Here is a 69,942-nt window from a genome sequence, read left to right as displayed (position 1 = left end):
AAAGCCTCGGGATCCTGCATCCATGTGGGAGACCTGGAAGAAGCTCCTGGCTCCTGGTTTTAGATTGGTTCAGCTGCAACTGTTGTGGCCATTGGAATGTGAAACTGGATGAAAGATCTTTCTGTATCTCCTTCTCTTTGTAAATCTGCCATTCTAATAAAAATCAATCTTTGAAAAAATTTCAATCCTAAAATCTATTTCTTTTTTTTCCAGAATGATCATTTTTCTATGTAGTAATCATTAAATCTGTTTCATAAGTTATTTACCCCTTAGAGAAAATGCTTCTGAAGTTCAAAATTATAGTGTAATTCCACTTGGAAAACACAATCTCTGCACACATTGGAGTGTACCTATTGTGAAATAGAACAATGCTGGCCTCACAGTTACTTGGTTCATGTATAGTTGGTGCAGTGTTTTCCATTGTAATTGCTGACTTGCTTCATGAGAAGGAATAACTGTCTTTCAGGAAGCACATACTGGATTGGCTGCATTTAAAAAAAAAAAAAAACACTTACTTTCTTCTTACCCTTGAGTAATAGTCGTTACGAACATCACAGCTGGAGTAGACAATCATTTCCTTCTGTGTTTGCTGACTTGGCTTCACTGTGTCCTGGTACAAGTGTGGTTCTGAAGTTCAGAGTCATTATGATGTCCACTTCCCCATGTGTAGACATTTGACAATGATGTACTTTAACAAGGAGATACTTTGTTTCTGCTGAGGAGATGTGTTTCGTTCTGGGACATTTTCTGGAACTATTTCATTGATTTAATTTTTGTGTCAGTTTTCTCCTCTGGAACCCTCTTATACTGATGCTACATTGTTTTGACTAGGCCTTCAGGTTTTGTAATTTTTATCCTTGTTACCATCTATTTGAGTCTTCATTCTTTCTGATATATTTCTTTTTTTTTATTAAAGATTTATTCACTTTATTATTACAGTCAGATATACAAAGAGGAGGAGAGACAGAGAGGAAGATCTTCCATCCGATGATTCACTCCCCAAGTGAGCCGCAACGGGCCGATGCGCGCTGATCTGATGCCGGGAACCAGGAACCTCTTCCGGGTCTCCCACGCGGGTGCAGTGTCCCAATGCATTGGGCCGTCCTCGACTGCTTTCCCAGGCCACAAGCAGGGAGCTGGATGGGAAGTGGAGCTTCCGGGATTAGAACCGGCGCCCATATGGGATCCCGGGGCGTTCAAGGCGAGGACTTTAGCCGCTAGGCCACGCCGCCGGGCCCATCTTTCTGATATATTTCTGTAAGTTTACCTTCCATGAATTGTTTTTAAGGATATTATAGAATGATGGAATTTCTGTCCTTTCCAAGGATATGGATAGGATAGATCTAAAAAAAAAATCTGAGAGTTCAACTTTTCTTCTTTACCTTGTATGTGTTTCCTCCCTGTCTGTTCCCTGTTTGTCTCCTTTGTTTTCTGTGTCTTCTGATGGAGGCTTTCTTCAGCTGAGAGGTGGCCCTTGGCTGTCTGAAAGTGTCTGGCAGCGGACTGAAAACCCAGGAACCACTGACTACCGACTATGAGTTCATGGTAGGGTAACATGGCCAGCTGTGTCATTTATTAGGAAGCTATTCATGTCAGCCTCTGGTTTCTTTCTCATTTTCTCTGAAGAGGAGGAGGGGGATCTTTTCATTTCCTCTCTGGTGGGAGGAGAATTGTGAGCCAGTTGTCTTGGAGCTGGAGCGGGGGAAGCAGAAAGCTCAGAGTTCAGCCTTTCCATGTGTCTGTGTACTTGATCCTTGTTTTACTTAAACCTCCTCCCACCAGTGTACTTTGCCTCACTCTATTTGAAATGCTCATCAGAGACTAATTCCCATAGAATTGTGCCTTTGTTGGGATAGAGGCAGTAACTTAATCAAGTGGAATTTAGGAACACACTTGAGAGACTTAGCTTTTGTTAAAGAGCTTTAATCAGCCTTGCTCAGTTGGTGCCTGTCTTTCCCCTCTCTGTACTTGCCTTACAGAGATCCTCTATCTTCTAGTTCATCCACCCGACGGTTGAAATGGCCAGGACTGGACCAGGTTGAGGCCAGGAGCCTAATTTGGCCTCCTATGTGGGTGCCAGGACCCACGCACGAGAGCCATCATCTGCTGCTTCCGTAGGTGTATCAGGAAGTGGGCTCAGAAGTGGAGCAGCCAGTGCTGAACCAGTGCCCATGTGGGATACAGCATCTCAGGCAGCAGCTTTACTCTGTACATTATAATGCTGGCCCCCATTTCTACAATTTTTAAGGAATTATTATTGTTTAAGAATACATTTTAAATTTTTATTATGGTGATATACATATTGACATTTTAAGTTTTTAAAAATAAGAGAGGACCCCAGCACGCTGTCCTAGTGGTTAGAGTCTTCGCCTTGAATACGCTGAGATCCTATATGGGTGCTGGTTCTAATCCCGGCAGCTCTACTTCCCATCCAGTCGAGGACAGCCCAAAGCCTTGGGATCCCATCCGCGTGGGAGACCTGGAAGAAGTTCTGGCTGCTGGCTTTAGATTGACTCAGCTCCGGCTGTTGCGGTCAATTGGGAAGTGAAACATCAGATGGAAGATCCTCCTCTCTGTCTCTCCTCCTCTGTATCTCTGACTTTGCAATAAAAATAAATAAATCTTTAAAAAGAATATATTCGGGGGCCCAGCACAATAGCCTAGTGCTGAATCCTCGCCTTGCATCCACCAGAATCCCATATGGGCACTGGTTCTAATCCCAGCTGCTCTATTTCCCATCCAGCAACCTACTTGTGGCCTAGGAAAGCAGTGAAGGATGACCCAAGCCCTTGGGACTCTCTATCCACATGGGCAACCTGAAAGAAGCTCCTGGCCCCTGGCTTCTAATTAATTAGCCCTAGCCATTGCAACCATTTAGGGAGTAAATTCAGTGGTTGGAAGAGCTATCTCTCCTCCTTCTCACCCGCTGCAACTTTTTCAAATAAACCTAAAAGAGAGAGAGAGAGAATATTTAAAAACTTGTGTATGGTCTGGGCCTCCTCAGTGGCTGATGCCTGTGCAATGAACTGCATGCCCAGATGTACATGGGGGACATGATGGCCAGCTCATCTAGGCCAGCAAAGGATGCTGACTGCCTCATTAGAGGATGGACAGTAGAACAGTTTGGACAGTTCTCCTGGCCAAGCTTTGTAGCATGTTCCTGGGCTTGGAGAAGCACTAGGATGGATTCTGTCAACCAACAGAACTTGGAAAGATTTTCTTGACTATGGAGCAATGAAACCAACAACTTCTCAGAACTATCGAGACCACTCAAGCAACACCCTTGGGATGCTCTTGCCCATATCAGGGTCTCTAAGGCATCATCAAATGAATGAGTCCCACCCATAGTAGAAGATGTAGTTTGACAGCAAGGAGGCACTTCCACTCCTGTCCCAGGAACACAGGAGGAAAAAAAAACCTAAAAACATGTATCCCCCACACATTCTTCCATCCCTGACCCTCCCCACCTTAATCAGAGGTCCATACAGGTGTGCATCCCTCTCAACTATGTAAACAATCCTAAAAAGAGAATTAAAATAAAATATAAAAAATATGGGGCCGACATCATAACATAGTGGATATGTCGGCATCCCATATGAGCGCCGATTCACGGCTCAACTGACTACTGCTAATCTAGCTCCCTGCTAATAGCTTGGAAAAAGCAACTGAAGATGGTCCAAGTGTTTAGGTTTTTACAACCATGTGGAAGACCTGGGACAAGCTGCTGGCTTCTGGCTTCAGACTGACCCCACTCAAACCATTGTGGCAATCTGGGGAATGAACAAGAAGATGAAAAATCTTTCTTTCAAATGGATCTTCAAAAGAAAAGTGGGGGGGATGGCCCAGCGCCATGGCTTAGCAGCTAATGAAACAGGGTTGGGCATTTGGCCTAGTGGCTGTAAAATGCTGATTAACCTGCCTGTGTCCACATGGTTCCTGAGCCCTATTCCTGATTCCATCTGTCAGTTGCTGGATCCTGCTAGTATAGACCCTGGAAGGCAGTGGTGATGGCTCAAGTGGTTGAGTTTCTACTATGCATTCTGGAGACTTGCATTTTCAACCAGGGACCGATGTAGGCATTTGGAGAATGAACTATCACGTGGGAACCCCCCTCTCCCTAATAAACATGTTACAAAGAGGAGTCTTTTTCATCTTTTGTAGAGTGTGAGTGGATGTGAGAGCAAACCCAGGAATGGCAGGCAGACCCTGGCACATGTCCTATGAGCTCGGGATGATCCACTTATGAGGAACTCTGTTTTGTGGTTTTCGTGGTGGTGGTGGTAAAGAGTGAGATGTGCTGTTTTTGACCTTGTGCCTTTGACATTCCTTCGGAAGGGTGACCTTGGCCAGTTATCTGGCTGTCTGAGACGTTCTGTAGTAATGAAGAATCCAACACCATCTATCCCATTGCAGTTTTACTGCTAACAGATCTGGCAGTCTGACATTTTTTTTTTTTTTTTTTTTTTTTAGAGTCCAGCATCTTATTGTAGTCTGACATTTTTTACTCTCTTAATTGCCATACACAGATTTATCAGATTAATTCTCTTCCCTATCTCATTTAATTCTTATTTCTGTCTCGAGAGTCTCTAATATATATTGTCATTTTATGCATAATTCAACTGTATTTCTATCAGTATCCCATCACTGTTTACACATTTCAGCAAGAACACTGAACACAATGTTTCCCTTTACCATTCTTACCATGTTTCCAGTAAAATGTCGTAGCAGGCAACAGATCAGTTATTAATGTTAGCAGAGTGTCTGTACACATATGCAAGGATTCTCAAACAGGGAGACTACACACTTTTATCTCCAACCCGAGAGGGACAGGAGGAGCCGGACACCAGGATAACTACTTGAGCAAATCAGGATGCATGGTCATTCCACTGGTAGAACACAAAACCGGCTAGGTTAACGTTCATTTTCTGTTGAAATGCTTCATGTTTATTGGGAGAAGACAGATCTCTTGGAACCTCAGTTAGAAGGAGAAATTCCCATTCGTTGCCAACAGCAGGGAGGTTCACGTGCCCTGCCCCACTCCTATGGCACAGATGGAGATGAGCCTGTGATGACAGACGTCTCACCTGGATGCAGAGGGAATCAGCGCTTAGGAAAGGAGATGCAGGAGCCAGTAGGACAGTATGCATTCTTCCATTGCACACAGAAAATGTGCAAGTTTTCCATCACTGTAAACAGAAAGTTAGTTACTACCGTTTAGTAATTGTTGGGAAGTCTTAAAAATGAAGAGATCGGGGCCTGGTGCAGTAGCCTAGCGGCTAAAGTCCTTGCCTTGAATGCACTGGGATCCCATATGGGTACCTGTTCTGATCCCAGCAGCACTGCTTCCCATCCAGCTCCTTGATTGTGGTCTTGGAAGGCAGTCGAGGACAGCCCAAAGCCTTGGGATCCTGCACCCATGTGGGAGACCTAGAAGAAGCTCTCGGCTCCTGGCTTTGGATGGGCTCAGCTCTGGCCATTGCAGCCACTTGGGAAGTGAATTAGTGGATGGAAGATCTTCCTCTCTGTGTATCTGACTTTTCAATAAAAGTAAATGAATCTTTTTTTTAAAAGATTTATTCATTTTTATTACAGCCAGATATACAGAGAGGAGGAGAGACAGAGAGGAAGATCTTCCGTCCGATGATTCACTCCCCAAGTGAGCTGCAACGGGCCAATGCGCGCCGATTTAATGCCGGGAACCTGGAACCTCTTCTGGGTCTCCCACGCAGGTGCAGGGTCCCAATGCATTGGGCCGTCCTCGACTGCTTTCCCAGGCCACAAGCAGAGAGCTGGATGGGAAGTGGAGCTGCCGGGATTAGAACCAGCGTCCATATGGGATCCAGGCGTGTTCAAGGCGAGGACTTTAGCTGCTAGGCCACGCCGCCGGGCCCAAAAGTAAATGAATCTTTAAAAACAAAAAAAGAATAAAGAGATCTGCATCACTGTACATAGTCTGAGTTATTGCTCAGTGTTACTTGTTAGCACAAATCAATTAAGGTAAATGAGGTTGGTGAAATTAAAGAATAAAAAGAACTATTATTTTTCTTAGTACGCTTGACTCAGTTACCAAGGAACACATATAATTTCTAACCTTTGAGTTAATAGTGATTAAACATTGCTTTTTTTTTAGTACATAAAATGTATTACGATTTTTCCTGTGGAAATATGTATTCTTCATAATTTTTAAATTGTTCTAGCATAGTGCTTGCTTTTGCATATTGTGCCATGATTTATCTGTCCTGCCTCCCTCCACAGGAATTAAAAAATATATATATTTTAAAGATTTATTTAATTTTTATTAGCAAGTCAGATATATACTCTGGTTTCTCTTCAGAGCGAATAAATCTTTCGCCTTAGAAAGTCAGATATGCAGAAAGGAGGAGATACAGAGAGAAATATCTTGCATTCACTGATTCACTCGCCAAGTGGCCACAATGGCTGGAGCTGCACTGATCTGAAGCCAGGAACCCAGAGCCTCTTCTAGGTCTCCCACGTGGGTGCAGGTTCCCTTGGCTTTTGGGCATTCTCAACTGCCTTCCCAGGCCACAAGAAGGAGCTGGATGGGAAGCGGGGCTGCTGGGATACAAACTGGTATCCATATGGGATCCTGGTGGATGCAAGACAAGGACTTTAGCTGCTAGGCTACCATGCTGGGCCCAGGAAGTGATATTGATTTTTTTTTTAATGATTTATTTATTTTTGTCAGAAAGGCAGATTTACAGAAAGAAGGAGACACAAAGAGAAAGACCTTCCGTCTGCTGGTTCACTTCTCCAGTGACCACAACTGCCAGAGCCGAGTCATTCCAAAGCCAGGAGCTTCTTCTGGGTCTCCCAAACAGGTGCAGGGTCTCAAGGTTTTGGACCATCCTCTACTGCTTTCCCAGGCCACAAGCAGGGAACTGGAAGGTAAATGGAGCAGCTAGGACTCATGCTGGGGCCAATATTGATATATTTTTAACTGACAGGGAAACTTAATCATCTTTTGATAAATAGAGAAATTTAATTTTGAGGCAGTTGTTTGGTACAGTGGTTAACTGCATCCCATACGGGAATACCTGTGTTTGAATCCTGGTTCAGCTTCCTGCTAATGTGCATTCTGACAGGCAGCAAACGAGGGCTCAAGTGCTTGTTCCTGCCACCCTCATGAGAGACCTCGGTTCAGTTTTGGGTTCCTGACTTCAGCTTGGCCAACCGCTGTTGTAGGCGTTTGGGAGAGTGAATCAGCCAGTTGAAAATCTCTGTTTCAAAAAAAAAAAAAAAAAGAAGAAGAAAATCTCTGTTTCCCTGACTTTTAAATGAAATCAAAATAAATAAAAATTTTTAAAAGAAATGAAAATTTTTGTTATGGGTATGTTAGAATTATATGGAGACAGCAGTGTGATGAATGGCAGTGACTGTCAGCTGGCTTCAGGACTTTCAGGTTTGCATTTTAAAAAATTACAAGTAGGGATTTGAACTCACATCTTACTCCAGAAATCATGCTTTCGTGTGTTATTTGAGGTTGGTGAGTAATTTTATGATTCCTTAGTGTTTTGGTAAGATAGACATAAAAAGGGTTCATCATGGCTGTAACCTATTGTAAAGGTGAAAGTTCTTGGTAATCCGATGGAGAAAGCAGTCTGTGCATCTCTTGGCTTTGGTAATAAGCATTTTCCAGTTGCCACGTTCTGCAAAGACAGAACGTGCTGATGCAGTCCATCCTGCCTCATAAATCTTTGACCTGTTGGTCAGACTCTGACCACTCGAAAGATAAAGTGTTGGGACTGTATTGGTCTTTGTGACGGAGTGGCCTTCTGCAGATGAAGAAACTAGGTAATCATTAACTGTGCTAATGGATATGGACTGGCAGGTTTGGTCTTGTATCTTAATGAGCTTTCACCCTCTGAGTACACCGAAAACCCATCTGGAAACACTGACGTCATCAGTTGTCACACTTCAACTCTCCTCTCTGTGCAATTTTGTTGTGATCACTTGTTTCCCTGCTGCCCTTACCACTCTCTGTCCTCCCACCCGCATACTCACAGCTTCCATATTGGAGTAGGTCGTAGCAGCAACCTTTGATATAAATGAATTATTATTATTGATTTTAAAAAGAGTTATTTATTTGAAGGGCAGAGTTAGAGAGAGATTGATCTTCTACCTGCTGGTTTACTCCCTAAATGATGTAAATGACCAGGGCTGGACCAGGTTGCACTCAGCAGACTGAAACTCCATCTGGATCTCCCATGTAGGTGGCAGGGATCTAAGCATTTGTGCCTCCTCTGCCACTTCACCAGCTTCACAGAAAACTGGATCAGAAATGGTGCAGCCAAGACTCAAACCAGTGCTAATCTGGGATATCAGCATCACAGGCTGCAGCTTAACTGGCTGTGCCACAACACTGACCCACAATTCCTTCCTTCCTCCCTCGCTCCATCCCTTCCTTCCCCTCTCTTTCCTTCCTTCTTGAATAGCTCTTTTAATTGCCAGGGCCACTTTTTAGTCAGTTTTGTTTGAGTTCCACTTCAGGGTATTTATTAGACACCTGAGGGAAGGCCTGCTGCATGTTATGTTATGTTTCTCTCTCTGAAGCTGTTATGTAAGGGTAAGCTAGTTCTCCATAGACTTTGGCTTACCCAGGGCACCTGCTGCCGTGGGAGGGCTTCCTCGTGCTCTCAGACCATTCAGTGCCACCCCGGTGCTCCATCATCTGTGACACATGCCCTTGTCCCTAATTCTGTTGTGGTCCTGTCACATAGGCTGGAAATGCAGGTTAGGACAGAGTTTGACTTTTAAGCCAAATGTGTGAAATGGAAAGAGATGACCCAAGGGAGGGAAAATAGCAAAAGAAAAATCAAGAGAATAAAAAAGTAGTTTGGCAACAGTCGTGTTCTAAAAACCAAGGAAAGAGTTTCACACTCGGAATGGTGAAGTGCTGAGAGTACCTGTCTGGACTTCGTTATTGTCGCTGCAGAGTTAAAAAGTGAAGATCAGATTGCAGGACGTTTGGGAAGAAGCAGTAAGTGTTAAGTGAGGCACACTTACACTCTCAGCATTTTTGAGACTGATAGCAAGCCTGTCCTTTGGCTGAGGACAACTTCCCTGGGCCCTATGTCGGGACCAACATCACTTCTAGACTGTATTAGACTCCCTTTTCCTGAAAATTATGAAAATTCAGTTTCAAAATTTCACGGTTAACCATATCCTCATGAGCCTATGAAAAAATACAGGCAACGGGCAGCATTGACTAAGTTGTCTTTTAGGGACAGTCCTGCCTTTAATCCTGTGGTAGCCCTTGTCCCTGCTGCTGACTATTGGCTTGTTTGTCCTGATAGACTGTGAGCGCCTTAAAGCCCCTTGTCACTGTGGCTGAGATCCCAGTGCCACATATCATGCCTGGCACAGTAGAGATTCTGGTATGTGATGATAGACCAATGGCATTGGTCTTTGAAGCACAGAAGAAATCCAATTTGGCTGTGTCATAGAATTTAGAAAACAGAACATGTAAGGAAGGGGAAGTGATACAGCTTCAGCTGGCAGCAAGGTGAAGCTTGTAGACTGACCTTTGGATCCGCCATTGGAAAGCTGTTCATTTCCATAGTGAAAGTGTTAGCACTGAGCTGCAGCCTGACAAGCTGTATTTACTGACATGGTTGGGAAGGGAGAGCAAAGCAAACAGCCTAAGTTTGTTTTGCTTTGAAAGTTTTGGGGCTAACAGGAAGAAACTACTGAAGAGTAAACTCAAAGATTCCAGAGATGTTTATTATTGGTATCTGTATGCACGTGATCTGTGTGTATCTAAGTATTCCCACCAGCACATGGTGTTTTCACTGTCCTGCTGGGTTTGAACTTGCATTCTGAACTTAAAGGGTTCGCTGTGTTATTTAGGCCCCCCTAGTGGTGACATACTGATGACACATGAATAGTCAACTGTCACATATATTGTACCATCTATAATATATCTAATGCGTCAGTAATTCTTCACATTGTTCTTCTGTGAAGAGTAAAACAGGCTGGTTTATGTAGTAAGACTGGGATGCTTAGTCTTTTTCTGGTTTGTAGTGAGCTGTAACTTGATACCTAAGATTACCATAATTTTGCTTCGTATTAATGACTTCCTAACATAGACTGTTTGAACATTGCAGTGTATTTAGTGCTAATATTTATCAGTTGCTGCCATTATTCTCTTATACAAAAGTATTAGATATAGCGTCATTGTCGTATAACATTGACACATTGTTTCTGATTTGAAGATTATGAAAGCCTGAATTACCAACCAAACAAAAAAATTGTTATGAAAATTCTGTATATTGTTCATAACAATAAAAATTATATTTTATTTAATGAAAAGGCAGAGAAACAGATATTTATTCTTTTGAAAATATATTTTTATTTTTGGACCTGGCACAATGACTCAGTTGGCTAATGCTCATCTTGCAAGTGTCAAGTGCCCATATGGGCCCCATTTTGTGTTTCAACTGCTTCACTTTCCATCCAGTTTCCTACTTGTCACCTGGGAAAGCAGTCGAAGATGCCCAAAGCCCTGAGACCCTGCATCTGTGTAGGAGACTCAGAAGAGACTCTTGGCTCCTGGCTTCATAGCGGCTCAGCTCTGGTCATCGTGACCACTTGGAGAGTGAACCAGCAATTTGTCTCCGACTCTCCTTCTCGCTTCTATTCACTGGTTCACGCCTCAAATATCTGCAACATCTAGAGCTGAGCTGATCTAAAGCCAGGAACTAGGAGCTTCTTCCACATCTCCCACACGGGTGCAGGTCTCAAAGCTTTGGGCCGTCCTCTACTACTTTCCCAATCCACAAGCAGGTTGCTGGAAGGGAAGTGGATCAGCCGGGACACAAACCAGCACCCATATGGGATCCTGGCACTTGCAAGTTGAAGATTTAGCCATTGAGCCATCACGCTGGGCCCACCTCAGGCATATTTTAAAAAGGTATTATTTATTTGAAAGGTAGAGTGAGAGAATGTGAGAGAAAAGGGTTGGGGGAGAGAGAGAGGAGAGAGATCTTCCATCACTGATTCACTCCCCAAATGCCGGCATTATTCAGCGCTTGGGCCAGGTTGAAGCCAGTACCCTGGGACTCCATCCACATCTCCTGTGGGGGTGGCAGGGGCCAAGTATTTTTGTCATCCTCTGCTGCCTCCCAGAAGAAAAGCAGCTGGGATTCTAACCTGCAGTCCTACATGGGTTTGTGGGTAGCAGCTTTATATGCTACACAACAATACCTGCCCATTCCAGGCATGTTGTAAAGCTCAGTATATTAATATCATAAGCTACACATTCTTCAAATTATCTTTTTTTTTTAAGATTTATTTATTTTATTACAAAGTCAGATATACAGAGAGGAGGAGAGACAGAGAGGAAGATCTTCCGTCCGATGATTCACTCCTCAAGTGAGCTGCAACGGGCCGATGCGCGCCGATCCAATGCCGGGAACCTGGAACCTCTTCCGGGTCTCCCACGCAGGTGCAGGGTCCCAATGCATTGGGCCGTCCTCGACTGCTTTCCCAGGCCACAAGCAGGGAGCTGGATGGGAAGTGGAGCTGCTGGGATTAGAACTGGCGCCCATATGGGATCCCGGGGCGTTCAAGGCAAGGACTTTAGCCGCTAGGCCACGCCGCTGGGCCACAAATTATCTTTTAAATTTAAACTTATGTTTGTAAGACATAGCCACAAGGATACTTCAAAGTTCTTGAAAAAAACCCAAAGCTATATTGTAAAAAGTTCAATAGAAACAAAGTTCTAAAATTGCAGTTTTCCACATTGTATACTTTCATGAGATTTTTGAAAACCCCCTCATATACATGGGCTTCATTTTTTTTTCAAATAAGCTTATACTTTAGTTCCATCTTCTATGGAGTGCACTGTGTGTTGGTGTGTTCTGTTCATTTATTTATACTACCCTATGGCAGTCCTTCTCTAAATATTCCACAATGTACCAGTTCTTTTCCTTTCTTCCTGGGCTTTCAGCTTTTTTAAAGAACTTTCGTTGTATCTTCTTTTTTAAAAAAAAGATCTATTCATTTTTATTGGAAAGGAAAATATACAGAGAGGACGAGAGGCATAGAGGAAAATTTTCCATCCATTGATTCACTCCCCAGGCGGCCACAACAGCCAGAGCTGAGCCCATCCAAAGCCAGGAGCCAGGAGCTTCTTCCTGGTCTCCCACGTGGGTGCAGGGTCCCTAGGCTTTGGGCTGTCCTCAGCTGCTTTCCTAGGCCACAAGCAGGGAGCTGGATGGGAAGCAGGGCCACCAGGATTAGACCCGGTGCCTATATACGATCCTGGAGCATGCAAGGCGAGGACATTAGCTCCTTAGACTACCATGACTTCAGGTTGTTTGGATCTTGGGGAGTTTTGAAGTTTCCCATGCTCACTTTTGTACATGTTTTCTTACAGAAATGTGAATTGCGTGTAAGAAATTTCTGAGTTGTTTTGTTATATGGCTTATACATACTCAATTTTACAATGTTTCGCCAAATTGTTGCTCATAGTGGGTGCCAATTCATCCTTCCACCAGTAATTGTAACAGTTTCTCAATCTTGATTAATGTCAGACTATTTAAAACCTTTTCCAGTCTTGTGAATGTGAAGCCATGTTTCATAAGGCAAAAACAAGAGGGTTAAACCAGTAATTTAGGATAATTAAAGCCCATACAATAGTTTATTAGTTTGTACAGTGAGTTACTACATGTGAACTATCACCCTGTCCCAACATTTATCAACACAATCACTCCTTCCCCGCTCTCCAGTATTCTGAAGAAGTCTGGGATGATTTACACCAGCCTGTGTGCACTCACCTATGTCTTCCATATGCAGCCAGAATCCCATTATCTCACTAAGTCAATCATCCCTTAATGTTATCACGTCAGTCAAGGCCTCAGTTTCTCTGGTTGTCTCGTCAGGTTTGCATTTTGCTTGTTCAAGTCCTGATCTCAGTAACTGGTCTGTAATTGGCCTCAGTCTGCAGGGCCCTTCCCCTCTCCTTGATCTTTGTGCTGTTAAAAGCATTTAATGAGCATTGCCTGAAAGATCCACTAGTTCATTCCAAATTATAGAATGAGATTCTATCCTTCCTTTATTGTTTATTAGCAAAGTGGGTTTATAAGGGTTTTCTCTCACCATTTGATCACAGAAATACTGTTAGTATAAATGACAGGATAAAATTTCTTACCAGTTTTCAAAACCAGTTGTTACGAGTTAGGCATTATGTTTCAATAGATGAAGCTTGGATTACTCACATCCAGTATCTGAGTGCCTGGGACCAAGTGTTGCTTCTACTTCCAGTTCAGTTTCCTGCTGATCCAGCAGATAATGACCCAAGTACCTGGATCCTGTCATCCATGTGGGAGACCCACATGGAGTTCCTGGCTCCTGGCTTTGTCCTGACCCAGCCCAAGCTGTGTGGGCATCTGAGAAATGAACTAGCAAATGGACAGTCCACCCTCCCTCCCCATCACATTGCTCCCCCTCTCAGCAACAAATGAATAAACTATAAATAAAAATATTTAGTAAAATTTTTCTTGACTTTTATTTACTTATTTGAAAAATTACAGGGAGAGACAAGCATAGAAAATTTGCATCTGCTGGTTCACTCCCCAGGCCGCCACAGGAGCCAGCACTGGGCTAGCCAGAAGCCTGGAGCTTAATCCAATCTGTGCATGAGTGCAGGGGCCCAAACACTTGGGCCTCTTTCACTGCTTATCCCAGATCATTATCAGAGAGCTGGATTGGAAGTGGAGTAGCTGGGACACCAACTGGTGCTCGTATGGAAATGCTGACAACGCAGATGGCATTATTATGTGCTACGCCACATTACTAATGCCACAAACTTTTTTTTTAAGGTGTATTGGTGAAAAGGTATAAAAGAGTTATCTAAGGTTAGTGGTAATACATTTAAAACAAGACTAACTTTTGGATTATTGTGTGTTTTTTTCTCACTTAGATCTTAACAGATGATGACACAACCAGTGTTTGAATTTATCTGGACAGGCACTTTGGAAAGCAGAGGACTAGAGTTACAGATGTTGGATTTGGAATAATTACAATAATGGACCAAAGTGTTTCAGCTGGTTAAGGAGGGAAGAGAAGTGTGTGGCTGTGGAAACATGTATGATTGGTGCAGTCACTGTAGATTCCATGTGGCCAAAGAGCTGTTGGGGTTGTGCATCTAAAGGGAATAGCTTGAAATCTAGGAGAGAATGGTCAGAGGGTTGAAAACTTAATACTGAAATCAGGAAAGGATATATGGTTATTGATAATAGTACTGTATGTTATTATGGGGAATTATGTTATTATGTTATGTTATTAAAGTAGGAAATACAGTAAGTAGGGGGAGTAGTTGTTTAGCCACATTGGAGTAACTAAGTTACATTTCCTGCTCTGGCTCCTGACTCCAACTCTGCAGACCCCGGGAGGCAGCAGTGATGACTCAGGTAATTGCATCCCTGCTGCCTTGCTGGGAGACCTGAGTTAACATCCCAGCTCCTAGCACATATGGGGAGTGAACTAGCAGAAAGAAATTCTCTGGTGTGTGTCTGTCTTCCTCTGTCTTTATCCCTATCTGTCTCTCTGCCTTAAAAAAAAAAATCCACATTCGATGTTCAAATCCCAAGGTATAATCTAGAATAATCTGGACCGTTGGATTTGGCAGACGTGGCAATGATCCAGTGTGTTTCCATTTGGGCTTTTTATGGTTTAATCCTTTGCTTTTTCTACACAGGGTCCTGTCCTCTGACCAATGATCCTCATTCATACATGTCTACTACAGTGTCCATCTCCTGTGGTATATACTTCCCCAGATTACAATTGTTTCCTTAGATCTATTTAATAAATGCTATTGAACATCAGTTATTATAATGCTTTATCTTAGTAAGTAAGTTACTGGCTTAGATATATTTGTATCAAATGCCACAGTTAATCAAAAAATTTTATAGTGAGTTTCTCTTCTATGCATATTACAAAATGTCTATTATTAGTCTATTTGTATTTTAGAGAAGATTAAAAACCATAGAAGCAATTTTTGATTGTGTGTTAAAATGAAGATAGATAATACAATCACTAGTATGTTTTTAAAAAAAAATTATTGATTTTTATTGGAAAGACATTTACAGAGAATGAGAGACAGAGAGATCTTCTATCTGCTGGTTCACTTTCCAATTAGCACAGCAACCAGAAATGAGCCGATCCAAAGCCAGACGTCAGGAGCCTCTTCTGGTCTCCCACATGGATGCAGGGTGCCAGGGTCTTGGGCCATCCTCCTCTGCCTTCCTAAGCCACAAGCAGGGAGCTGGATAGAAAGTGGAACAGCTGGGACATGAACCAGTGCCCCTATGGGATGCCAGTGCTTGGAGATGGAAGATTAGCCAGTTGAGCCAATTGGCGCCACTAATATGTTTTTTAAAAAGTCAATTTGGGATGTTGGAGATATTGTTGTATAGCAGATAAAGCTAATGCCTATGAAACCAGCATCCCAAATAGGCCTTGGTTTGATTCACATCCATTCCATTTCTGATCCAGCTCCATGCTATTGAACATGAGAAAGCAGCAGAAGATGGTTCAAGTCTTTGGACTGCACAACGTACAAGGGAGACCTGGAAGAAACTCCTGTCTTCAGGCTTTGTTCCCACTTTGTTCCATTATGGCCATTTTGGGAGTGTACCAGCAGATGGAAGAGCCTTCTCTTTTTCTCTTCATTTCTCTTTGTAGCTTAAAAAAAAAAAAAAGCCTCACTTGCTTTAGTGGAGCTCCTTGCCGTTGGAGTGGCTCCTGCTCTGTCTCAGGTTTAACTCATGAGAAAGCAGCAGGTGATGACTCCAGTGTTCGGGTCCCTGCTGCACATGTGGGAGACCTGGCAGGAGCTCCTGGCTTCTCACTTCATTCTGGCCCAGCTCCAGCTATTGTAGCCATTTGGGAAGTGAATCAGCAGGTGGAACATCTCTCTCTCTCTCTTTCTTTTTTTTTTTTTTAATTTATTCATTTTATTACAGCCAGATATACACAGAGGAGGAGAGACAGAGAGGAAGATCTTCCGTCCAATGATTCACTCCCCAAGTGAGCCGCAACGGGCCCATGCGCGCCGATCCGATGCCGGGAACCTGGAACCTCTTCCGGGTCTCCCACGCGGGTGCAGTGTCCCAATGCATTGGGCCGTCCTCGACTGCTTTCCCAGGCCACAAGCAGGGAGCTGGATGGAAAGTGGAGCTGCCAGGATTAGAACCAGCGCCCATATGGGATCCCGGGGCCTTCAAGGCGAGGACTTTAGCCGCTAGGCCACGCCGCCGGGCCCTCTCTCTCTCTTTCTACTTTTAGAATAAATAAATATTTTTAATTGGCAGACTCACTTGTAAATTTTCTCTGCCTTCTGCTTTGCATATGGGAATTAAATTCATTCTTGAAGGAAGAAGGTGTTACACTTACTGAGATAATCTGTGTAATAAAACACAGATAATAAAGATGACTACAATTCAGTAAATGCCTTCCCCCCCTTTTTATTACCACTTGCTATTTAAATGGGGCAAATTTTTAATAATATCAGATATGAATGTACGAAAAATTTAGTCACTTGTTTGATGCAGGTTTGACCACAGTGGCTCAACATGATAATCCTCCTCCTGCAGTGCCAGCATGCCAGCTGGTTCGAGTCCCAGCTGCCCTACTTCCATTTCCCTGCTTCTGATCCAACTCCTTGCTTGTGAACTGGGAAAGCAGCAGAGGTGGCTCAAGTCCTTGGGCCTCTGAACGCATGTGGGAACTCCTGGCTCCTGATTTAGGATTGGCTCAGCTCCGGCTGTTGTAGCCATTTGGGGAATGAATCAGCTGATGGAAAATATTTCTGTATCTCTTTCTTTCTCTCTGTAAGTCTGCCTTTCAAATAAAAAAAAACTAACAAAGAAAAACACAATACAAAGATAAGCTTATTAAAAAAAAGTCTTCAGGGGAAGTTTTATGGTGACTTTTGTATTTCTCATGATTTTTTATTTATGAATTATATTAAATGACTTATCAAAATAATAATTTTTATTGTGCTTTGGTCATGTTTTCTTCTGGTACATTATAAAATTAATATCAGCAAATAAAAGTCCACTGACTAAACTTTGTAATTTTTCATTTTTTTCAGAAACCATGAGCAGAGGAGCTCAAGTGCATGTTTTTTGGGGTGCTCCGGTTGGTCCCCTGAAAATGACAGTATCACAAGAAGCAACGTCTCTAATGCCCACCCCTGAGCCCTGGCGGGAAATGCAGCTTCCACAGCGTGGCGGGAAGGATAAGAACCTAGCCCACGAGAGTGGTGGGTGTGCTCACATCCCAGCAGAGCTTCCTGATGGCCCTGTGTTAGTGAACCTCGTAAATAGATCCATTCCTGAGAAAGATGAATTTACGCATTCTCATTCTGAAGCAGGGAGTGCAAAATCTGTGAAGATCCACCTGTCAAAGCTGAATGATGTGACTAACCCTAAGGTACAAACACACGGATTTCAGCAGTTAACAGAAGGGGGAAAGTACCCTGAGCCGCAACAGGAAAACAAGAAAATTACAAGTGAGCTGCCTACTAACCAGGCCTGCATGAGTGGTTGGGGCTTTCAAACAGACGACGTGAGGTTAAATCCCAAGAGTGCTGCCATGTCCAGTGTGCCCTTCAGTGCCCAGCCAGTCGCGATGGGGCCAGGCACTGTGGAAACCCAGCAGGAGCCAACAGCACATTATGATGATGTGCAAACCCCATGTCAGGTGGTTGAGCCAGGACCTGGGGGAGCCGGGCAGACGCTCTCTGAGCAGCACGTGTCTGCCGCCACTGAGTTTCTCAGTGTGATGACCTCCAGCCAGCTGGCTTTTTTAGCTCTGAGGAAGGATGAAGGGCAGACATCTGTAACTTCAGTGACTGTGAACATGGAGATTGAGCCAGAGACCAGACCGGGGGAAGTGAGACAAACTGCAGACCAGGAGAGTCAATCCAGTGCCAACTCAGCAGAAGGAAGTGGGAATGGCCAAAGCCAAGCCCACTCGCTTGAACTTTTCAGTCCCATGTGTGCTGACACAAGGAGCAGCCACACTGACCTCAACTCTAAGAAAGCTCTTGTTGAAAACATAGGATCCCAAGAGCTTTTCAGCTCCGAGGAGGAACCGCTGCCCAGTGAGGTGGGGATCGAGCTGTGTGGCTCCGGAATACTCTGCTCCCAGCGAATCACCTCCTGCAGGAGTGCGGCCCAAGGGACCCAGGCTCCAAAAGACAGGGCTGCCCCATCTGATGCCCCCCGGGCACCTAAGAAAAGGAAGCTGGCTTCTCCCACAGCCAGCTGTGCCGTGGCAGTGGGCCAGCGGACTGCTTTGGTGTCTAAGGGTGTGAAAAAGACATCCTTAATCAAAAGCTGTGACTCCAAAAGTCACAAGTATAATTGTTTAGTCATGGTGCTAGCTCCATGTCACCTGAAAGAGGTCAGCATCAAGTCGGGCCCCAACGCTGGCTCTAAAGTGCCCTTAGCGACAATTGTGGTAACAGATCAATCAGAAGTCACCAGAAAGGTTTCCCTGTGGAGGACTGCCGCGTTTTGGGCACTGACAGTGTTTCTTGGAGATGTGATTTTACTGACAGGTGAGGCTGTGGTGGTAGAGGGGTGGGTCTTTCTAAAGCCCTGGGGGGTTTTGGTTTATTTTCGTTCCTTCCTCTTGAAGTCTTCTGGGGCTCTTCCTTTTGCCCTCTTCTGGGCTAGCATGACTGACTGATCAGCTAGAGTGTACCCAGCGTCCTGTGCGTGACCATCTGTGGGCCTCTGTTCTGTCCCTCTCTGCTACTCAGATCTACAAGAAGCCTTTCCTGGGTCTGCTCTTGTTCATTCCCCATGTAAGTGTTCAGATAGATAACCAGGTTCCTTGCTGTCTGACGGCTTTGTCTGTGTCAAATGTGTCTATTTTTAGCCCTTTTTGTTAACTATAATAGTCTTAGAATCAAAGGATATGGCTTTTCTGCTGCTGCTTACTCCCTAATACTGTGCACATAACATTCTTAGCAAGGGAACAGATACAGTTTTCTGTGGTATTTTTCCATTTAAAAATTATATTCATCATATTTGGAAACATGCAAGGGAAAAAACTCCTAGTAATATGTAACTTCACATAACCAGTTTCAGGGTTGTAGAGTGTTCCCTGCCAGTTACTTTTATTCATTTGTTATCTGTGAGGCAGGTGTGTGACACAGAGGTTTAAGACACTGCTTGAGGTGCCTGCATCCTTTGTCGAATTTCCTGAGTTTGAGTCCTGGCTCCACAGCTAATTCCAACTTCCTGTTAAATCACATTCCAGGAGGGAAGAGGCAGTGAAGGCTGGATTTGCACATGGATTTGAGCTTTGGGCTTCTGGCTTCAGTCCGGCTCAGCCTGAATTTTGTAGGTGTTTGACAAGTGAAACAACAGATGGAACGGAAAATCTCTGTCTCTCATTCTCTCTATAAATCTGCCTTGCCAATAAAAATAAATAAATCTTAAAAAAAAAAACAGAAATAAAGGCAGAAGTTGACTCCCTCATCTTAAAAAAAATCAGTAAGGACAATAAAGGGCGAGTTTTTGGTGTAGCTGTTAAGTTGCCATTTGGGACACCTACGCACCATAGTACCATTCCTGTTCTGAGCCCTAGCTATTGTGCTTCTGATCCAGCTACCTGCCAATGAGCCTCCTAGAAGCAACAGAGGATAGAGCCCAAGTAATTGGGTCCTTGCCACCCATGTGGGAGACCAGACACAGTTCCAGGCTCCTAGTTTCATCCTGGCTCAGCCCTGGCTGTTACAGCCATTTGGGGAGTAACTCAGCTAATGGTTTTATCTGGCCACCACTCTTTCTCTTTCTCTCTCTCTGCCTTTCAAAAAAAAGTGGTTTTATTTGAAAAGAGTGTCTAGCACAATAGCCCAGTGGCTAAAGTCCTCACCTTGCATGCTCTGGGGTCCCATATAGGCGCCGGTTCTAATCCCAGCAGCCCTACTTCCCATCCAGCTTCCTGCTTGTGGCCTAGGAAAGCAGTCAAGGATGGGCCAAAGCCTTGGGACCCTGCACCCATGTGGGAGACCTGGAAGGAGCTCCTGGCTCCTGGCTTTGAATTGGCTCAGCTCTGGCCATTGTGGCTGTTTGGAGAGTGAATCAGTAGATGGGAGATTTTTTTCTCTGCCTCTCCTCCTCTCTGTATATCTGCCTTTCCAATAAAAATAAAATAAATCTTAAAAAAAAAGAAAGAAAAAATGGAGAATGGGTGGGGGGCAGTGTCATGGTATAATAGGCTAACCCTCTACTTGTGGTACCAAAATTCCATCCACATGCCAGTTTGAGTCCAGGCTCCTCCACCTCCAGTGCAACTCGCTGCTGATGCCCTGGGAAAGCAGAAGATGCCCCATATCCTTAGGTCCACACATCTGCATGGGATAACCGAAAGTAGCTCCTGGCTCCCAGTTTCAAATCAGCTCAGCTTTAGCCATTGAAGCCATTGGAGGAGCAAATCAGTGGATGAAAGATTGGTCTCTGCTCTCTGTAAATCTGCCTTTCAAATAAAAATAAATAGATCATTAAAACCATAATTTTAAAACTTTTTTTATAGTGGTTAAGCCAACAGTTGGGATGCCTACTTGTAGTTGAACCCCAGCTCCACTTGGGGTTCCTGGTTCCTGCTACTGTGCACGCTGAGAGGCAGCAAGGAGTGGCTCAGGTGGTTGGATCATTCTCACCCTGGCTGGAGTTTCTGGCTCCTAGCTTCCGCCTGGCTCAGCTCTAACATCATGGCAGTGAACCAGAAGATGACAACAGTAACTCTCTGCTTCTCAAATTAAAATTCTGTTAAAGTTACAACAAAATTGTTTTTCATTTACAATGAGGCATTAATTGCCTAAAGAAACAATACTTAAGGCCTGTTCCCAACTTGTAGTCTGTTCTACAACTTGGGAGCCAGGTCATAAGCAAAGAGATAATCAGAGAGCACTGAATCATTATAGATGATTCTGTAATCAGCATATGTAACATAAATAATAGAGATAGTATTAGCAGGAGGAAGAGACAATGTGAAGCCTGTTCACCACAATACTGGGTGAATCCACTGATTCACTACTCAAATGGCTGCAATGGCCTCTGCTGGATCAGATTAAAGGCAGGAACCTGAAACTCTGTCCTGGACTCCCTGGTGGCAGGGACCCAAGTACTTGGGCCATCCTCCGTGGCTTTCCTAGGTACGTTAGCAGAAAAGTGTATTGGAAATGGACTAGACAGAACTCAAACCAACACTCATGTGATACCAGTGTTGTATACTGTGGCTTAACTTGATGCGTCATGATGCTGGTGCCTCACTGTGCTTCTTATTGTAATAAATTATGTAGAAATTCATGGGTAAAGTTACATTCTAGCTTAAAGCATCCAGTTGTATGTTGTTATATTCCTATCTTGGACAGCTCATGATATCTAAGGACTGCCTAAGGGAGATCCCTGACCAATGTTGAGAGAGAGGAGGACCTGGGACACAGCCTTGGGAAGCAGATGAAAGAGCAGCAAGGGTGGACAAAAGGGAGCACCGTGGTTGCCAGTCATCAACACACCACTGATCCAGCATGGGGCTTATCATCCTGGTTTCCAGAAAGCTTCCCCTAAAATATCTCATCTGTTTTCCTTCTGAAGAGCAGGATAATGGAAAGCCATGGATGCTGCTGCTCTAGCTCTTAACTGGCCGGCAGTGGGGAGCGCCTGGGTGTTTTCTAAGCAAGTCATCTGATGCCGTAAATGTTCTCAGTGAACCATTGGCTGCGTTGTGAGATGTGTATTCAGAGGTAGAAGGCCTGTTAGGTGTGCAAGGAATATGTGGTGTAATGCAAATAAAATAACACTTGGCTTCATATGGTAGTTTACCTGATTAGCAACTTGGTGCCAACAAATGAGACTGGTGATATGAAAGGGAAGGCACATTTGGGCAGTGTGAGTGTGAGGAGCCCGTGGAGTATCCAACTAGGAGCGTCCATTGGGCCGTAACAGATATGTGGGCTTTAAGCGGAGAGTCCGTGGGGTGAATGTGGGAGTCATCACTTGGAGTTCATGTGTTCTTGTTTTCCTTTCCCATCGTCTCCACATGATTTTGTTACTGTCAACACAATCTTCATACTTATAACACCTTGTATACTGGTTATATCCTAACTGGGCGATAGCCCTCATTCTGTCTTTACAATACACAATTCTTGCTCTGCTTAGATTCTTTCTACCTGCTGGTATGTTTAGACCCACACTAGGTGATTCTTTGCCAGCCATCTTAGCTCCTGCAGCTCCTGCTTTCCCACTGGACAGTGTTCTTGCTACCAAGGCCCTTCACTTTTAGCATCTGTCTGACGTGGATGATGACCATACACTTTAGGGAAAGGTGATGGAGTCCTTTAAGGACACGTTGTTATATTGATGTTAGTTTATCATAGATATGTACTGTAACATTTGCTTCAGGCAAACAGATACCATTAAGCTTTTCCCCACGGAGGAATGAGCATTCATACTAATGATGTATAAGACTGTGGCAGCAGTTTGTTATTTTATTTATAAAAAGAGGTCTTCATTCCTTGATCACAGGGGCTTTGTTCCAAGAACCCTGTGGACACCTGGAGCCAGCTGGGACTGAGCTTCCTGTGTATCTTATTGTTTCAGTGCATATATATCTGTTAGAAACTTTAATTTCTAAATTAAGCACCAGGGAGAGATTACTAATAACTAAATTAGCATGACTATAACAATATACTCTGATAAGGTTTTGTAGCTGTGGTCTTTCTCTTACTCAATATCTTACTCAGTAACTGAACTCTCCCTTCTTTTTATGACGATGTACAGTAATACATTGCATTCAGGATAAGGTGAGGTAAGGTGAATGGCATTTGACCTCAGCATGCAATTTTTAAGTTTCCCTTTGAAATGGAGAACTTTATCTTTTCACTCCAAGGAGGAGACACTTTATGGCACGTCTTTAAGTTCAGCAGCATTGCTGCTGTTGCACGTGGAGGCCATTATTAAGACAAGGGTTACTCACACGTGAGCACTACCATCCCTGGACAGCTGATCTGATAACTAAGGCAGTGACTCATGGGCAGGTAGTGTGTTCACTGTGATTACCCAGAACGGAGGATGATTCATGTGGGGAGTGGAGACAGAGCAGGTCTTGCGAGATTCCATCACGCTGTTCAGATTAGGGTGTGATTTGAAGCTTCTCAGTTGCTTATTCTTGACTTACTTCTTTTTAGTTTCTTTTTTTAAATATATATATATATTTATACATTATATATATATTATATATATATTAATTGGAAAAGCAGAGTTACAGAGAGGAGAGACAAAGAAAAAAATATCTTGTCAGCTGGTTCACTCCCCAAGAGGTTGCCTTGGCTAGAGCTGAGCCGATCTGAAGCCAAGAATCAGGAGCTTCCTACGGCTCTCCCACACAGGACTTTGGGACATCCTTCATTGCTTTCCCAGGCCATAAGCAGGGAGCTGGATGGGAAGTGGAGTAACGGGAATGGGAAGTGGAGCCCGTATGGGATCCTGGTGCATGTAAGGAGAGGATTTAGCCACTGAGCCATCACACTGGGCCCAAGTTTCTATCTTTTATTCCCACAAGACAGCCAATGTGGGATGCCGAGCTGGCGTCCAGTAGCATGTGACCCTCCTCTGGCAGGTGTATGCAGGTTCTCCGGCCGGCTTCACAAGTGTGCTGGTTTAGAGGTGGGCCATCATGGTGCTGGGTGGAAGGAATGGGGACACAGGCAGAAGGCTTGGGTAGGTCAGGGCACTTATGGGACTAGAGATAGCAAGGTAAGTCCTTCTGTGTCACCAGGGACTCCTCCATGGGGCTGTACCACTCTACCACACAGCATTCTTGTTGCTGAGGAACTTGGTGAAGATCCACTTGATGGTGTTGCCCAGGATTCCCCTAACCTTCTGCTGGACTTTCATCCACTTCCATAAAGAGTGCGTGTCATCAATGTTCATGCAGATCTTGCTGTACATATTGAATGTGACGTTATAGCTAGCAGCCAACTCTTTGATTTTGGTGTTACTCCCTGGCTACTGCTTCCCAAACTGATTGTAGGGTAAGGCCAGGATGTGCAAACCACACTCAGCCTATCGTGTGTGAAAGTTGATGAGTGAGTACTATTCGTATTTGCTTTGCCTCATTGAGAGGTCACATTGTTGATGATTCATACCCAGATCCATACTTGTCCAGGCAAACCATGCACCCGTCATGTGCTTGGCTGAGAACTTGTGCAGGAGCATGCTCAGTGCCAGCTGTCTGTCACAGGATGCACACAACATGCCCGCCAGGCCGGGATTGGCCTAGGGCCCTGCACAGCAGTGCTGGCTTCCCAGCTGTTTATTTCCGAGACCTCTGTTTAATGTTTTCATACTGAGGTTGACCTTGGGTAGCAGAAACACTGAACATGTATCTGGATAAGGAGAATGTGCTCTTCCTGGGCTCAGACTCTGGCTGGCTCTGTGTCACTCTGTGTCCTTAGCAGGTCATTTAACAATCTGAACTTTGTCGTTGCAACTGGCCAGTTTGCACAATGTGAAGGAGTTTATGGCATGCCCAGGACTCTCTCCCCTCTAGATGTTACCATTCACGAAGATCGGTGGGCGGCTGAGACGGTGCTCCAGTCAACATTTACCAGCCAGCTGCTGAATCTCGGCACTTACTCATCAGTGCAACCTGAAGAATGTAAGATACTTATGAAAGTAACATTTTCTTAGAATCTCTAAAAATTTTAAATATGTAAACATTTAGAAGAGATTGTGGTTGAAATAGTTCTTTTATTAAATGTTTTCTAAACAGCTGGGGAGTACTTATGATAGCTTATTTTTAAAGTTTTTAAATTTTTAAAAATAGGTGTTTTTCTTTTTTTTTTTTTTAAGATTAATTTATTTTTATTGGAAAGTCAGATACACAGAGAAGAGAAGAGACAGAGAGGAAGATCTTCGGCCCGATGAATTAACTCCTCAAACGGCCACAACGGCCAGAGCTGAGCCAATCCGAAACCAGGAGCCAGGAGCCTCCTCTGGGTCTCCCACATGGGTGCAGGATCCCAAGACTTTGGGCCATCCTCGACTACTTTTCCAGGTCACCAGCAGGAAGCTGACTGGGAAGCAGGGCTGCTGGGATTAGAACACATGCAAGACAAGGACTTTAGCTACTTGGCTGTCATACCAGGCACCAGTGTGACTTTAAAAGAAAAATTTATAGAGAAAAGGGGCAGCTAAGGCTGTTCCAAGTTGAAGCCAGAGGTCTGGAAGTCCATCCACATCCCCCATGGTGGTGGGAGCCAGAGCTTGCGCCAGCTTCTGTTGCTTTTCTGAGGTGCAATAGTAGAGACCTGGATTGGAAGCAGAGCAGCTGGACCTGGCGCAGTGGCCTATTGGCTAAAGTCCTCACCTTGAATGTGCTGGGATCCCATATGGGTGCCGGTTCTAATCCCACCAACTCCACTTCCCATCCAGCTCCCTGCTTGTGGTCTAGGAAAGCAGTCGAGGACGGCCCAAAGCTTTGGGACCCTGCACCCACGTGGGAGACCCGGAGGAGGTTCCTGGCTCCTGACTTCGGATTGGCCCCGGCTGTTGAGATCACTTGGGGTGTAAATCACAGGACAGAAAATCTTCCTCACTGTCTCTCCTCCTCTCTCTTTGACTTTCCAATAAAAATAAATAAATTTAAAAAAAAAAAAAAAGGAGGAGAGCACAGCTCCTGGCTTCTGCAGTCAGTGTGTGTTTTTTTTTTCCCAAAATCTTGTTTTTGACCAAGATCAATCACATATGCAAACATACATCTCTTCAGACAAATTAACAGCGCATATGCAAAACTCATCAGTCTGTTTCTTTACAATGACTGCATTTTATTGCATGTATTATCAATATCTATGTATTGCATATAATATATATTTGTAAATATATATGTGTGTATGTTGTAAGTATACCTGATTTTTTAAAAATGAGAAGAAATGGTTTGGGGAGGGGTGGGGAGAACCCAAGTACCTATGTAACTGTGTCATATAATACAATGTAATTAATGAAGTAAAAATAATAAATAAAATAAATAAATAAAAATGAGAAGAAATGGAGAAGGGAAGGAGAAAAAGGCCTTTAAATGACATAATGACTGAGGAATTAATTCACAAGTCTTATAACCAAGAGAAATAAACTGGTGTAGCACCGGCTTAAATGCCAGATGAGAGTTGGAGATAAAAATCTCTGTGAGATCCGGGGAGGAGGTTCGTGGTGGGCTACTGTGGTGGTGGTTCTGTGTGGCATCTGAGCAGGGAGCAAGGAGGCTGGCAGCCCTCCACCCAGCTGAAAGTGGTGGGCATGAGGCCCTAAGAAGGGAAGGAGGATGGGGTATTCAGGAAGAGACGCAGTTAGGCAGTTTGTGGAGTCTTCCAGGTGTGAAGTGCTGGGGCCTTGGGCAGGCCTGCTGGTGTCCAACGAGTGCAGGAAGACAGGATCCCATCAGACTGCAGGGATGTTAGGAAGGTACTGGGGGAGTCAAGACAATAGTGGGAGTTTTCAGCTGGGTTAATCAGAGGAGAAATAATATTATTAACCCAAGAGAGAAGAGGTAAGGGGACACAGCAAGTTTATTTAGAGAGATTAGTGATTGCTTCCTGTGATTAGGAATATCAAGCTTTGTTTTCACATCTAAATTGATTCAAGAGCAAGCTACCTGTTTTATTGAGATGAAATCAGGTTTTGTATATAATCAACATATATAACTTAAAATACAGCTCTAAGAAAATACTGTATGTTGTCAGGAAAATATAACGGTGCTATCCTTTGTCCGTGTGTGTGTGTTTTCCTTCCTTAGATTCCAATATTGTTAGTGATGTTGTACTTAGAGACTTACTGGCATATGTGTCTACAAAACATCCCTATCTCAGAGACCTACCTCACAGACGGCCTCAGAAGGTGAACAGCATAGAGTTCGTAGAATTGGAGCAACTCCAGTCTGATACATTGGTCCATGCAATGGTAAAAGTTGTGGATATCACAGTACTTACAGGTAAGCATTTGAGGACCTCCTTTCTTTTAGGTTACAGGAATACTGAATAAGGACGCACTCCTTTTGTTGTTATTCCCTGAACAATATAGTGTAACAACCATGTATGTAGCATGTACTCTCCATTGAGTTTTCTGGGCAATTTAGAGAAGACTGAAGTGTGTGGAAGGAAGTGCATAAGTTTATGCAAATCCTCCACTGTTATCATCCATGGGTTTTGGCATCCGTGGGGATGCAGATGCTAAAGGGTGATTGTCACATCAGGTCAGAATCTCCTTTCCCTTCCCAGAGGCTTCCTACAGTTACAGAGGACAGACGCAAAGGAAGGTTGTGTTAACAGTGGAACAGACCCGGGGTCAACAGTACGTGCTGGTGTTGTGGGGTGCTGGAGCAGTGTGGTACCCTCAGCTTCAAAGGAAAAAAGGTAAACACACCAAAACCGGTTAGCCTATTTATGTTTGGTAAATGATTAATGCTTATGTTCCTAGGGTGAAGAGATAGTACGAGATGAGACAATAGTTGGAATCAGAGTGATCATGATTGAGTCTTCTGCCACTCTCTGTCATTTTAAGCCTTTTGTCTAAAAACTAAAAACTGTTTTATAATTAATGGTGTCAGAGTAAAGGCTTCTGTTTATTCACATGTCTACCACTTTACCTTTTCAGTTAAAATTTGGTCTCCTTCAGATAGTATTTTTTTAAAAATCTAGTTCTGGGAAAATTCCTGATTTTTTTTTTTTCAGGCATAGTACTCTCAAAAAATGAGTTGCTCTCTGATCAAGTATTAGCAGAGTACATTAACTTTCAAATCACAATTACTCACAGTTACTGCTCAAAAGTTAGTGTTTCAGAGTTTTGTTCCAATTTTTTAAAACTTCATTTTGTCTCACCTCTAGGGTATTTTTTTTAAAGATTTAATTTTATTTTTTTGAAGGGCATAGTTACAGAGAGGTCTTCCATGTTCTGGTTCACTCCCCATGTGGTCACAATGGCTAGGGATGGGCCTTACCGAAGCCAGGAGACTAGAGCTTCTTCTGGGTTTCCCAAATGGACACAGGAACCCTAAAGACTTGACCCGTCCTTTCCCAGGCCATAATCACGGGGACTCGAACCTGCACCTGTACAGGATGCTGGTACCATAGGCAGAGGCTTAGCCTACTAGGCCCTTGGCACTGGCCCCTCAAATTGTTTTAAAAGTACTCACTGTTAGCCACCCATCGAAAATTAGCATTTAAAGTGTGACCCATGGTTATATTTTAAAACGTAATGATTTATGGTGTAATGAATTAAATTTAGTTGATATTCTAGTAAAATATTATGATTTCTCATTTTTTATATTGTGATATCCTCTTTTAACAGTGAAGGATAGTTTGGTTAGTGGATTTAAGTGATTTTACCTGCAAAATTAAACATTGATTCAGGGCATGGCCCATCACATTTTACCTGAAGACATTAATGTCTCTTCCCAAACTTCTACAGTCCTGGTAGTCATCCAGGGTAGGATGTGTCACATTGTTTCCCTTAATCATTAATAGCTTGTAACTAGGATTCATGATAAGTCTGACTTCTGACTTTTAAGTTGGGATTAAACAGCGGCAGGTATTTGTTCAGTTAGGAAATCTGGCAAACATGTATTGATGGTAAGTAGCCATGATCATTGACCTCCGTGTCACGGCCAGGGGCATGAGTGTGGAGCATGCTGGACAGGATGGTCAGAGGGTGCTGGGGCTGCGCTCAGGCGGGCCACGACCTGCTCACTGCGGATGTTCTAAGGTTCACAGTTATTTGGTTAGTAAAAGAGACATCACAATCTTTGCATGATTCTGTTGTGCTTACTATTGGGAACTTACTGATGCACGTTTTAAGGTGCATCTAGCATTTATTTATTTTTAGCCAGCATTTAAAAATTATGGTTTCCAATTCAATTCCCAAAGATAATTCCTTTTTAGGGGGGAATTTAAATTTCTGAAGATCATTTACATAAGTGTTTATACTTTCAAATAGTATGGTTTATAGTAATAATAATAAAATTAAAAAACAGAATCCCAAAGCAGAGAATTAATATAATTTAAGATTTTGATTTGTTTCTGTAGTTTTAATACATTACACACATATATGTATGTGTGTGTGTGTGTGTGTGTTATATGTTGTAATTTTTAAAGATACTTAGAATGACACTTAGTGGCCTAAAAACATATATTTGACACATTAAGTAAAGCTCAGATAAATCCAAAATAAGGGGCCCAGTATGGTAGACTAGTGGCTAAAATCCTTACCTTGCATGGGCCAGGATCCCAAATGGGTGTCTGTTCATGTCCCAGCTGCCCCACTTCCCATCCAGCTCCCTGCTTGTGGCTTGGAAAAGCATTTGAGGATGGCCCAAGGCCTTGGGACCCTGCACCCATGTGGGAGACCCAGAAGAAACTCCTGGCTTTTGGGTTCAGATCAGCTCAACTCGCCATTGTGGCCACTTGGTCAATAAACTAGCAGATGAAAGATCTTTTTCTCAGTGAAATTTGCCTCTCCAATAAATAAATCTTTATAAAAAAATAGGTTGTCTACAAGAGCATCAACGCTTATTTCATTTTAGAATGTTAAGATTATAGCTGCTTTTTATTTATTTACTTAATGTCTGTGATTTCTTACATACATTCTGCAATAAAATAAGAAAGCTACTTTAAAAATAATAATTGGCTATTATGTAGCAACTTGGAATATCTCTGCTGTAGTTCTGTGTAATGATGCTCTGATGAATACCTGATTTGTTTGACAATTCTGCACTGGGAAAAAACCCAGAAGAATACACTGAAGAGGTGAATGAGTAAAGTGAGTTAGATTTATGGTCTGAAATAAGTAAGAAACTACAACCAGAGTTGTTGCTATCAGAAAAATTAGTGTTAGAAAACCTCTCCTTGGGTCCAGCACAATGGCTCAGTGGATGAAATCCTCACCTTGAACTCACCGGGATCCCATATCGGCACTGGTTTGTGTCCTGGCTGCTCTACTTCCCATCCAGCTCCCTGCGTGTGGCCTGGGAGCACTGGGCCAGGCAGGAGCCAGAAGCTCATCCGAGTCTCCTGTGTAGGTGGCAGGGCCCAGACACTTGGACCATCTTCCACTGCTTTTCGCAGTCCATTAACAGGATCTGGATTAGAAGTGGAGTAGCTAGGACTTGAACCAGTGCCCTCAGTGGATGCTGGCATCACAGACAGAGGCTTTAAAAACAACGCCACGATGTGGGCCCCATGTTTTATCTCTTGATACTCAAATTCTTCAGTAACAAAATTTGTGTTTAACCAACAGAAGCAGACCAGTGTATTTAATCTGGTTTTGAACCTAGACTTTTTCCTTTTTGGTGACTCTTTGTTTTTATTTGTTTTTGTTTAAGATTGTATTTGGGAATTTAAATATCTTTTTGTTCAGCGTAATTGTGTACTAGAAAACCTGGAACTGCATACCACACCCTGGTCATCCTGCGAGTGCTTATTTGATGATGATGTAAGGGCGATTACATTCAAAGAAAATTTTCAAAAACGCACACCCTCCTTTTTGAAGCTGTCAGACTTAGCAACTCAGCTACAAGATAAGCGTTCAGGTAAGATTTTTATATACTTAAAATGTTGCTAGTTTTAGTATATGCAAAGAAGCTTTCATTTGTATAGTTGAATATTAAAATGAAGTATACATTCTTGCAAACAGCTGGCCCAGATATTAGCAACTTCTTAGCTTCCTGCCTCTGGTCCTCTGAGGTTAATTTCTAAGTATTAGGGATCAGTTAAAATGCTTTTTGGTGTAGAGTTGCCAGCAGTTCATCCTCTGGTAAGTCTGAAATAGAAAAAGGCTGACCTTCACTGGAGCCTAAACATCTTAGGAAATCAGTTGGCTATCATCTAGGCACAGTTGTGAAGATAAGCCATGTGACATTGATTTACTGCTTTGTAAATATAATGGCATACTTCCCAAACTCTGTGTGGTGAGTGTAGATAGAATTCATCCCTTAGCAGCATACCAGCTGGCTGATCCTCCACCTCCAGGTACCGGGATCCCGTGTTGGCACCGGTTAGTGTTCCAGCTGCTCCACTTCCCATTCAGTTCCCTGCTTGTGACCTGGAAAAGCAGCGGAGGCTGGCCCAGGGCCTTGGGCCCCTGCACCCACATGGAAGACCTGGAAAAGGCTCCTGGCTTCAGGTCAGCTCAGCTCCAGCTGTTGCGGCCATTTGGGGAGTGAACCAGTGGACAAAAGATGTATGTTTCTGCTTCTCTCTGCAAATCTGCCTTTCCAAAAATAAATAAATAAATAAATAAATAAATAAATAAATAAACCTTAAAAAGTATACAAAGAGAAAAATGCCTTTTGTGATAACTTTTTAAAAAGATGTGTTTGTTTATTTGAAAGGCAGAGTTAAGGAGCGAGAAGGTGTGGAGAGTGACAGAGTGAGAGAAGGAGATCTTCCTTCTGTTGGTTCACCTGCCCAGTGACAGGCTGGGCCGTGCTTAAACCGGGAGCTAGGAACTTCCTTCAGATTTTCCACATTGATAGTAGGGGTCCAGGGACTTGGGCCATCCTCTGCTGCTTTCCCAGGCACATTATCAGGGAACTGAATTTTTTTTTTTTTATTGGAAAGTCAGATTTACAGAGAGACAGATCTGTCCATTGGTTCACTGCCCAAGCGGCCACAGTGGCCAGAGCTGAGCTTATCTGAAGCCAGGAACCTGGAGCTTCTTCTGGACCATCTTTTACTGCTTTCCCAGACCACAAGCAGGGAGTTGGAAGGGAAGTGGAGCAGCAGGGATACCAACTGGTACCCATATGGAATCCTGATGTGTGCAAGGCAAGGACTTTAGCCACTAGGCTACGCACTGGGCCCTTAAGTAATTTATCTTGAGTGAAGTTATAAAAAATACACTTGGGTCCAGCTTGATAACAGAGCGGCTAAAGTCCTCGCCTTGAATGCTCCAGGATCCCATATGGGCGCCAGTTCTAATCCCGGCAGCCCCACTTCCCATCCAACTCCCTGCTTGTGACCTGGGAAAGCAGTTGAAGACAGCCCAAAGCCTTGGGACCCTGCACCCATGTGGGAGACCCAGAAGAAGTTCCTGGCTCCTGGCTTCGGATCAGCTCAGCTCTAACCCTTGCATTCACTTGGGCAGTGAACCATTAGACAGAAGATTTTCCTCTCTGTCTTTCCTCCTCTCTGTATATCTGACTTTAAAATAAAAATAAATAAATCTTTTTAATAAATATACTTAGTGTTCAAAATGCCACAGACTTTTGAATGAAGAGAGAAAGCAGTAAGCAAAATCACTTGATGAATATATAATTTTAGTAGGAAGTAGGTTTCACTGGGGCTTTATAATTAGAGACAGAAAAAAATGCTGATTCCGAATTGAAACAACAGATGTCATTTGCAGCTGTGGAATGCTGCTCAGCTGTCTATACTCCGTGCTTCAGTGAGCTTGGTTGTTAGTAGCCTTCAAGAAATGGAATCATTTCTTCAAAACTGCTGACTTAGCCACAAAACTGTGGTGCCATTTAAGTTATAATATTATGTGATTATCCTTTTTAATACCTGCGCAGTCTGTAGTGATACTACTATCACCTGATACTGACACTATGTGTCTTCTTTCTTTGTTTTTTTTTTTTCTGATTAATGTGGTTAGTTTTATCGGTTCCATTGATCTTATCAAATAACCGCCATTTGGTTTTGCTGGTTTTTCTCTATTTTTATCTTTCCTATTGTATTGATTTTTGCTGTGATCTTTATCATTTCCTCCTGCTTACTTGGAATTCACTTTAAAAAAAATGGAAAAGTATTTGTTACTTGTTTAAATTTGAAAGACAAGAGAGGCACACAGAGATGCTCCATCGGCTGGTTCACTCCCCAAATAGCTGCAGCAATCAAAACTGAGCCAATACAAAGGCGGGAGCTGGGGACTTCCTCCAGGTCTCCCATGTAGGTGCCTGAGGACCTGAGGCTGCATGCTGTGCAGCTTTCCTAGGCCACAAGCAGGGGGTGCTGAACCTGAAGTGGAGCAGCTGGCACACACACCAGAGGCTGTATGGCATGCTGGTGCCGCAGGCAGATGATACGCCACAGGGCCAGCCCCAACCTTTTCTCATTACTTATGGTAGAAATTGAGGTCATCGATATGGGTGCTTTCCCATTGTTCTGCTTCCAGTGGGCAGTTCCCCCCTTGGCTGCTAGATGGTACTCAGCTGCGCTCTGTAGCGTCCTGGCTGGCTGCATCTCCCAGCTGCCCTGTGCCCTGTGCTGAGAACTCCCAGCCACGTCAGCCTTCCGAACCCCACACTTCACTCTATCTGAGTCTGGCTGGAGTCGGCTTCCCAGTCAGTAGTGTAGCCAGAAACTGGTCTGTGAGCTGGGGCCATCACCGGGCTTACGGCTCTCGTCTCCTGTCGCCTGGGCTCACTCTCCTCTGCTGTCTGTTGTTCAGTGTCTTCTGAACTGTTGATTCATGCATTTGATAGGCTTCTTATGTTGTTCCACCAGTATGAACTGTGTTAACTGCAACACTGCTGACGCCAGATTTCTTTCCCACACCAACAACCAGTTACCCGATTTCCCAGACTCCAACTGGGTGTCCCACAGTTCAGTGTACTTCTGAGAACACACACCCAAAGGTGGTGTCTGACTTGTCAAGTTGAAGAGTTTGAGTGGCCAGATGCCCACATTTTTGTCTGACTTCACAGAATTGGGAGTGCCCACAGTCTCCTTTGGGCGGTGACCGTTTGCTGGAACGGTGCACAGGACTGAGCAGCGTTGGTATACTGTGCCCTTTCCCAGGGCTTGACCCCTCAGCCCACGGCTGTGCTCACCACCCCAGCCGCTCTGCAGACCCTGTCACCTAGGGTTTTATCAGGGTTCCAGGAAACAGGCTTGATTAAGACACTGGCCAGTGGTACTTAACTCAGTCTCCAGCCCCTTTCCCCCGGAGGAAGGGAGGAGGCGATGCAAGTTCAAACCCTCTAGTCCTCCTGTGGTTTTCCTGACCCCCCCACCTGTTGGCTCCCAGTTACCAGTCATCTCACGTCTATCAAAGGGGTCTGAAGAATTTTGTGCCAGAAATCAGGAATAGAGATCAATTTTTTTTATTATATCTGAGGATGTGAGCAAGAGGCCAGTCTCTTGTTCCTCAGCCAAGTGCCAGGTGATAATGTTGCTGTTTTCCAGACGCCTGCTTGAATAGTCAGATCATATAGTTCAGCTAATGAGCCCAGCTTAGATGTAAACATAAAATAAACAACCGCATGGCTGGCACCCGAGTAGGAGACTACAGTACTGATGAACAATGGTGCCAAGGGCATGACCGCTCTGGCTTGGGGATGAAGCTGGGGGCACTTTAGGAAATCACGAGCTGCTTGCTTACCAGCAGCCAGAGGGATGCTAAGACAGGCTCTGCCTCCTTGTAGGGAACTAAGGCTTTGGACCGTCCTCTCCTGCTTTCCCAGGCCACAAACAGGGAGCTGGATGGGAAGTGGGGCCACCGGAATTAGAACCGGCGCCCATATGGGATCCCAGCGCATGCAAAGTGAGGACTTGAGCCACTATGCTACTGCACCGAGCCCCTTCTCAAAGAGGCATGTATATTTACACAGTACTGGGATAATGATAACCATCTTCCAAACTGGTGGAATTCCTTCCTTAATGGTGTTTCTGTAATCCAGCGTTTCTGTGGTGGGTCATTACACACACAGCTGCTGCCCGCTCCTGCTAATTTGGGGTGCAGGGCATGGCTGGAAGAGGTGATGAGCCATCTTGGGCACTGGAAGGCTAAAACAAGTGGGAGAGGTGAGAGCAGCAGAGCCTCCACTGTACTCTGAGACCAGCAGGATGAAGTGTTGCCCTGGAATGCTCTAGTGCCCACAGGACAAGAAGCACATCTGAAGGCTGAGAGAGATTTGAAGATAAAAATGGAGAGGAAGGGAGAGTGATGCTCAGATAAGCTCCTGTAGACCAGTCTTCCATAGACAGAGACCAATCAGGGAAGCTTGTCTGGCACATCCCAGATGGTGTCTGTTTAATGGGTGGGAGGCCGGTGACAGAGGTTCTGCTGAGTCATCAACTAAGCTTTTAGGAAACCAGGAGTCTCAGAGCTCACGTGGGTGCTTAACGTACATGAGAGCATCAGTGGTAGCAGGCAGGAAAATAGGAATAAAAAGTGACGTTGTTTCAAACAGTGTAAGCTATTGGTTTGGGACCAGAATTTAGGGTGTTCCTTTGTGTCTGCCTTGTCTAGGAGTGAGCCTGATAAAAGCCCGGGTTTTAGAGCTGGTGTTTCCTGGCGCAGCAGCTGAGACAATCACCCTGAATGCGCTCACGTCCCTGCACAGGGTCTTCTCTTGTCTTCCCCGGGTCACATACACCGGCTGTGCCAAGTGCGCATTGGCACTAGAGAGAGATGAGAACAAGATCTACAAGCAGTGTTTTAACTGCTTGCCATGTACGATGAAGAAGGTATACTACAGGTAAGGCAATGAAGCATGCTGGTGTCATGGAAAATGTTGTCGGTATAGGACAAGAAATGACTAGAAAGTTTAGTAGGTCAGCCCTTTTCTTACAACAGCAAAGTGGAGCTATTCCAAGAGAAAAAATTATACTTCCTGAGTAACAAATAGTGATTTAGGAAAGCAAAAAATATTTTAAAGCAGGTACTGAGGAAGATTTTACTGTTTTCCTTTTTTTTTTTTTTAAGATATGTTCATTTTTATTGGAAAGGTAGATTTACAGAGAGGAGAGTCAGAGAGGTCTTCCGTCTGCTGGTTCCCTCCCCAGATGGCTACAGTGGTTGGAGCCGAGCTGATCATAAACCAGGAGCCAGGAGTTTCTTCTGGGTCTCCCACATAGGTACAAGTTCTCAAGGCTTTTGGACCATGCTCTACTGCTTTCCCAGCCATAATAAGCAAGGAGCTAGATGGGAAGTTGAACAGCTGGGACATGAATCAGCACCCATATAGGATCTCGGTGCTTGCAAGGGGAGGATTAGCCAATTGAGCCATCATGCTGGGCTGACTTTACTGTTTTCAAACTGTTATATACACTAAAAAAAAAAAAAAAAATTCTTACTTGGCTTAAATCTTGAAGTGAGATTTAAATGGTTCATAAATAACTCATTTACCCACTTACCATATGATCAGAATTCAAATGTTAAAGATGTGGGGGTTGGCTCTGTATAGTCAGTCAAGCCTCTGCCTGTGGTTTTGGCATCCCTGTGTACGCTGATTCAAGTCCTGGCTATTCCACTTCCAGTCGAGCTGCCCACCAATGGCCTGGAAAAGCAGCAAGGGATGGCTCAAGTCCTTGCGCCCTTGCACCCACTTGAGACCTGAGAGAAGCTCCAGGTTCCTGGCTTTAGAGAGGCCCATCTCCTGTTATTGTGGACATCTGGGGAGTGAACCTGCCAGTTCTCTCTATATAAATATGCCTCTCCAATAAAAATAATCTTTACAAAAAGGTTAAAGGTGTTACATGATCCTTTCCTGAGTTGTAGAAGAAAATTAGATGTCTGAACATAATGTACTTCAGTTTTCTTACCCTTATCATAGATTATAGAAAATCAGTATTCAATAAAATTACTAACAAATTCAGTGAAAAACTCATTATTTTTCAGATAACAAATATTCACAGTTGTGGATAACACATTTATTTTTACCTCATAAATTACATGCTTTATTTATTAAGTAGCACAATGTTTTCTAAATACTGTGGTATAAAAGCCAAATACACATATATTCATTACATCATTGTGGTGTATTTCAAGAATAAGAATAGAGTCTTAACTCATGGGCCTTATTTCTCTTTCTATGTATTTATATTATAGGTACATGAATTAATTTTCCTATTGCTTTGAAAGTTTTCTTTTATGGAAAAGAAGTTTGAATTAAGATGCATGATATATAGCATAGTAATAAAATGGAATTCTTATCAACTGCTAACACCCCTCAGAAGTGTGATAAGTGATTTCCATGTTGTACATGTTCCTGTTAAGAGTCATTTAGTTCATTCTACTTCCCTGCCACTCACACTGCTTCCGGTAAGGCAGCAGTTTTAATGTTTCCTCATCCATCGCTACTTCTTTTCCTCCTCTAATTTACCCAAGTTACAGTCAACACCTATTTGACTAGTTCTTCCTTTGTTGTTTTAAGTTTATTTTTATTTATTTGAAAGACGGAGAGAGTGGATCTGCTGATCTGCTACCCAAATGTCTGCAACACCTGGGGCTGAGACAGGCTGAAGTCTAGAGCCAGGAACTCCATTGGTCTCCCGTGTTTAGGGAGACCTAAGTGCTTGAGCCATCACCTGCTGCCTTCTAGTGTTTGTATTAATAGGAAATTGGGTTGACAGTAGAGGAAGGAGGACCAGCATGTGGTGTAGGGGGTAAAGCTACCGCCTGAGACTCTGGCTTTCCATATGGGCACTGATTCAAGTCCCAGCTGCTCTGCTTCTGATCCAGCTCTCTGCTAATCTGCCTGGGAAAGCAGCAGAGGATGGTCAAGAGCATGAGTGTCTACACCTTGTGGGAGATCCAGAGGAAGTTTCAGCCTCCTGGCTTTGGTCTGGCCCAAGCCCCAGCAACTGCGGCCATATGGAAAGTGACCCAGTAAGGAAGATCTCTTTCTGTCTGTGTGTTTCTCCTTCTCTAACTCTGCTTTTCAAATGAGTAAAATAAATCTTTTTTTTTTTTAATGCAAGTTCAACCAGTTGTCCCAAAATGACTTTTTGAAAAGTCTACCCTTTCTCCATTGCACCACCTTGGCACCCCCATTAAAAGTGTATTTTCTGGGCTTGGCATGATAGCCTAGTGGCTAAAGTCCTCACCTTGCACACTCCGGAATCCTATATGGGTGCTGGTTCATGTCCTGGCTGTTCCACTTCCTACACAGCTCCCTGCTTGTGGTCTGGGAAAGCAGTCAAGGATGACCCAAAGCCTTGACCCTGCACCCATGTGGAAGACCCAGAAGAGGCTCCAGGCTCCTAGCTTCATATTGGCTCAGCTCTGGCCATTGTAGCCAACTGGGAAGGGAATCAGCAGATGGAAGATCTTCCTCTGTGTCTCTCCTCCTCTCTTACTAGTAAAAAAAAAATCTTTAAAAAAACATATTTTTTTATTTTGCACTAAACACTGAAGTTCCTGGAGTGAAGGAGCCAGACTGGTCACTAGTACATGCACAGAACCTAGCACGTCCATGGGGCATCATAGGTGTTTGTGGCTGCTAAAGTCGTAGATGGATAGAGAAAGAAAGCTTGGAGGGAAGGACCCAGAACCATTAGCTGAGTGACAGGGGCAAGTCAGGGAGCCTGCTGTAGCTCTGTGGGCAAAGCGCCCCTGCTGTCACTAGATGTCTAAGTTCTGTTCTCCACTGTCTTGCAGGCCAGCCTTGATGACCGTGGCTGACGGAAACTGTAAGGTTCACGTCCATGTTGGCTCGGAGCTGATGGAGAAGATGCTGCTCAACATCTCCCCAGACTGCCTTGACCGAACAATAGGTACTGAGCACAGCACTGCCAAGGGCTTGCTCGGGCTGGGGCTGGGCTGGGACTGCCTTGACCAAGTGATGGGTACTGAGCACGGTGCCGCCAAGGGCTTGCTCAGGGCTTGGGCCAGGGGGCTGCCTTGACCGAGTGATGGGTACTGAGCACAGCACTACCGAGGGCTTGCTTCGGGCAGGGCGGGGCGTGGTGGGGCCAGGGCTGCCTTGACTGAGTGATAGGTACTGAGCACCACACCACTAAGAGCTTCCCAGGGCAGTGCCCTTAGTTCAGGTGTGGAGGCGGCATCCTGGAGCTGCTGTAAATGAAAGCAGCTTCTGTCTGGATTTTTTAATTCACAGGAGGATTGTATAACTAGTATGTGAATTAAGGGAAGCTCCCAAGTGCCCCTTCAACTTCCAGTGGGTCACCAAAAACACCAGGACCTAGCTTTTTGTACTGGCTGAGTAAACGGTCACGTGACCTCATGTGTGTGAACATAGCCCATTGTCAGAAGATTTGTTAGATCATAGCTCATCCTGCCAGAGATAGTGAGTGGCTAAGAACAAAATGAAGATGCTCTACTTGTTCTTAAAAAAAGATGTACTTTTTGTTTGAAAGGCAAAGTTACAGAGAGAGAGAAGAGACAGAGAATCTTCTACCAACCAGTTCACTCCTCAGATAGCTGCAGTGACCAGGGCTGTACCAGGCTGGTTCACGGATCCCAGCATTGCAGGCAGAGGCTTAACCTGACACACCACGGCAGCAGCCCCAACAGCATGTTGTTTCAGGAAGCTGTGCTGTGACAGGAGCCGTTTCCTGTCTGAACAGCGTATCGCCTGCACCTGCTTTTCTTGTGCAGCCGTCAGTCTACGTGACTGTCAGTAAGTGGGAAATAGAAATAGAGATCTGGGAAAGAACTTGGAAGTGGGCTTGAGACACAAGGAGCCGGGGAAGCAGTGTGTGTGTGTGTGTGTGTGTGTGTGTCTAGCTGCATGTTGAGTGCTTGTCTCTGTCTTCATCTTCCTCAGTGCCCTCCTCAGAGATCACCTATGGGATGGTTGCTGCAGACCTGCTGCACTCCCTGTTGGCTGCCAGCGGGGAGCCTTGTGTGTTGAAGATTCAGAGCCTTTTTGTGTTAGATGAAAACAGCTTCCCGCTGCAGCAGGATTTCTCCCTGCTGGACTTCCACCCCGGCAGCACGATGCCTGGCACGTGGGCCCTTCCTGAGGCCTCGAGAAGACATGGCGGCCCTTCCAGGAGGATATGCTGAGATGACCTGTTTCCTGAAGTAAATGAATTGACTGGGTTTTTGGACTTTTAAACAAATATATTTTAAAAACAGAGTTGTGTTAAAACTATTTTTCTATGAAAATTTCATGAAGTTTAAAATATATATTTAAGAAATATATGTTATTTTTATTTGAAGGACAGAATTACAGAGAGAGATCTTTCATCCACTGGTTCACTCCCCCAAATGATCCCAATGGCCGGAGCTGAACCTATGCAAAGCCAGGAGAGAGAAGCTTCTTCTGGATCGGCCACACAGGTGCCGGGTCCCAAGGCCTTGGGCTGTTCTTTACTGCTTTCCCAGGCCACAAGCAGGGAGCTGGATGGGAAGAGGGGCCACTAGGACTCGAACTGGGACCTACATGGGACACCGACACCACAGGGGGAGGCTCACTTAGCCTGCTGCGCCATAGCACCAGCCCTGGCCCTTTCCTTTCCTCTGGAGCAGTGATCCAGCAGTGGAGGCAGTCAGGGAGCAGACCCGTAGGAGGTCAGAGCCCACACACTTGTTCACTGTTTATCTGTTACATTCCAGGCACTACCCTAGAGACGAGCATCCACAAACGGGCCAGACATGTGCTCAGAAATCACTTCCTTACTATATTTATGCATCCTCGGTACTTTCCCTCACTCATATTTTGGAGTTGTATGTTGTTTTTTGTTTTTGTTTGTTTGTTTGTTTTTAAATTTAAGGCAAAGTGTTAGGGGGAAAGAGTCTTCGGTCTGTTCATTCTTCATATAGTTGTGAATTCAATGTGAAATTATTTTTTTTAAGATTTATTTATTCCTACTTGAAAAGCAGATTTTTAAAAAGATTTATTTATTTTATTGGAAAGGCAAATATACAGAGAGGAGGAGATACAGAGAAAAAGATCTTCCGTCAACTGGTTCACTCCTCAAGCAGCCACAACAGCTGGAGCTGAGCTGATCTGAATAAAGCCAGTAGTCAGGAGCCTCTTCCGGGTCTTCCGGGTCTTCCAGGTCTCCCACACGGGTGCAGGGTCCTAAGGCTTTGGGCCATCCTCAACTGCTTTCCCAGGCCACAAGTAGGGAGCTGGATGGGAAGTGGAGCAGCAGGGATACAAACTGGTACCAGATGGGATCATGCTGTATGTAAAGCAAGGACTTAAGCCACTTGGTTACCACACCAGGCCCAAAAGGAAAATGTACAGAGACCAGGAAAGACAGAAACATCTTTCAGTTGCTGGCTCACTCCCCAACTGGCCACAATTGCTGGAGTTAAACCAATCTGAAGCCAGGAGCTAGGAACTTCTTCGGATCTCCTACACAGGTACTAAGACTTTGGGCTGTCCTTGACTGCTTTCCCAGGCCACAGACAGGGTGCTGGATGGGAAGTGGAGCAGCCGGGACATAACCCAGCATGGGATCCCTGCATGTGCAGGAGTAGGATCAGCCAATCGAGCCATCTTACTGGGCCTGAAATGATTTTCTTGATTATAGCTGAACATAATAATGGATTTGTCTGTAAAAGCCTATGTTTAAAAGTGTGTGAGACCAGCATTTCCCTCCTTAAAATACATTGAAAATAAAGGACACAAGGTCATATTTCAGCTCATAAATTAGTTCATGTCTCACATTTGAGTGCCTTCTTGAGTTTCCCAGCAAGCATCTTGCAGTTGTTTTCATTCTGCCCATGAGAGAAGCTTGTAGCAAATAGGGTCACAGGGCTGGATCTAAACCCTTGGGTGTAAGTTTGGTGCATGTTCAGTGTGGACAGATTAGTAATATTGCCTGAAAATAACTTAATTCATCAAGTCTGAGCAGCAGTATGGCATGGGTGGCTGGGGGTACCCATGCCAGCACAGGATTCCTGCTACGGCTCCTAGCTTCTCATGAAACATTGCTAGGTTGGGGGGAGGCTCCTTGGCTTGTCCAAGCCCAAGGTCCAAGAATTACCTCCATCCACAGCAACCATGCTGAGGATGGATCTCAGACAGCGCTGGATAAGTGACATTCATGGATAAGGCCACTGTACGTGTAGGCGAGGAATGAATCCTGAGAGACACCCAACAACAGGTGTACCAACAGGTGTGGCAGCCTATCCTGGCATGACCTGCACTCCATCCTGGTTTCTGCACCTGCCAGTGGGCTATGGTTTGCTCGACCCCACCTGGTCTGCTCTCTTCCAAAACCAACTCACACACTTGCTAATTGATGGATCTACACTGCTCAGTCTGCCCAACACCCAGGCCTGAACCACGTGCTCATCAATGGGAGCTATGACCCACTAGTGGAGTTTCCCAGGTTCCCCCACTCAGACCACTTCCAGACCCAGATCTCACACATGCCAGCAGGTGCTTGGCCCTCATCCAACATGGTCTGCTCCATCTGTCCCGGGCTTTGTATGAGCTGGTGCGGCCCAGCCCACCCCACACTCAGTTTTAGGGTGCTCATGTGGGTGCTGCAGTCTGGACCTGCCCTGCATACTCCCAGCCCCAGTACCAGTGAGCATCGGTGAGTTCCATGGTCATGGCTAGCTCAGCCCATCGCCATCCCAACTCTCAAGCTAACCAGCAGGACTTGTATTTCCATAAGGCTGGGCCCACATATCCCCCACAGAATCCACCCCTGGACCTGGTTTTCTTGTGTGCTGGTTGGTGTCATGGCCCAGTCTAATGTGACCCATCCCCTGATCCAACAGTCACTGTGAGGTATTGGGATCTAGCCCTGCCAGATAGGCCCCCAGCCATAGCTTGTGTGTGCGCTGGCGTGTGGTGGTCAGCCATGTTCCATGCTAACAAGCCCAAGCCAGGACTTCCATGTGCACTGGTGCATAAGTCTGACCCCAAAATATCTTTAGGTTTCTCCCCTCCAAACCACCAGGTTTCAGTCCCCTACTTACCTGCAGGTACAGTGGCCCTGTTGTTTTATGTCCTTCAGGATCCATTCCTCAACTACATGTACAATGGTCTTATCCATGGATATTCCTAGGCAGTAATTCCATACCCCCAAGACCCCAGAGCTTGCCGCAAGAGGCCAATAGGTGGAGCCTGGTGCCAGTTGGCACTCTGGCAGCCCACAAGCCCAGTACCCTCCCCCTGCCTAGTAGCATTGCATGGGGAGCTATGATCCCCGGCAGGAAGTCTGGGCAGGTACAGGTACTCCCAGCCACAGCCATGTGGCTGGAGGACAAAGACATCCACGCCACTGTTCAAACACAGGATTTTAAAACTTGGCTTCCCTAGGAATTAACCTCGAGAGTTCTGCGCAGAAGCACACTAGTGTGGAAATGTGTACATACACAAGGACATTTTCCTGTGTAGACCTGACAGGAAAGAAAGGTCAACCAAGGCCTTCATTGGTGAGTTTCTTCACAGTGCCTGGTGATAACGGGGTTGGGGAGAAGGTTTGCTGAGGTTTCCTAAAGGGATGGAGAAACAACTGCTCCATCTAGTGTCGACAGAGATTGGGATTCAAAAACGTGGTAGGTTTCTCGCATTGATTTCTCTCCTGGGTAATAAAATTCAAGTCCAAAATTAGCATCCTCTCAGCTCTGCTCTTTCAACTGTGGCCAGAGTTTTAATATACAATTTGCCCAGGCAATGTAAGGCCTCCAAGGGGATTCATTCTCTCTCTCCCTCTCTTTCTCTATTGGAAAGTGTTACAGAGAAGGAGAGATATATCTCTCATATGCTGCTTGTTTACTCTCCAAAAAGCTGCAACAGCTGAAGCTGAGCCAATTTGAAGCCAGGAGCGTCTTCCGGTCTCCCATGTGGATGCAGGAGCCCAAAGACTTGAACCCTCCTCTGCTCTCCCAGGCCGCAGGTAGGGAGCTGGGTGGGAAGCTGACCAGTAGAGGGTGGTAGAGGCACAGTGAGAGGTCGTGACTGCAACTTGGGGCTGGATATGAAGCCCAGCTCACAGTGCAATGCCCTGCCCACCCCTGGGCCAGCCTGGCCCCACCTGCCAATCAAGCCCTCAGCCCTTCCTGACAGGTTTCCCAGACACACCACACTATGCCCCCACCATATTCCAGTCAGCATCCACTCACCCACTCCCTGGAAGTTCATCAGTCAGCAAACCCTGCCACAGGCAGCTAGCACAGTCCCCGTGTGTGATGAAAGAGCCATCGTGTTGAAAGAGCCAGGCTAAGGAACTGTCACTGACCAGCTATGTCACTGCTTCTGTTTCTGGTTGTCTGTTCAAATGTGCTTGGCAGGTGGCTTCTTCCCACCCTTGGGACAATATCCAGGGCAAGTACTGTGGGATTTTGATTGCTGTTAGGTGACAGTTTATCCCAGTGGCTCCTATTTACAAACACAGGTTCTTCCCAGCACTTAAATTGTCAGCGTGCAGTCTCTGGAGGAAGCCTCACCTTCCAGCTCCGGTCAGGTTGGAGCGTCCCCTTCTCCCCCAGCCCCCGCCCGTGCCTGCAGCAGTGGGTGTGTGGCATCAGGGCTTCCTCTCCTCCCTCCAGCTCCAGCAGCCCAGGAGGGTCTGGGACGGCGCCAGGCTGGTGCCCAGCTGCTCCCCCATAGATCTCTGTTGCCGTCCCCAAAGGCCCACGTGGCTGTGACTACCATCCCAGTTCCTGGGCCAGGCAAGCCCGTTTTGTCCTACATCTTGGTTCAGCAGGCAGCATAATCCTCCTCCCCCTGGAGGTGAGAGCTCCCCAGGCAGTCTGTGAACAAGGCCTCAGGGCGGTTCTGCTGGATTTAGGGACTTGGGTGAGAAAACCATTGTTTCCGCTCATCACTACAACAGCAGGGTGCCTGATAGTCCCGCAGAAATTCCAGCAAAGAATGTAACATCCCTGGCAAATGGCTGTGTCAACAAAAACCTTGTCATGGTGGCCTTGTCCTCAGCAGTAGCCTTGAGACCCTACAGCCAGGGACTCCTCCCTTGAAGCCACACTTGTATAGCTTAGCTGGACCTTGCATCTCTGACTAGCTGTAATACCTTGGAGAATTGTTAACACATCCACAAAAGACCCAAGGATTAGAGAAGATGGACCATTTGTTTTAAAGGCAGAGTTACAGAGAGAAGGAGAGACAGAATTTCTGTCTTGTTAATTCACTCCCTAAATGGCTGCAATGGCCAGGGCTGAAGGAACCTGGAACTTCTTTCAGGTCTCCCACGTGGGTGCAGGAGCCCAAGGACTTGGACCATCCTCTGCTGCTTTCCCAGGCCATTAGCAGGGAGCTGGATCAGAAGTGGAGCATCCAGGACGCGAACTGGCATCTGTATGGGATGCCAGCACCATAAGCAGAGGTTTAGTATGCTACTGATGAAATTGAATCTGATCATAGTGTCTGGTGGGCCTTTGGAAAGTGCCGATATTGGGGTTCTAGGGGGGAACCCAACAGAGGGCATCAACGAGCCTGTGCCCTGACCCTCTGCCTCCTGGCAGGCCATGGAATTCTTGGTCCCTGCACAGCTCCACCACGGTTAGGCTTGAAGCACACCAAACGTCAGACTAACAAGCCCATTCAGTCCCTTGGAGAGGGCAGTGTGGGGCCAGGGCACGACACGAAGGAGATGATGGTGGCATTGGGGACCCACGGAGCAAGGTGGGGTAGGTCAGCATAACAGAGTTGGTGAAGATTCCGTTAGGGTGGTCCCTGGGGTTAGTCTGCAGAGGCAGGAGTGCTCAGGCTCTCTTCCTTGCCATGAAAATGCTTTCCAAATAAATCAATTACTCTTAAAAAAAAAAAAAACCTGAAGATTTCAAGGAAAAATCTTTTTTGTTGTTAAAATATTTATTTTCGGGCCCAGCACAATAGCCTAGAGGTTAAAGTCCTTGTCTTACATGTGCCAGGATCCCATTTGGGCAACGATTTCTAATCCCGGCAGCCCTGCTTCCCATCCAGCTCCCTGCTTGTGGACTGGGAAAGCAGTCAAGGACGGCCCGAAGCTTTGGACCCTGCGGCCGTGTGGGAAACCTAGAAGAGGCTCCTGGCTCCTGACTTTGGATCAGCTCAGCTCCGGCCATTGTGGCCGCTTGGGGAATGAATCAGCAGATGGAAGATCCTCCTCTCTCTCTCTCTCTCCTCTCTGTATATCTGCCTTTCCAATAAAAATTTAAAAAGAATTAAAAAAAAAGAATTTGGTAGCACTTACCTTGTTTTTTTTGCACCCTATGCTTCAGGTATATCTAAAAAAAATTTATTTTCACCAATCTATCATAAACAAGTCAGGAGAAGTTCCATTCTGCCACAGATGCATCAAGGGAGAGCCCTGTGCCACATGGTGCCATCATTGGTCTGGTGACTAAATGGTATACCGGCTCTTGTGCCAGCCAGAACAGACATGTTCCACGTTGCTCTTTTCTGATGACTGCTTCTGAGTCCGGATGAAGAAACAGTCCTTTATCCCCAGACTAGGCCCAAAACAGTTGGTTCAGGCATTCCGGGATCTGCACCCCTCTTAAAATCCAGGCAGACCACGAGAGAGACAATTCCGCAGGGGATGATACACTGGCCTCCTTTGGAGAGCTGCTGCAGCCGCTGCTTGGCTCTTTGGCTCAGCTTCCCCATGACAGCGGCAAGGCGGTGGGAAGCAAAAGGCTTTAAAATAAAATCGCAGAGAGGAGACATGGAAAGATCTTCACTCCCCAAGTGGCCTCAATGGCCGGAGCTGAGCTGATCTGAATCCAGGAGTTTCTTCTAGGTCTTTCATATGGGAGCAGGCTCCCAAGGCTTTGGCCCATGCTCAACTGCTTTCCCAGGCCACAAGCAGGGAGCTGGATGGGAAGCGGAGCAGCCAGGACACAAATTGGTGCTCATACTGGAAGCTGCAGCTTATAGGCAGAGGAGTGGCTATTTGAGCCAATGTGTCAACCCCAGTGAAAGCTCTTTCTTTCTTTCTTTCTTTCTTTCTTTCTTTCTTTCTTTCTTTCTTTCTTTCTTTCTTTCTTTCTTTCTTTCTTTCTTTCTTTCTTTCTTTCTTTCTTTCTTTCTTTCTTTCTTTTTTAATTTATGTATTTTTATTAGAAAGGCCAAGTTATACAGAGAAGGAGAGAGGCAGAGATTGAGAGAGAGAGATCTTCATCTGGTTCATTCTCTAAATGGGTGTAACGGCTAGAGCTGAGCTAATCCAAAGCCAGGAGCCAGGCACTTCCTACAGGGCTGCAGGGACCCAAGAACTTGGGCCATCCTCCACTGCTTTCCCAGGAATGTAAGCAGGGGGCTGCACCAGAAGTGGAGCAGCTGAGACTTGAAGTGGTGCCTATATGGGAATTAATCCGCTGTGCCACAGCAGCAGGCTCCCATAGAATCTTTATATTAGTAATAAAAAAAACCCACCTAAGCATAAATATATGAAATACATACAAGAGTACTTGGCTGAAAATAAAATCCAGAATTTTTTAAGATTTATTTTATTTTTATTGGAAAGGCAGATATACAGAGAGGAAAAAAGACAGAGGAAGATCTTCCGTCCGATGGTTCACTCCCCAAGTGACCGCAACGGCCAGAGCTGAGCCATTCCGGAGCCAGGAGCCAGGAGCTCTTCCATGTCTGCCACACGGGTGCAGGGTCCCAAAGCTTTGGGCTGTCCTCGACTGCTTTCCCAGGCCACAAGCAGGGAGCTGGATGGGAAGCAGAGCCGCCTGGATTAGAATGGGTGACCATATGGAATCCCAGGAGTGGAGGGCGAGGACTTTAACCACTAGGCTATCGTGTCGGGCCCAGTTTGGAAAATTTTTAAGAGGCCTAAAGAAACGGGGATGTGGCCAGTACCTTGGCATAGTAGGCTAAAACTCCACCTGTGGCACTGGCCTCCCATATGGGTACCTGTGCTGGCTGCTTAACTTCCCATCCAGCTCCCTTTTTATGGCCTGGGGAAGTGGCAGAGGACGGCCCACATCCTTGGGCCCCTGCACCTACAAGAGAGACGCCAAAGAAGCTCTGGCTCTCGGTTCCAGATCAACGAAACTAAACTCTGTGTTACGGTCATTTGGGGAGTCAACCAGCAAACAGATCTTTCTCTGTAATTCCGCCTTTCAAATAAAATAAATCAAATTTTATTTTATTTATTTATTTTTTTTTTAAAGATTTATTCATTTTATTACAGTCAGATATACACAGAGGAGGAGAGACAGAGAGGAAGATCTTCCATCCGATGATTCACTCCCCAAGTGAACCGCAACTGGCTGGTGCGCGCCGATCCGATGCCGGGAACCTGGAACCTCTTCCGGGTCTCCCACGCGGGTGCAGTGTCCCAAAGCATTGGGCCGTCCTCAACTGCTTTCCCAGGCCACAAGCAGGGAGCTGGATGGGAAGTGGAGCTGCCGGGATTAGAACCGGCGCCCATATGGGATCCCGGGGCTTTCAAGGCGAGGACTTTAGCCGCTAGACCACGCCGCCGGGCCCAATAAATCAAATTTTAAATGCTTAAGATATTTCATAGAAGTGCAGAGGATTTGAGACAACCTAGGCCAGCTCCCCATGGTCAGTGCAAAGCACTCAGATATTGCTCTGTGACTGTGTCCCAACATAGCACCCAGTCTTCCTCCCATCAGAGTGGAGGGCCTGTTCATTTCTTGCCGTTTAGTTTTTGCAGGGTTGAGTCAGGCACAAGTATGCCCTGGTTCTGCAGAGAGGACACTTACCAGTTTTTCCAAGTGACCCAGAAAGGTCCTGCTCACCTTGGGTCTTGAGGGCAGTTGCCACCTCTTGTCCAGGGACCCCAGAGGAAACAGACTCCTATCTCAGTGGCTTGCTTTCCAAGTGCACAATTTCTGGTCCATCTGCGCAATTTGAAGCTACGGCTGCGTGTGTTTTAGATGGCAAATGCAAACGTGGCATGAAGGAGAAGGAACAAGAAGATGTTCTGTGTACAGGCAGCCCTGGGGGCCCAGCTTTTACTTGTTGTGAGAGATCGGAGGTGAAGTTCAAGGTGCACAGCTCCTAATATTCACCACTGCCAGCCTGCCTGCCTCCCTTCTTTCCTTCCTTCCTCACTTCCTTCCTCTCTCCACGTTCACCCTACAGTCACACCAGCACCCGACAGGACGTTGCCTCGGGAGACACGTGGGTGGGCCCTGCTGTGAGTAGGGACGATCTCCCAGCCGGGTCGGGGCTGCCCCTTTCTCTCCCTCTAGCATGTCGCTGGTTCAGCTGCTCAGTGACGTGTTGGCAGAGGCATCTCTGGGTGGGGGGCTGCAGTGTGCACATGGGCAAGGACTGGCACACAGTCCTGGAGCGGCGTCAGGCCTCGGTGGTGTGGCATGGGGTGTGCCAGCACATCAGCAGCTCCTTGGGCATCCCAGTGTCCTAGCTCTCTGACGCTGGTATGCATGTAGGGGCCCATCACCACAGGGCCTGGCAGGCGGCTCTCTGCAGGGGAGGAAGGGAATCTGTTAAGGTCCTGAGTATAGAAGTCATACCCCTATGCGCAGACTCACCCCCAGCACCCCGCAGCATCGCCCGGCACTCCTCCCCTGCCTTGCGACCTACCTCCTCACCAACCCACACACACTCTGCAACACAGTCAGTCTGAGACTGGCCTGAAAGCTGAAAGTCTCATTGTGCACACTTTTCATGGAACCTGGTACAGCCAAAATATTCTTGTACTTGACTAATTTGTTGTGGTTCACCAGAGAGGGACAAGGGCACACCCCTGGGCAAGGACCCAGCCCCCATGGTTCCTGGAAGGCCTGACTGGGAAGGCAGTGTGCCCAAACCAAGCCTCTCGGGCCCCCCAGTTCTGATAAAACCAGCCGCTGAGGGCAGAGGGCGTGGCCAGAGGAAATCGGGGTTGATTAGTGGAAGGCCATGGATGGGAGGAGTTTGGCTCCTTTAACTTCCTCTGCCTCTGAAGCCCAGCAGTCTGCTTATGGTGGCTCAGGCTGCCCTAGGCCACCAGACCATGACCTCACTGCGCAGACGTCCCTTCTTGGGTGGGGATGCCTGCTGTTTGGGGGTGAGATTCCGGCAGGGAATATCTGAACTCTGAGGTCCCCTGACATAAACACCAATCCAGGGGGTTGGCCAGGGTCACTGCAGCTCTAGGAAGGAAGCAGGTGCAGCATCAGTGCCCAAGAAGCTCCTCCCCTTCAGGGCAGGGGTTGGAGTGGGGGGAGGCAGGTAGTGAGCTTGGTTAGGGCCCCAGGGGAGGAAAGCCTGTAATGGGAGGTAGTGAGTACTCCAGGAAGGGGTGTTGGCTAGGCAGGGGAGAGATCAAACGCCAACCGCCAAGTAGGGGAGGGGGGAGAGGGAAGTGACTTACTGACAAGATCCCCATCTCCCTGCAGCATAGGCCTCTGACATGCAGAAGGAGCACAGGCAGTCCAAGCAGCCCAGGCAGCCATCGTGGCTGAGGCAGAACTGAAGGCCCCCAAGCTCCGAGGGAGGCTGCTGGTGGAGGGGGAAGTGTCCCAGACTGGTCCCCCTGGCAGGTGCTGGACCAGGAGAACCCAGGTGGCAGGTGACTCCTTCTCTGGACTGGTGTGTCTGTGGCATCGCCTTTCAAAGCCTGGGTGGGAGTCTAAATGTGGATTTTCCCAGTGGCTCCACGGAATCTTGCAGACTGGGGAGAAGGATCTCAGTTGTCCCCATGCTCTCACAGGTCAGATCCGTTCCCCACTGGTCCCATGTGCAGCTTGGGCCTGGGATGATTCTTGTGGCGGTGTTGGGGTGTGGGTGTGGGCCTGCGCAGTGGACAGGGGACTGATGCTTGCCTGCTGGCATAAAGTTGCATACACCGGCATACAGCTGGTGGCCATACAGGCTCTCAGCCTCCAGGTCTCTCCAGATGGCGTAGAGGCAGTCACCTGCCAGGGCTCCTGCTTTAGTGGGAGCAGCACCTGGCCCAGGAGCTGCTGCTTCTGCCTGTGCATGTGCTACGAGGAGAACTTGAGCACCCTCTGGGTGATGCTCCTGCTGGACCCCCTGGCCGTTGCTGGGGGAGGGGTAGTTCTGGATACAGTGCTTTAGGCAAGGTCGGTCTCGAGCAGGGACCTACACACCCCCAAACCAGGCATCCTTGAGGAGGAGGAGCTAGGGTTCCCAGGCAGTGACAGTGTAGCAGCTGCTTTGCCCTGTGCAGTGTGGTGCGGGAACCTGTAGCAGCTGGCAGTCCCTGAGGCCTCACTAAAATTGCAATCTTGGGCCCTACCCTGGACCTTCCAAATAACACAATCTCCAAATGACTGGCCAATCAGAACATCTGTCTACAGCTCAGGACCAATTCCCATTGGCCCTGTCCTCTTACCGCCCCGCTTGCCTCCCCACCTCAAAGCACAGATAGGGTGAGGTCTGGTTGGCGCACTACTGCGATGGGGGTGGGAGAGTTGAGTCCAGGGGTCACAAGTGTGACATGTGACCCTTCAGATCCCCACAGCTGTGACCTGAGTTCCTGAAGTCCTCAAAAGCAGGCACACTTGCCACAGTCTCCGCAGGGCAGCCCAGGACCACATCCCAGGCCAGACCTGCCCTGTGTCCAAAGAGGCTGAAGGGGTGAGAACTCTTGTGTAATTGCCGGCCTCTCTGAAGAATCTGCAGTCACCTGCTGAGGTTCCCAGGCCTCCTTGGGCCTGACTCAGTTCCCTGACAACCTTTTCACATCCAGGCCCAGAGCAAGGGCACCATCCCTGCCCAGGGCAGTTGGGGGCTGTGTATGTGTATATGTGTGTATAAGCGGGAAGATCTGGCCTCCACCTTGTACAAGCAACCTTGCCAGAATCCCAAACTGCTCTGGGATGCTCCTAAGTCCCCTGGGCCAGGGTCTGGCACCCAGTTGCTGTTCTAAAAGCATGCCTTCTCTTTGGCTTCTCCTAGCTGTCAGGACTGGAACATCCCAGCCTTCTGGGCATCCCTTCGCCAAGTCTCTCTCTTGCCCTTGCCATGGGTCTGGGCACGTCCGCCCCTCCTTCATGCCAGCTGGAGATGACAGACAGGTGGCCCTGTAGGTGGCCAGGATGCGCAAAGCCCTCTCTTTCCAGCAGCAGTGGGCTCTACATGCTGCTTGGTCCAGGTAGTGCTGTACTTGGAATACGAAGTGTTCATGTAACTGGGGGTTGGCAGATTTGCAGTTGGTATTAGATTGCACAAGCATGGCTCATCCAGCTGCAGGTGCAGCTTTGCCCAGGGCTCTGAGGTTTCCAAGGGGACCCACAGCTGCTGTGCCTTAATCAAGCCCACCACCAGCCTCTCGGCTTCCTGCTGGTATTCCAGGGAGAATCAGAGCTGCCCCTGGCAGCTATCCAAGAGGTGGCCACCACTGTTGTCCTCTGGGAGCTTATACAGGTCAGGGTTGAGGACCCCAGCTCACATGCCTCTCCTGCCACAGAGGGGCTGGGAGGTCCCAGCAGGCCAGGACAGAGCAGGTGGGAGCACCTCATGCTGGTTCTGCTGGTTAAAGCAGGTGGATCCACCTGGCCCAGCAGATCCTCACCCCAGGCAGGACTGGTGTGGGGTTTGAGGGAGGTAGAGGCACTTTCTGGTCTTATAACTGGAGGGGCTAGGCTGGAGTTCTGGGGTCTGACAGTTGTTCATGGAGCCTGGACCCACCACACTGCTAAGGGGCACCCTGCCTCAGCCTTCAAGGGAGGTGGGTACCACAAATGGCATAGCCAGTGACATGGGAGGAGAGGGTGGGGAGATGACAGACAGGTGGTAAAGAAGTGATGTGGCCTGAGAGTGCTCTAACAAGAAGAACTGACTGCAGGGATAGGAGGGAGAAAGGCCAGAAGAGACATAAGGAGGCAGCAGTTGACCACTGGTGAGTCCATATCAACCCCCCCCCTCCACCCACATACACACACACATGTCCTCATCTGCCTGTGACAGGGGATGTTGGAGAACAAGTCCAGTCCCTGGCATCTAATTCCTGTCCTAATTTTTTCCTACCTGTGCTTCTGCACCTGTTTTACTTGCTGAGTCTCAGTTTGCTCAGCTGGAAAATGGGTTTCATGCAGCTGGTGCTGTGGTGATAACAGGTGGAGCTGCCACCTGCTACGCCAACATCCTTTATGGGTAACAGTTTGAGTCCCAGCCTCTCAACTTCCAATCCAGTCCCCTCCCTCAGACAAGAAAACCAAGTCAAAGAGGGCTCCTGGGCCACTCAGTTTGTGGAAGAATCTGACCCTAACCCTGCTCCCCCATTCCTTCTTCTCTGGCCCACTGAGGGGCCCGTGCAAAGCCCCAGAAACTCCCTGTGTGAGGAGGTGCCCATGAAGCAGTCTGGGAGCCCCCAGGTCTGTGATGAACTCCCCGCCTGTCCACTGTCCCACTTCCACATGATGGAGGGGCCACCCAGGGCTGGCCTCAGCTCTGGCTCTCTGCTTCCTGTTTCCAGACCTTGCTCCTTAAGGTCCTTGGAGCTGGAAACAGCTGTGGGGGGAGGGGCTTATGCAGATTCCTCATTTCCCCAGGCTGGACTAAGGCACGAGTGCTTTGCAAATAGTGAACAGAAGGGATGTTGTTTCTGCCCTGGGAGCTTACAGCTCCTCCATTTCCTCCTTCACTCCCCCAGATTCATGCTGAGACTGTGGACAAGGCCTCTGTGTTGGGCATTGGTGCTCAGAGCTGAGCATTCTCTGTGACAAGCCAGTTTCACTCTGGTTGCCTTCTGGGATGGATTAAAGGATGGATCCCGAGTTCTGTCTTCTGGGATGGCTTCTGTGCTTCCACCCCACTGTGACACAGTGGGAAGTGTGCTTCCTCACATTGAACTTTGAGTCTGGCCACCTGGGTTGCTTGGGCGGATGGCACACAGCAGAGACAACATTGGTGGAGGTGTTTGGCTTTGCTGTCAGTCATCATGGTCAGAAGGGTGTAGGCTGGGAGCTGTGGAGGCAGCGAGTCCAACCTATGGCAGCTTGGGACCAGCAAATGAGAGGAAGAAATCAGTGCCTGTGGATGGAAGCCACGGCAGCTTTGGAAGTAATGAAAGCTGAGCACAACACCATGCCTTGTGATCCATTCCTTTGGTCTGGTTGGAGTGCCAAGCTGCTCAGAGTTATACTCCTTATGGTCGTGGTCATGGTCATGATAGTGGTTGTAGTGGTTGTGATTATAGTTGTGGTTATAGTCATGGCTGTGGTTGTGTTCATGGATTGTCGTTGTCATGGTCATGGTGGTGGCTGTGGCCTGTGGTGGGGGCCTGCGCATTCCTCTCCCTGGCTGGCTTTGGTCTTTGGAGCAGCTTGTATGAAGGTGGCAGTGATCATGTCTGAGGGCTGAGTGGGCAGTGGGCTCAGGCAAGAAGGTGAGCTGGGATGGAGGCAGGCACTCTTGCTAAGGGGCAGGACACTTGAATGATGTCTGGAAAGAGCCTGGCAGAGGACAGGGCCAGCTTGGAGGAGATGGTACCCAGAACAGAAATACAAAAGAGAGGCTGGGTCTTGGTGACTGCTCCCTCAGGCCCTCCATTCAGCCTGAACAACACCTGTTATTTCCACATATGAGAACCCGCAGGTCTCATCTGGACTTAAAAGACCACCTATGTAGGTGGCTGCTCAGAATGTTGCAGGGAAACTGGTGGCATGAGTGTGGTTCATTTCCTAGTGTCAACAATGATTTATAAGACTGGACACAGGGCCTGGTGTGATGGTTTAGTGGCTAAACCCCACCTTGCATGTGCCAGGATCCCATATGGGTGCCAGTTTGTGTCCCGGCTGTTCACTTCCCTTCCAGTTCCCTGTTTGTGACCTGGGAAAGCAGTGGCTTAAGTCCTTGGGACCTGGCACCTGCGTGGGTGATCAGGCAGAGGCTCCTGGCTCCTGGCTCAAATCAGCTCATCACTGGCCACTGTGGCCACGTGCGGAGTGAAACAGTAATGTAAAATCTTTCTCTGTCTCTCCTTTCCTCTGTAAACCTGCCTTTCCAATAAAAATAAATAAATCTTTATTAAAAAAAAAAAAGGAAAAAGAAAATTCTCTCCCTTTGTATCTTCTCTCTATAAGTCAAATTTTTTTTATACTTGGTTCCTTTTTCCCCTTTTTGGTTCCTTTTTTTCCCCTTTAAAAAAACTTTTAAAATAAAATTTATTTTTAAATAATGATTACATGGTTGATCAGGGTGAGAAGGATCGAGGTTTAGGGAAAATTGGGTGAACTCATTGCTTCCAAATTTGTTATTTCTTCTTGTTGTTTCTGGCCATGGCGCTAGAGCCACCAGGATATACACCAAGAGACAGAACTACGATGAGGCAGATACTGGCCACAAGAGACGTGAGGGGGCCAAGGGACCAGGACATGGCTTATACAAGGCTCTGGCCAAGACTGGCTGCACTGGACTCTGAGTTTGCCGGAAGCCCTGTTAGTGCTTCAGCCAATATAAGCTGGATTTCTGTTTCTTGCAATGAAAAAAAAAAAAAAGCTAGTGATGCGGTGTAGGGGAACAAAACAGGTGGGTCCAGCCCCAGTTAGAAGCACTGGCCAGGAGGTGGCCCATGGCCCCAGCACAGACTCCAGCGGCTGGCCAGGGTTTGTGTATTTTCCACCCTCAGCGTTACAGATGACTCCAGCATGTCAGAGTCCCTTTTGTGTGATTTGAGAAGCACAGCAGGCAGGGAAGGTGTGTGCAAGGTGCATGAAGAGTCATCACCAGGAGGAGCTGGGATGGTGGCAGTTTCAGGCTTCCAAGCAGCAGGGATTCTGTTCCAGCAGAGGGCAGTAGAGAGCATGGCCCAGCCCACTGCAGGGAGCCCTTCCTGAAAGCTTTGTGGAGGAATGGATGAGGCCCTGGCTCTTTCTGGAGCTGTCTTGTCCATTCCTGAGAACTCACCAGTTCTGCTTCAAATCTGTATGCATTGTTATGACAAACCAATTTTCCCCCAAACAAGCTTCATGTACTTTCAGGATTGAACTTGGTGGTAGTGATGGGGATGGGTGAGAATTGGTATTGTGGCATAGCAGTCAGAACTTACACTTGGGATCCTGGCATCCCATATGGGCACCAGTTTCTGATCCAGCTGCCTGCTAATCTGCCTGGGAAAGCAGTACAGGATGACCCAAGTGCTTGGGCCCCTTCACCCACATGGGAGACCAGGAAGAATCTTCTGGCTTTGGCCTGACCCAGCCCTGGCCACCGCAGTCATTTGGGGAATGAAACACCAGATGGAAGATAGCTATCCCCCCTTTCTCTCTCTCTCTCTCTCCCTCTCCCCCTCTCCCCCCTCCCCCTCTCCCATTCTTTTTCTGTATCTCCGACTTTCGATTAACAAAAAACCAAAACCTTAAAAAAAAAAAAGAACCTGGGCATTCGTCTTTCTATGATGCCCTCCACAACTCCACAATACTCCCAGGGTCAGCGGCTACCTGTGTCACCCAGAATACTGTTAGTAGCATGGAACGAAACCAAGCTGAAAAGAGAAAACATTTCTGGGCCCGGTGGCGTGGTCTAGCGGCTAAAAGTCCTCGCCTTGAAAGCCCCGGGATCTCATATGGGCGCCAGTTCTAATCCCGGCAGCTCCACTTCCCATCCAGCTCCCTGCTTGTGGCCTGGGAAAGCAGTCGAGGACGGCCCAATGCCTTGGGCCCCTGCACCCGCGTGGGAGACCCGGAAGAGATTCCAGGTTCCCGGCATCGGATCGGCGCGCACCGGCCGTTGCGGCTCACTTGGGGAGTGAATCATCGGATGGAAGATCTTCCTCTCTGTCTCTCCTCCTCTGTGTATATCTGGCTGTAATAAAATGAATAAAATTAAAAAAAAAAAAAAAGAGAAAACATTTCTTATCTTCCTTGACTGAGACATCAAGGAGTGAGACCAGCCATTGGCGTCCCTGGGTTCAAGGCTGTTATGCTGGGCTCAGGCTCCTTGCCTCTGCACTTGTCCTTCCTCTCCCTCCCTTCCTCCCTCCTTCCCTCCTTCCCATCTCTGTTATCCAGGTTGACAACAGCAGGTTAGGTCTGCACATCCTAGTGGGAAGAGAGAGCCATTCCCACAGAAACACTTTCATGCATGTCATTGGTGCTAAGTGGAACACCCACCTCTCCCCAGCCATCTCTGTAGCCAGGGCAAAGTGACACAGTGACTGGCTCAGTCAGGCCTGGCCACCAGGCCCTCCTTGAAGACCCACCCACAGCTCCTGGGTGGAGAGAGGAGGGGGCAGGCTGAGTCACTTTTGGAGTAAGGTTGAACTGCTGGAGGAGACTGCTGGGAAGATTGGCAAAAGGAAGAGCGCGGCTTCTTTCTGCCTCAGCTGTCGGCAGGTAAGTAGCCCAAGTGCCAAGGACTTTTTCTATTTTGTGTGTGGAGTGGGATGTTTCACCTGCATGTCTACAACTCAGAAGAGATAGCTGAGGGCCACGAGGAGGGCTTATGCCTTCCCCTCAAAGGTGTTGCCTGTGCTCGGTTCAGTATTGTTTGCTGCTCTTGGTCACCTGACCCAGTGTAGCCCTGGCAGATAAGGAAGCAACATGTTTTCTTTCAGAGCCCCATGTCCCCAAATAAGAAGCAAAGATTCTATAAACACAGGAGATGAAGATGATTGGAAGATGAGTGGCCTCAGCTCCGGAGTGTCCCTCTGTCCAACCAAATGTCTTTCTACTGCAAATGTCCTGTCTTTCTACTGCATGGAGTGCCCTCTGCCTGGAAGAGAGAGAAATCCCCAAATTCTTCCCAGTGCCAAGCCTAGGACCTGAGAGCATGTGCAGGGAGCCAGCCTACACCTTTGGGTATGGGAACGGCTTTTGCTGGTGCAATGCCCCAGCCTATCCACTGTGCAACAGTTGGTGAGAACAGCTAAGCACAGTGGGGACTCCCATTCAGAAGACAGAATGAGACCCAAGGAATCCTGATGGGAAGCAGTTGTGACTTTGCCCTGCTTGGAGCACTCTGCGTCCTGTCCTGGTGGTCCCCTCTTTGTCCACTAATTTTTCTGGCCACATCTGAAGAAGACATGGATGGGTGTACTCATTAGGGATGCCAACTGCTGGCGCCCACCACTTGTGGATGTGGGTTGGTGGTTAGGGTCAAATGTACAGGCCTTTGGGGGGTAACCTGTGCCCCTCCAACACAGCTGGCTCTCTGCTTCCAGTCAATGTCATGGGCAAGTACTCAAAAGCACAAGCCTGGTAGCCTCTTATGTATCAGGCCGGACTAACACACTTCCAAAAGTTTGTGGAAAACAAAACATATATACTTCCTTTGGTGCAAAATTTTCTTGAATTCACACTTTCTAAAAATAGATTTATTGGAAAGGCAGAGTTACACACAGAGAGATAGAAATGGATGGAGAGATGGAGAGAGAAGTATCTTCCATCTGTTGGTTCTCTAAATGACTGCAATGACTTGGGTTGGTTCAGGCCGAAGCTAGGAGCCAGGAGCTTTCTTCCAGATCTCCTTTGTGGATGCAGTGGCCCAAAGGCTGAGCTTTTCTCTGCTGCTTACCCAGGTACATTAGCAGGGAACTAGCTTGGAAGTGGAGCAGGCAGGACTTGAACCGGTACCCATATGGGATGCTAGCACCGCAGGCAGAAGCTCCATCCACATCCCCTTATATGTCTGCCACCGATCTGTCTGCCTCTGTGGCCTGAGATTCTTCCTGCAGAGTGCCTGGGCCCTTGGTGTAGCCGTTAACACACTGATTGGTGATTGGGGTTTGACTTACAGCTCTGCTCTGAATTCCTGCTTCCCAAAAAGAGGCAGCAGATGATGGACTTTTCAACCCTGCAAACCTTTTCACAGAGGTTTCAGCTTGGAGGTAGAGAACGCCACTGCAGTTCCTCCCACTCCCACCTGCTCTTAGGAGCAATCTGCATTCTCCTGGTTTGTGTGGGATTTCTGGGGAGAGAAGCCAGTAGCTGCAAAACACAAACATTCTGGAATTTTCAACCATTGCCCTTAAAATAAACGACCTGATTTTTTAAACACCTGATAGAGTCGGTTTATGATCTGCTGTGTGGAGTAATGGTCTTCAGCTTGGCAGCATGGCAGCCTGGCAGGTCTAAGAAGTTAGAATCTGTTTGGTTTTGTTATCTGTACCACTTGTCATCCAGGTATAAAACTCTGCAGTCATAGTCTAAAGGTTTTTCTTCTGCAAGAGAGATTCTAGCCAAACAGTGGCTACCCCACTAACTTCATTCCAACCAGGTGAGAGGGAAGGAGAAAGGCACATTCCTTGTGAAGTCGGCATGACGGAGACAGGTACACTTCCCTTTGGCCAAAATTTTCCTGGCCAGGGCTTAGCCTTGCAGTGTACATGCCTGGAAATGTGACTGCTCTTCTGGGTAGTTGAGTTCTCAGCTAGAGGATTTCTGCTCCTGCAGGAGAAAGAGGTTAAGTGTTGGTCAAGTCTTTCTCTTGGGGTGAACCTCAAATGAGATGTGAGGATGGGTTATGGGGTGCTTAAGAACCACAGATGTTTGTGGCAGGGCCTCTGTGTGCAGCTGGTACTGTGTTGATTAGGGGTTCAGGAAAAGTACTGTGGACCTGAACGGAGATGGTAATATGTATTCCTGGATAAACCATCTATCATCTGTCCACACACTGATCCAACTGTCCATCTACCACTCACTCACCCACCATCCATCCATCCATCCACTCATCCAGATTTTCTTTCCTCTTCCCTTTCTCCATCCCTCTCCATCCCTCCAATCTATCCTACCCATTCACCCATCCATCCATCCACCCATCTGAACACCTTCTATCTGCCAGTTCTCAGAGACAGTATGTCTTATCAGACAAAAAAGATACGGCCTTTACACTCAGGGATCTTAGGGCTACATGGGCCTTTTTCATGCCAGGAATATTTTTGTCTTAAAAAACAAAACAAAACAAACACCAGGTTCTATGCAGCTTGGTAAAGGCTCTCCCTTGCCACATGCAGGTACATTCCAGCTCTCAGAGTGTCCTGTGGGATAACCACGAGCTGTCCCCAGGGCTCAGCTGTGCTCCAGGCTGGCTCAGGTCACTTTCCCCTGTTCAGCAACAGGGCTTTGCCCTTCTTTTGGGGGAGTCCTGGTGGTGCAGCAGATGGCACCATCTGGCCAACTGAGGTGACATCTCCCTCTGGCCCAGGACTATTCAGGGGGTGCATAAGATTTGACTTTTGGACTTTGAGATCTAGTGATGTGAGCTGCAGATCTGGGACCTCTGTAGCCTTCTCCCCGATCACCGCAAGAGGATAGGATATCATCAAGCCACTCTCCATCTCAGGTCTTTCTGCTCATCCTCCCTCTATTGAACTTACTCTGATCCTGACCCTTTGGGATCTATGCCAGTGGTGATACCATTGTCTCCGTCTCTCTGGGTCCTTCTGCCTGGCAGTCAGATAGGCTCGACTTATCACACCATCGCGCCTCTTCTCTGCTGGGGGGAAGCACCCCAAGAGATGTAATCTCAGTGGCATGGTAGGCATTTAGAGGGAGGTGTGTGGACAAAGGACAAGACGACTCTTCCACAGCAGCAACAGGGACAGGTGGTAGTGGATCTGGGTGCGTAGTCTGGAGTCCCCTTGGCTGTGGCCTTGAAGACCCAAGGTGAGTTATGGAATCTTGGCTTCCTCTCTGAGCTCCCGGTCATCTCCCCAATGTTGAGTGATATCAGGGCAATATGCCACCCATGAAAAGGGGCAGGTGAACAGAAATAACACAACCATCACATAAGGGTGCCTCTCTTCACCCCATTTCCTTCCCCATGATGCGATGCAAACCCTTCTTGCCTTTGGCCATGCACTGTCTCCAGATGTGTCCTCCAATGAAGGCATCTGCCTCTGTCACCTCCCTGAGCTGCCCGCCCCCGTGGGTACCCGGTGTCACTCCAGTGCCCGTTTCCCTCTCTTCTTTCTCAACTTGTCGCCTGATTACTTACAGCCCGGGGCCTCTTTGCACTCAGCTCTTTCCCTGAAAATCTCACCCACCCCATGACTCAGGGACAATTTTTTTTTAAAAAAGATTAACTCATTAATTTGAAAGAGTTACAGAGAGGAAGAGGAGAAGAGAGAGAGAGAAGGGGGAGAGAGAGAGAGAAAGAGAGAGAGAGAGAAATCCCCACACCATTGATCGATTCACTTCTAAAATGGCTGCAATGGCCATGTGGGCACAGGGGTCCAGGCGTCTTTAGCTGCTGTTCCCAACCGCATTAGCAGGCAACTGGATGGTAAGTGGAGCATCCAGAATTTAATCAGCGTCCATCTGGAAGGTCACTATCTCAGGTAGTGACTTTACCTGTTGCCAATCCCAGGGACCATCCCTGTAGCCACGATGCCCAGACAGGTCCACAAACTCTAAGCCTCCCCCTGCTGGGTCTCAGCCACCTCAGTGTGCCTCCCCACACTTGTTCCACTTTTCTCCATCTTCAGAATCTCAGCTCAGGGCACACTGTTCAAGTCGGAGCTGCCTACAAATCCCCACCCTCTGCTCCTTCCCTCATTCCAAGCTGGCACTTCCAGAACCAGACAGGGGAGGAGCTTGATAAATATTTGATCAAATGGCTGATAGCCGCCAGAGCACCAGGGAGAACACTTGCACAACCACCATCTGCTCTCTGGGCTGCGGCTGCAATGACCTCCACTCTGCTGATGAGGAAACCTAGCTTTGCTTTGGTGTGGGACAAGTTGGGTGTGGGCATGGAGTTGGAGTTGGAATTGTAATTTTACAGGGCTCTCCCTTGTCTTCCCTGGGCAGCCACCATAGGCAGGAAGTAGGAGCCAAGGGGCCATGGCAGGGCCAGATGCCCTGGTGATGAAGCCCAGCCAGGCAGTGCCTGGGCTCCCAGCATAGCAGGCACCTGCTGATTCCCAGCACTGGGCACGCTTCCCATGGCACAGGCAGTGAGGTTCCTGGAGGGCTCCCGGGATGCCCAGGCAGGTGTGGGTTGGCTAGTAACTCTCCGTGGGGTAGCCACCTATAGCTCATCCCTTTTAGGGACCTGATTTTGGTTGGGGAGGATCCCTAATTAGACTGTGTGCTGGGGCAGCCAGAGTCCAGGGTGTCCGATTACGACACTGTCGGGGAGTTGAGCACCAACCAACATACCTTGCTGCCATGCCTATGCTGGGAAGGGGCACTTGGGGGACACTGGGAGTGTCTCTAAGCCCTCTGAGGGGACATTGGTCTGCAGGATTGGATGGAAGCCACACAGGTCCTACCCAGCAAGCACCCTGCGGCCAGCACAGTTCAGCTCCACCACTGACCAAGCCCCCAATTCCCTGAAACTGGTGCCCTCTTTAGGGGTACAGCCTGGGCTGGCTAGCAGGAACCTGGAGAGAGCAAAGAGGTTAGCAGGCCTGGGCTATGTTGCTCAGCTTGCTTTAGGACATCACAGGTGGCTAGCTGAGACCTGCAGAAGGTCGTGAGCATGTGGGGGGGGCGGGGGTGTTGAGAAGGGGGACAGGGGGTTCAGGGCAACTGGAGACACCTAGTGACATGGTAGGCAGGGAGAGACACATGCACTTGCCGGAAGGAGGTTGCTGGGGCCCAGGAGGCAGGCTCAGAGCTTCTTAGGGACATGGGTGGGGTAAGGCAGGTCTTGAGGGACCATGGATCTTGCAGCCAGGGGTGGGAGGGGGGCCCAGAAGGCCAGACTCAGACCTCTAAGCGCTGGCAAGGCACAGCTCAAAGAAAAGGGGTCCTGGAGCAGTGGCAGAGCCGGCAGGATCTGAGCTGGTGGCGACCGGTCCTGGGGTGCGAAGGGGGCAGACCCCAGGGACAGGGGTCTGGAGAGTGGGGGGGCGGGGCGGAGCCCGAGGAACGGGAGGGGCGGGGCCGCAAAAGAGGGTCACCCCCTGGGTAGTCGCCCTGGGGGCGGGGCTAGGAGGAAGTAGACCCCGGGTGCGGTGTTGGGGGCTGAGGTTTGCAGGGGGACCTGGCCTTGTGAGAGCGAGCTCGAGGGGTCAGGTTGGAAAGGTGAGTTGTCTGGGAAGCAGGTGGCGGCTGGGCCGGAAAAGGGGCCGCTGGCTGGGGAAGGGGCAGCAACCCAGTCCGACCGGGAAGGCGGGGCAGGCGGCGGAGCGCGCCAGGCGGGCGCAGGTGAACGGGGTCGCCGCCCCGAGCGCCCTCCCCGGCCCGCCGCCTCCCCCGCCCCTTTCCCGGCGCCGGGCTCCACGGGCGTCTCGGGCCCAGGCCGGCTTCGGCCCCGCGGCTCCATCTTGGGCCGCGGCGCCGGGCACCTGTAGCGGCCGCAGGAGCAGCGTTTCCTCCGGCCTGCCCGGGCGAAAGGGTGAGCGGCCGGCCCCGGGAGTGCCAAAGGGGGACGGGGGTACGGGGTGGGGGGCGGGAGCGGCCTGCTCCTTCCTGCGCTCCGGACCTACCCCTTGCACCTGCCTGCGTTCGGTCCCCTCAGCTTCCCGGCCCACGTCTGTGCCCCGCCCGCCTAAGGCCACGACCCTCGTCGCATCGCTCCCCATCGCCCGCATCCCAGCACCTCTGCCTGGCACCCGGGTTTCCTTTGCCCAAACTCTCTCCAGCTGTCTGGTGACCGTCTGGCTGGCGTCCCCAATTCCCAGCCCCTGGTTCCCACCCCATCCCCCACTGGCAGCTCCTCACCTCTCAGCCCGGCCCACGATCCCACCCTGAAGCCCCCCGTCCCGGTGCCCTTCAGCGGTCGCTGCCACCCAGTGTCGGAAGGGCCCTGGTGGGGGGGGGGGGCGAGTTTACGGGCCTCCTGTGGTCCCCCTCCCTAGGAGCCGGGTGGGCTTGGGGTGTGGGAAGGGCGGGGAGGGCACCATAGCTGGGTGAGGCAGCGCCGGTCTGTGCTCAAGCCTTGGCCTGGCCTTGCTGTGGGGGAATGCACTCTGATTTCCCGCAGGCTTGCCCGCGGCCCTCGGCCTCTGGGGCTCCGTGGTGGGCATGGGTGCGCCTGCGGACAGGGGTGCACGTTCTAGGCTGGGGCCGCTGGGCCACGAGGCTTCCCTCCCCTCCCTGCTCCTGCGTGATTGGATCTGCCCAGGGAGGAAGCTGTTAGTGGCCCGGGTCTCATCCTGGGTATCGCTGCCCTCCCCCCACACCTCTATCACAGCTGTTGGGGAGGGGGCGAGGGGGTGTTGTCCCCAAGGCACCTTCATCCATCTGTGTGCCAGACAGGGCTTGCTGTCCTGGGGACAGGTTCTGCCACCTTTGTCCCGCCCTTGCTGTGAGATGAACATCACCTGCTGGAGGTAGCCACGCCCCCACTTTGGGATGAGGGGTTGAGGAGTGTGTCGCCTTACCAGCTTTCTGCATTTTAACTCTGGGTCAGCTTTCCTGCCTGGCCAGCTCCATGGACTTTTCTTGGACCCCAAAGTGATTATACAAAGGCCTGCTGGTTAACAACAGGTGAGAGGATCCCCACCTGTGGTGACCCATGGAGCCCCTTGGGCAACCCCAGGGCCTGGGTTCCTCTGCTCGGGTGGCAAACTGGCAGGGCTTGCACCTCTGGGTTTGCTGGCCCTGCATTGGCTTTGGCTGGGTGAAGCTTGTATTCAAAATGATGTTGGTTGGAACATGCAAGGCTGGTTGGATACGCTACCTGCTGCTCCAGATGTGGCCAGAGGATGCGAGTCTCCATCGCTCCCTCCCACACCCCCTCCTTCCTTCTTTCCCAAAATATTTGTTGATTTGAAAGGCAGAATGATCAACAGGGAGAGACAAAGATTTTCCACCTGCTGATTCACCCCCCGAAATGTCCACACTGGCTAGGGCTGGGCCAAGCTAAAGCTAAGGGCCCAAAAGTTCATCTGGGTCTCCCACATGGGTGGTTGGAGCCCAAGGACTTGGGCTATCTTTGGCTGTTTCCCAGGAACATTAGCAAAGAGCTGGATGGGAAGTGGAGTAGCTGGAACTTGAAGCAGCACCACAGTATGGGATGCTGACAGTGTAGGGAGCAGCTTAACATGCTATGCCACAGCACTGGTTCCTGAAAGAATTACCATGAGCATCCACAGGCCGTCCTGTTTAGTCTTGGCAGTCGTCCTGAAGGGTGGGGATTGACGTGCATTTTGCAGATTAGGGAAACAGACTCCAAGAAGTTAAGCGTCTACCCAACGATACTTCTGTGTGGCCCTGCCCCCTGCGCCTCTTCTGGGTTATTCCAAAGTGTACTGGTGGCAGCGATTGTGGGAAACCTCTTTGCTCTTGGGACAGCCTGGTGGGCTTCTCTCAAAGCTCTTGCCTGCCCCCTACACTCCTGGGCTGGGAAAGCCAGGTCGCACAGGAGAACACCCTGCTGAGGTTCTGAATCAGCCACCTTCAGCCATTTCTGCACTACTCTAAGCCTCCGCTTTATCCCCTGCCTCTTGTGGAGGGGCTGGGGAAGGGAGTAGGCAGATATAGAGCTGCCCCCTGAACTTTCTGCGGGTGCTGGTCATTCTAGGGATCCCCAGCTCTGGGTGAGAGAAGCACAGCAGGACCCTCAGCCCTGATGGCTTGTCACTAGGTCGTGTCCTACCTGTGTCCTTTGGTGGTGGTGGAGGACGGAGACTGGCCTAGCTCCCTGTGGCCCCACTCTTCAGAAGGATCCAGTTTGAGGCTGTGGGACCTCCTTGGAGTTCATGGACCTGGTGGCTGGGTGGTCCCAGCCTTCCTGGGCTGTTAATGAGCTTCCTGGGAAGCCCAAGAAGCAGCTACAAATTGAGTCAGGGTCAAGGGGGGTGGGAAGTGGCCTCCACAGCCTGGCTTGTTACAATGGCATGTGTTACTTGGCACCAAGGCAAGTGTCAGACCCTCGCTGTGTGGGTGAGGGCGATGGGTGGCAAGAGGGAAGGGTCTGCAAGGTGCACAGAGGGACTGGAGACGCCCCCTCCCGACACATATATGGCACTCGTGTGCATGGTTCTTGGTTGAGGTACTTACTCCCTTTGGGTGTGTGTTCTTAGGCAAGTTGCTCAACTTCTCTGAGCTCTGGTCCTCTTGCCTGGAGGATGGGGAGGACTCAGAGTTTGCTTTGCTGGCTCAGTGAGACACCTGTGTGAAGGCTGAGGCCTGGGCGGGGCACACAGCACATGATGGGATTGGAGCTACTCTACTGTTAGGGTTATGGTAGTTGGGATTGGCTGCCTTCTCTCTCTCTCTCTCTCTCTCTCTCTCTCTCTCTGTTTTAGGGCTCCTTGGGGGCAGCACACAGGTTGAACTCATCTCTTGGTCACTCATCCTTTTCCTGTCCCTTCAGGGACCACCTAGGATGGGACACTCCTTACTGGGCTGGCACTGTTTTCACACTGCTTGGGGGCCAGTATGAACTCCCTAACTAGCTTTGCAGGGCTAGTTACATTGAAGCGGCTTAATGGAATGCTTCAGATTCTGTCCTTGTTGCAGAAGACACTTGTTATGTGCTCAGAGACCACTGGGGACCCGTGGCTGTCTGTTGTTCAGCACAGGGTGGAGCCAGGAAACTGTGGACCTGCACTTCCGGAGCACTATGGCTCCAGAACTCCCCTCACTGCTGGCTCCAGAGGCTACTGTCTCCGTGCCCTGGGACACAGAAATCCATCCCCTCCCAGGTGGCCTTGCTCCCCTGGTCATGGTGCTTGCCTGCACCGCAGCCCTTATTGGCCCAGGGTGGATGGGGCCAGGATTGGCCCAACTGTAACTGTCACTTGCCACTCCTGCCTGGCTTCTCCTGCCCATCCTTCCTGGCAGGGGCATGTGGTGGGTTGACATCAACTTCATTCACAGCCCAGCCAGGGCTGGGCTGACCCAGACCCCCCCACACCCAGGACACTGCTTCTGGGGAGTGGAACGGGCTGCTTGCATGGCTGTGCCTGACTCAGGCACTAGATGGGACTCTGCAGTGGAACAGCCAGTCCTGAGTGGGTTCCATGTTCCCCAGCATATATCAGAGGTGCAGGTGGGAACCCCTTGCTGGAGCTGGCAAGAGGGAGCCCCGGAGACAGTACAGCTTGGGCAGCATGGGTCAGAGAGGGTGGGGAGACAGCAAGGGAGACCCCGGCACATGCTCAGTACATGCTCTTGGTCCTGACTCCCTTGTCCCAGACCTGGTGTGAGCTCCCACTCTGCCAGTCAGCACTCATTTATGAGAGGATTACAGAGAGGGAAAGAGAGTTTTCATCTACTTGTTCATTCCCCAGGTGGCTGCAATAGCCGGATTGGGCCAGGGTGAAGCCAGGAGCTTCTTCAGGGTCTCCTAAGAGGGTGCAGAGGTCCAAGCAGTTGGGTCATCCTCTGCTGCTTTCCCAGGTGCATTAGTAGGGAGCCGTATTGGAAGTGGAGCAGCCAGCAGTCAAACCGGCATCCATATGGGATGGCACATCACAGGTGGTAGCTTTACTTGCAGTGCCATGGCACTGGTCCCCAGCACCAGGCTTAAGAGGACAGCTCCCTAGTGCGGAGGCCCCAGCTCCAGGGCCTCGGCCTCTCATTCCCTCTCCCTTCCAGAGCCTACAGCTGGCATGTGGGCCATCTCCAGGACTCTACTCACTGTAGCTGAGCCCTGGTTGTTAGGGCATCCCTGTGTGTACCCTGTCATGACCTTGATCTAAGGTGGTCTGGTGTCCTGCTGCTGCCTGACTTGCAGCTCTGACCAGCCAGCCAGGCAGGGATTTGACCCCAAGGTGCTGGCACCCAACTCGACTTCACTCCTTTGCTTTCTCTCCCCTGCAGGCGGCCATGAGCTCCAGTCCCCCTGACCCCGGTGCCCAGGCACCCCAGATGCCCCGCCCACAGCCGCTGTCCCGGAGCTCATCCAGCCTGATGGGCGAGGGCCAGGGGCAGAGGCCGGAGCTCCGTAAGAGTGCCAGCAGTACCGTGTGGCGCGGGCAGCCGGGCAAGGCTGGCGCCAGTAGCCAGACTCCAGAGGAAGAGACCTGCCAGGTGGAGAGCATGGAGCAGACACAGGCCTCCAGCCCCCGGCCACCATCCAGTGGCAGGGGCCACTGGCGAAGCAGCACTGTGGGCAACGTGTCCACCATGGGCAGCGGGGACCTTGCCCGACTTCGTGCCCCCAGTGCCGCTGCAATACAGAGGAGCCACTCGGACCTGGTCCGCAGCATCCAGGCCCGGGGACACAGCGGCACTGCCCGGACAGCCAGCCTCAGTTGCTCAGCGCTCGGTAGCTCGCCTGTCCACGCTGTTCAGCTGCTGTCTGATGTTGCTCCTGCCTCAAGTGGCCAGGTCCCCCTGGGCCTGGAGAGGAACCTGGTTGATGAGGATGGGACTTCTAACTCAATTGGGGTGCTGGGGGAGAGCCAGGCACAGGTGCTGCCTCTAGACCTGGGGGACACAGCCAGCCCCTGCAGTAGTGCCCAGGCTGAGCCCAAAGTCACTGGACAGCCGGCCGCTTCCTCTTGCCACGCCCTGCCTCCAGCAGCTCTCCTCTGCAGCGTGAGAGAGGCTGGGGTTGGGAGCTGCTGCCACGCCCTGCCTGCCACAGGGCTCCTGGCCTTCCCCAAGCTGGTAGCATCTGTGAGTGAATCGGGGCTGCAGGTTCAGCAGCACGGAGTGAGATTCCACTGCCAGCTGCCTGCGGGGCTCCCCTGCTGTGCCCACGCTTGGGGCGTCCCTGGTTTAACCACAGAGCCTGGCTCCAGGACCAAAGATGTGTGGACCATGACCTCCACCAGCGACCTGGCTCCTGCATCAATGTCCCTGCCACCACCACCACCTTCACTGCCAGCCCAGGATGCTGGGGTGCAGGTGGCTCCAGTGGCAGCCTGCAAGGCTGTGGCCACAAGCCCATCCCTGGAGGCCCCAGGGGCCCTGCACATGTTCCCAGAGGTAACTGTGGGGTCCAGCAGCCTGGAGGAGGCGCCGTCCCCAGTGCGGGATGTGCGGTGGGATGCTGAGGGCATGACATGGGAGGTGTATGGTGCCGCAGTAGACCCCGAGGTGCTGGGCGTGGCCATCCAGAGGCACCTAGAGATGCAGTTCGAGCAGCTGCAGCGGGCACCTGCTAGCGAGGACAGTCTGTCTGCTGAAGGCCGCAGGGGGCCGCTGCGGGCCGTCATGCAGTCCCTGCGGCGCCCCAGCTGCTGCGGCTGCTCGGGTGCAGCCCCTGAGTGAGAGCTGGCCTGGACCCTCGCTTTTCACCCGAATGTCTGCTGTGTGCAGGACCTTGGCTGGGCTGGGTTTTAAGGGCTGGATTTTCCAAGAGCCACATCTCTGCACATCCCAGGCTCCAAAGGCTGGGGCAGGGAGACCCCAAAGTTCCTGGAAAATATAAAACGCTTTGCCTTCTGTTCAGGCTGCTCCTTCCCCACTTCGGCACACATAGCAGCAGCCGCCCCGTGCTACAGCCTGGATAAGGAATTGGCAGGGTGGGGACCTCCCTGGTCTTCGGGGAAGGCAGTAGACGTTGGCTAAGGCCTTCCATGTGCCAGACTACTGCTCAGCACCTTGCCTCAGCAAAGACAGCCCGACTGGCATCCGACCAGGCCCTGGCAGCTGCCAGCCAGCATGGACCACTGAAGTCAATGGGGCTGGGCTCCAAGGCCACATCCCAGTGAGCCAGAGCATTTTTCTGCAGCACCTGCCCTGCTCAGCAGGCGGCCACAGGAAGACTGTGGAGCTGGATTCTGTGGGGATGGGGTGGGAGAGGAGGTGGAGCTTGTAGGTATCAGGAGGGCGGGGCCCACTGCTAGTATGTGCATTAACAGTGCCTGAAATTGCACCATTTCACCTTGTTCTTTTTGGAGTTATTCTCAGTAACGGAGGAAGGTGGGACCAGAGGAGGCCATGGCAGCCTGGTGGCTCCTGCCTTGGGGGGATTGGCAGGGCCACCTGCAGAACTGGTAGGTCATCTATGTGACCTGACGGTGGGACCAGGGGACTTGATGGTCACAATGGAGGCACAGGGGCTTGGTACACCTTCACTGAATGTCCCAAAGACTTCTCAGAGCCTGTGAAAGATGGGAGTGTGCCAGGACCTGGTGCGCAGGATCCCAAGCTGAGCCGACCAGGGTGGAGTCAGGGCCTGCCACCTGGTCCTATTCAGCCCCTGACCCAAGCTGCTTCCCTCCTTAGCCTCTGGCGTTCGCAGATGCAGGAATGACTGGTGCAGCCACAGGCTGGTGTCTAAGGCTGGGGGCTTTCTCCCTCTCCCTTCCTCCCTCCCTGGAAGCAGGAATTCCAGGAGGCTGAGCTTGAGCAAGCACAGGGTGAAGCCCCTCCCTAGGACAAGGGAAGGCAGGCAGACAGGGCAGGGCAAGGGAGAGGTTGCAAGGTGTGGCTGCCAGTAGTGAAACCCACTCTAGCAAGAGACTTTCTGCTCTGCCACTTTCTGCAAGCTCTGATGGTTTGGTTGGCCCATGCATCTGTGTCCCCTCCTGAGGTGACAGGCCAGGCAAGGCCCAGTGTG

General features: G+C 48.6%; 4 protein-coding genes and 1 pseudogene across 4 annotated transcripts; 2 read left to right on the top strand and 3 right to left on the bottom strand.

The window, feature by feature from the left end:
- Positions 1 to 10,662: 10,662 nt before the first annotated feature.
- On the top strand, positions 10,663 to 39,871 carry SHLD2 (shieldin complex subunit 2). The gene is made up of 9 exons (XM_058671938.1): positions 10,663 to 10,748; positions 17,117 to 18,589; positions 24,595 to 24,702; positions 26,836 to 27,030; positions 27,317 to 27,451; positions 30,415 to 30,621; positions 35,286 to 35,514; positions 38,418 to 38,533; positions 39,547 to 39,871. The coding sequence occupies exons 2-9, from the start codon at positions 17,122 to 17,124 to the stop codon at positions 39,786 to 39,788; spliced, it is 2,700 nt and encodes an 899-aa protein (XP_058527921.1). The 5' UTR covers positions 10,663 to 10,748; positions 17,117 to 17,121; the 3' UTR covers positions 39,789 to 39,871.
- LOC105941718 (phospholipid hydroperoxide glutathione peroxidase-like) lies at positions 23,785 to 24,426 on the bottom strand (annotated as a pseudogene).
- Positions 39,872 to 46,134: 6,263 nt separating the features above from the next.
- Positions 46,135 to 46,302, bottom strand: LOC101533809 (mitochondrial import receptor subunit TOM7 homolog). The gene has a single exon (XM_036495917.2). It carries the CDS (start codon positions 46,300 to 46,302, stop codon positions 46,135 to 46,137), a length of 168 nt encoding a protein of 55 aa, XP_036351810.2.
- A 2,587-nt stretch (positions 46,303 to 48,889) lies between these two features.
- SYT15B (synaptotagmin 15B) lies at positions 48,890 to 53,844 on the bottom strand. The gene is given in 9 exon segments (XM_058671893.1): positions 48,890 to 49,104; positions 49,202 to 49,212; positions 49,243 to 49,514; positions 49,997 to 50,083; positions 50,470 to 50,549; positions 50,552 to 50,658; positions 51,750 to 51,825; positions 51,828 to 52,034; positions 53,715 to 53,844. Coding segments are annotated over 9 exon segments (1,185 nt in total).
- An 8,615-nt stretch (positions 53,845 to 62,459) lies between these two features.
- GPRIN2 (G protein regulated inducer of neurite outgrowth 2) lies at positions 62,460 to 69,108 on the top strand. Its single transcript, XM_004583330.2, has 2 exons — positions 62,460 to 62,561; positions 67,251 to 69,108. Exon 2 carries the CDS (start codon positions 67,257 to 67,259, stop codon positions 68,646 to 68,648), a length of 1,392 nt encoding a protein of 463 aa, XP_004583387.2. The 5' UTR covers positions 62,460 to 62,561; positions 67,251 to 67,256; the 3' UTR covers positions 68,649 to 69,108.
- The last annotated feature ends 834 nt before the right edge of the window (positions 69,109 to 69,942 follow it).

This window comes from Ochotona princeps, chromosome 13 (assembly GCF_030435755.1).
Source record: "Ochotona princeps isolate mOchPri1 chromosome 13, mOchPri1.hap1, whole genome shotgun sequence".
Taxonomy (NCBI): domain Eukaryota; kingdom Metazoa; phylum Chordata; class Mammalia; order Lagomorpha; family Ochotonidae; genus Ochotona; species Ochotona princeps.
Note: the sequence above shows the minus strand (reverse complement) of the source record. Positions and strands in the feature narration are given on the sequence as shown.

What these genes read in the sequence shown, in the direction of transcription:
- LOC101533809 (XM_036495917.2), bottom strand. Translation starts at nt 46,302, where the DNA reads ATGGGGAAGCTGAGCCAAAGAGCCAAGCAGCGGCTGCAGCAGCTCTCC.
- GPRIN2 (XM_004583330.2), top strand. Translation starts at nt 67,257, where the DNA reads ATGAGCTCCAGTCCCCCTGACCCCGGTGCCCAGGCACCCCAGATGCCC.
- SHLD2 (XM_058671938.1), top strand. Translation starts at nt 17,122, where the DNA reads ATGAGCAGAGGAGCTCAAGTGCATGTTTTTTGGGGTGCTCCGGTTGGT. An exon ending in ATCAGTGCAACCTGAAGAAT is followed by an intron (nt 24,703 to 26,835) that starts GTAAGATACTTA and finishes TTCCTTCCTTAG; the next exon opens with ATTCCAATATTGTTAGTGAT. An exon ending in TCAGCTTCAAAGGAAAAAAG is followed by an intron (nt 27,452 to 30,414) that starts GTAAACACACCA and finishes TTTTTGTTTAAG; the next exon opens with ATTGTATTTGGGAATTTAAA.